The sequence below is a fragment of the Canis lupus genome, chromosome 1, assembly GCF_048164855.1.
Source record: "Canis lupus baileyi chromosome 1, mCanLup2.hap1, whole genome shotgun sequence".
Classification (NCBI taxonomy): Eukaryota; Metazoa; Chordata; class Mammalia; order Carnivora; family Canidae; genus Canis; species Canis lupus.
The window spans coordinates 91418036-91490124 of NC_132838.1; positions in this window are offsets into that span (position 1 = coordinate 91418036).

A 72089-nucleotide genomic window follows, 5' to 3' on the forward strand; every position below is an offset into this window, starting at 1 on the left:
GCTCTTTATGGTCTTCAAGCCAATATTACCTGTTAGTAGCAAGTGTGTTAGGGTACTAGTGAGAGTTCAGAGTATTCAGAGAAGCCTAAGGAGTCACAATTCTCAGGGACACCAAACCAGATGTTCCCATTCCATATGTTAGAGTCCCAGATTTTCCCAGAGCCCTGACCTCGAAATAGCAGACCTGCCTTTTCTCAGAATTTAATCTTCTTTTGAGGTTGGTGGTATAGATTGAATGTTTATGTCCTTTCAAAATCAGTATATTAGAAACCAAATCCCCAGTGTGATGGTATTTGGCAGTGAGGCCTCTGGGAAGTGATGAAGCCTTCATAAATGTGATTAGTAGACTTATAAGAGAGGCCCCAGAGAGCTTTCTTGCCCTTTTCTGCTATGTGAGGCCACAGGAAAAAGGTGGCTGTCCATGAATCAGTAAGTGGACCTCAGCAGACACAAAATCTACCTGTGACTTGATCTTGGACTTTTCAGCCTCCAGAATGTGAGAAATAAATATTTGTTGTTTTTAAACCACATAGTCTATGTTATTTTTGTTAAATCAGCCTAGATAACTAAGACATTTGCCCCTCTAATGATGAAGTTCTGATCCTGGTCCTAAGCTTTCTGAGCACATCAGTGCAGGAGATGAGAGTGTCTTCATATATTATTACCTTTTCCATATTTAGTTCCCATTGCCTATTAATTGCTTTCAGGCATTTATGATCTTTTCTAGAATGTCATTCAGCTTAGAATAACCCCTGGAATTTGCCATCTTTATGATTATTCTCCCTACCCCCATATTTCTACAATCTCTGGTATATTGTTCCACTTATTGCACTCTGTTCTACCTATATGCCATCCTAGTTCATGTCTAGGTATCCATTTTAACAGCTGGATATTCACCTCATACGAGAGACTTAGTTCTTCACCAGCAGTGATTGGACCTTCACTTGACAGCCAGGCAATGAGTGTGTACTTCATCTCCAAAACCCTCTCTTGTCAACTACTTTTTCCAATAATTCCTGGTTATGAGGGCAGCCCGGGTGGCTCAGCAGTTTAACTCTGCCTTCGGCCCAAGGCCTGATCCTGGTGACCCGGGATCAAGTCCCACGTCAGGCTCCCTGCATGGAGCCTGCTTCTCCCTCTGCCTGTGTCTCTGCCTTTCTCTCTCTGTCTCTCACGAATAAATGAATAAAATATTTTTAAAAAACTTCCAAGTTGAGTTTCCAGGAAGCAACTCTGAGACAAAGTTTAATGTACAAGGTATTATCAGGGGTGCCCTTGGAATAATACGTCTGGAAGAGAGGGGAAGGGAATACAGAGAGAGTAGTCAAGGTGCAATGTTGCCAAACCCACAAGACACTCTGCAACTGAAATGGCACATTAGAGCTATACAGAGCTCAGCTGGAAAGGCCGATTCTTCCAACCACATCAGTCAGTTATTAGATATGATTGCCACCCCAACAAGGGCCATGATTTGGGGCAAGAAGGCTTTGCAGCTGAAGCAATCACTGCAGAGGTTATTGGCTGGAGTCTTCTGGCTGACACCACTTTCTGCAGTTCAGGCAGCAAATACTCTAGTGAGGGGAGCTCTGGACAGCACCCCCAGCATTCACCACAGAAAATATTATAGCTCTTACTCCCCCCACCATCCCTCATCTCGCCTCCCAGTTCATTGCTAACTCATTCCTCCTTGCCGTACTCCATCTCTGCCATCTTGGTTTCTCATCTATTAAATGGAAATGACAATCCGTCCCTTGCCTCTTTCCCATAGTTGTTACAGGGTTCAAAAGGGATTACAGATAGGAAAAGGCTTTGTAAACTACAAACTATTTTACGAATGCTCTTCAAGTATTATCCTTACAAATTTTCAGGGTTATTCTACATAAAAAAAATATTTGGTGAAAACAAAAGCATCTTCTTTAATCTTCTATTAAAACTGCCTAATTTCTTTGGTTGATAATGCATTTTTTTGTTTGATTGTTTTTTCTTTGTTTTTTCTTTGAGAGAGAAAAAGAGAGGGAGAGATAGGCAGTGGGGGAGTGCAGAAGGAGAGGGAGAATCTCAAGCAGACTCCCCATTGATTGTGGAGCCCAATGTGGGGCTCAATCTTGCAATGCTGAGGTCATGACCTGAGCGGAAAACAAGAATCAGACTCTCAATCAGCTGAGCCATACAGGAGATCTTGATAGTTCATGTTTTTAAACCTTAGGGATTATATTGATCAAAGATACCAGATTTTTTAAAAAGCTATTTTGAGTATAATAAAAACATCTTTATCTTGGACACCAAACACTCAGTAACTAATAGTTGGTGATGATGATGAGGGGGCACCCTTCACAATGTGGCATAAAGGAAGGGACTACTATTTACTGAGTCATTTTTACTTGGCAAATACCCTGTGAGGTGCTTCACATGTTGCCTTTTCCACATCAACCTCATGAAGTTTGGAAGTTCTTCTAAACTCTAGGTCAAAAAGCAGTCTCTTTATTTTCATTTTTGGATTCTCTGCTGCCTCCTTTAAGAGACAAAAAGTCCACAAATCCTGTCATGCCATTCCTGATGTACAGATTTTGAAGTCAGTGCTCACTTCATTTCTTGGAAAAATGTAGTTACGTCTGCAGAGCATAAATCTGTAAAAACACAAAATTAATACATCATATCCATCTTCAAAGTATCCACATTTGGGAATTGGGAAACTACAGCAAGTATTTTTCCTGCAACAAATCAGAGACTAAGCCAGACACTGAAGCCCCAGAATGCACCTGTGTTCGGCAGTTCCATCTGGGGAGTAACCCGGCATGATCTACTGCACTGGCTCTTTCAAAGAGAAGCCTCAGAAGGGAAGAGAAGAATGTCTGAGGGTTTGTCTGGGGAAAAATAAAAGAAATAATTGTTCTAAAAAAAGGAGAAATTGGTATTTCACTGGCAGCCCAAGTTGCTCAGGAGCACTTTAAACTTCTGTGGCTGGTATCCTTCATCTGAAAATCACCAACTTGTTTAAAAATCCCTCATCTGGGGATTCAGCTGCCTGCAGTCACACAACCTGAAACTGAGTGTGTCTAGATACCCATATGTCCTCAGCGGGGGGGACCCTGGGGTCCTTGGGTGTGCTGTGTCCTGAATTCCTCTTGCCAACATATGAATAGGAAGCAGCTGAATAAGAAATTAATTTTCAACACAAGTTATCAGCGATCAAGAAAAAAGGAGCTCAGTGGAAGAGGTTGTGTCATTGTAATTTCATTAAGCCCCAGGGTATATGGTAATGGAGTAGCAGGGGTGGGGGCTTGCCCCAGACAAAGCACCATGCCAAACTCCACACTGTCCCTGATTCTGGCTCCCTAAAAGGAGGAGGTAAAATGATCCTGTCTGAAAACAATGCACCTGGCACAGTGCACAGAACTTTGGGGTGTGTGTGCGTCTGTGGGTAATGTGTCTAAAGCCTTCCTGCCAAACTGAGTTTGGTTTAGTGTCTTTGTGTCTGCACCGACAGTATTTAATTTCTCCTCTTATTTAAGGTGAAAATATACTCTTCCTCTGGTAAAGCGTTTTGGCATGGTGCAGGAATGAATGGCACTGTGGAAAATAAAGCTGAGTTATCTGTAGTAATAATAATAAAGCAGCTCAGAGAGATGCTTAGCAACACCTGGCATGGTAGGGGGGCAGCATGGACTGGAAGTCAGGGACCTGAGGACTCCTCCTCATCCTCCCACCTTACCATTGTGTGGCTTTAGCCAAGTCGTTTGTCCCCCTTGAGTCCCTATTTCTTCATTGGCAAGATAAACAGATTGCAGGTGGTCCGCGAGATCACTTTCCGCCTCAGCAGATTCTGATCAGCATCGTTTTGCAGGAGTCTTTGATCCCCTTGCAAACATTTGCCTAAATAATTATGATTCTGGATTTCTAGCCTGATGACCAGGTGAAGGGTAGGAATATGTTCAGCTGCATGTGATAGAAAGTAGCAGTGATTTAAGCCATGATGAGATTTATTGTGATGGAATATGGAGCGGGTGGTTTGGGAAGGTAAGGTTTGCTTTTTGCATCTGTGTTACCATCATTATCCAAAGCACTTTCTTCATGTTTAAAGGTACGTGTTGGGTGGTATCTATCTTGTGGATTGACTCCTGTATTTTTTATTATTATTATTATTATTATTATTTATTTTATCTTTTTTTTGTCTCTTATCTGTACCTAGTTCTCTGTCTACCATTGCCTTAAAAAATAAAAATAATTGCCTTGATATGAGTTGAGTTAGACTGGCTTTTTTTTCCCCTTTGCTTGAGTTTGCAGGGTGAATCTCATAATGAATCTTTCTGTATATTCATATTTAAGGCATACAGCTGGGTTTTTACAGCACATAACTGGGCTATTTTATTCACCTGGCAGTATTAATCTTTTACATGTAGCATTTAGTTCATTTAAAGAAGGTACTGTAACTGCTGATAGATTTAAATTTTTAGCTACTATCTTGCTATCATTTTGTCTTTCTGATCCATCTGCTTTATATTTTGTTCCTCTCTTTTCTTGGTTCCTTTTAGAATAATCAAGTATTTTTAATATTGAATTCTCCCTCTTCTCCCTGGTTAGTTACACCATCTTTTGGGGATTACAACATTTGTTATTGACCAATTATCATCTAAAACAAGTTATTACCTCTTCAGGCTATTATGTTAAATACTATGATTTACCCCTCTGCCTTTTGTGTTATTGTCATGTATTTGGATTACTTTTAAACCCCGTAGAGATATTACTCCTTTGTTTTATAGAGTCAGTATTTATTTATACTCACCCACAGAGTACCCTTTCTCTTGCTCTTCATTCCTTCCTACATCCTCGTTTCCTTCTGGCTTCGTTTTCCTCCTCCCGGCATAACTTGCTTTGCTGTTTCTTTTTAGAGCAGATTTACTGGTGGTGAATTATCTTAGTTTATGTTTGTCTTAAAGTGTCCTTGTTTCACTTTTAGTTTTGAAGGATAGAATTCTAGATTGTCAGTTCTTTCTTTCAGCATTTTAAAGATGTCATTCTGTTGCTTCCTGGATTTCATTGTTTCAGTTGAGATGTAATCTTTAAGTTATATGGTTGCTTCATTGAAGGTAATGTCTCTTGTTTCCTGACTGCTTTTATGATCTTTCTCTTTATTTTTTTCTTTCTATCCTGTACTTAGGCAGGGTTTATGTTTATATTTATGCTGACCTGTCTTCCAGGTCGCTGATCCAGTCTTTTGCCATGGCTCATCCCGTATTTAACCTATATCATGATTCTTAACTTCGGATCGTGTATATTTAAGTTTTATAATTTCCATTTGTTTCTTTCTTTTATGGACTCCGTTCTCTGATGAGATTGCAAGACTTTTATCTCTCTTCTGCATCTATTCACCTTTTATACTGACTATATTAACTGTAATTCTATTAAAGTTCTTTTAAGCTAACTACAGTGTCTGAACTATGCATGGTTCTGTTTTTAGTGGGTGTACATGCACATTTCTTGGTTTTCAGTCATGTGGTTCTATCTTGCCTCAGGCCAAGTAGTCTCAGATTGAATACCAACCACGGTGTATTAAAATGTATGTAAGTCCCAGATTATTTTATCTTCCTCTAGAAGAGATAGACTCTTCCCACTGTCAGGCAGAGAGAGTGGTAACTGATCTCCTGCCTGAATCTAATTAGATACCAAGGCTGGTATTCCTAGTGAGGCCCTGTCTCTGTCTAGCCCACCCTAGCCCTCCAAGGTTTTCAACCAGGGGCCTGGAATGTTCTTCAAGCCCCCCCCCCCTTTTTTTTTTGGTGGGCACTGAGTTCCAGTATTTGTCTCATGAAGCTCTTGACTGCTTTACTGTGCTTAGTTTTCTCTCTCTTTCTCCATCAGCCCTGGAATTCAGCAAATGTCCTTAAGGGAAAACTAGCTGTATGCTCAAGTTCCTCCTCCACGGTCTCAGCCCAGACCTCTGCCAGTTTCTCTGTTCCTTAGCAACAGCTGGTGCAAATCCCAGAATTGAGACCTCTTGCCCAAACTCAGAATCACTTACTTCCCCGAGTACCTATAGAATTCAGCTTACCTCTCTGAGGTCTTCCCTGTTCCAGAGTTTCACCCCTGCAGTTGTCCTAGCCTCACCAGGTAGCCAGCACCTTTAGCTAGGTAACTGTTGTATGTCCTTTGCAATTTTTAGCTGTCACCCATAGGTTCATGATCTGACACAAGCTATTCCACCCATTCAACAGGAGCAGTCTTTCCAGACCCTGTACATACTTCTGTCAGGCTCACACAGGGGACTTCTCACCCTTGTGCTTTTTGTCTCCTGCAAGCTGATGCACTACTTATACTAGTCTCCTAGCACTCAAGGATGAGATGGCTAAAAAAGAATCTTCCCTTTATATTAAGAAAAGTCATACTCAGAATCCTTTGATCATGCTTTTCTGTGTCCCTCAAATGAAATAATAGGTCTCATATTCACTTCTGGTTTTGAGGGCACCTAGAAAAGTGAGATTTTGCAAAGGGAAATGAAATTGCCGTTATTGGTTTCCACCAATTCTGGTTTATTTTCTGAGACTTGCCCATCTCATTGCAAATCATCTTTCTGTTATGAAGGAAGAAGGGTGGTATCAAATGGCCTTTGGGTAAAAAATCACATCCCATTTCACTGTGGTTAAAAGAGATGAGAATATAGACAAACATAGTAGGTTGTCAGAGTCCTGCTCCTTGAATTAAAGATTCTCATTTTGGATTGAGTGAGTGACGAGTTAAAGATAAGTGTGTGAAGCTGGTTCTTCTCTTGCCCTTATTGAGTTACATATTTGCTGTGTGCCCTGTAAGATACAGTAAGGGTGACTGTGTCCCATCACCTTTATGATTAACATGTCCTCATACAGAATGGATTCATTTCTTTCATACTGTTTGCTGATTTGAAAAAATCTTGAAAGATTGGAAACTATTTAGGTTTTTCTGGAGGAGAGTGCAACAGATAAAGTAATAGCATGAAGGGTTGTGTGTGTGTGCATGTGCATGTGTGCTAGGAAGGAGCAGTTGTGAGTGTAGAGTGTGTGTAGGCTGGACAGTGTACAACAACCTAGCTCTGAGAGAAAGTCCATGTTAGCAATAAATGAGGAACTACCTGCCAAGGCTGAGCTTTTAAGAACTTTTATACAAATAGGGTATGGAATGATAGGTATTTCCCTGGACAGAAAAGGAAACCAAAGGAGTGAGAAAGGAGCCAACCCAAGGTCACAGTATCTAAAGATAGAATCTGTTACATAGTCCAGACAGCAATACCAACTCTCCAACCCACCATTAAAATACAATTCTTCCCAATGAATTTTTGGGAGTTTTGAAAGACATTCTTTGACCTAGACACCAGATAAGTTATACACAGCTGAGCTCCACTTAATTGCATAATGAATGAATCAACTACTTTAAATCACTTTGCAAAATCCCATCCACTATCACATTTCCTTCCTTGTTACCAATACCTGTTAAATGCAATCCTCATAGAGAAATAATTCACTGCGTTGTATTAAAAAATGCCCAATTGGAGTCCTTTAAGTGTTGCAGTTCTCAATTATCTCAACCCAAATCCACTGTGAAGTGATAATTAGGGGCTAAAAGCTAAACCGATTACTGCAAAATTTTCTCCTGACAGCCATTTAATAGCTAATCAGGTGTTAAATCCCCAAATTATGCATTTCTCAGCAGCACACAGATCACAATAAATTTTAAAAGTTTGAAGTTATCAACTTGTCTTTCACAACTTTGCCCCAACACACCACAAGTAAAGAAGTTACCAATTTAAAGGATTAAAAATCCTTGACAGTGTATTCTGTTTCTCTATGTAGAATGTTTTGATTAATGATGACTCTTAAATCCAAATTCTGGCCATAGACCATGTCACAAGACCTGCTTTTGCCCAGTGAAAGATACCACATATTATTAGCATCAACATATTAGGGTTGTCTGATTTGCATATAGATGAAACCTACAACCAAATGAGTGGAAGTAGTGGATCTAGAATGTGTATGATAATCTATCGAACCAACATATATGGCTTTACTAACTTTAAACACCCTAAATTTTTACATCTGTATGACATATACTCCAGCTACAGGGGTACAGGCTGCCCTACTCCTATCCTAACATTACAATGTTAAGTCTCTGGCCAAAGATTCTGGACTTCACTTTGACAAGACCAATTATACCAAATCCAGTCCATAGTGACCACATAGACAACTACCAGAGAAAGAGTACATTGATACACATATGGTGGTTAATGGATCATCACAGTTACTTTTGTAGATGCTGAGGTACTGGAACCTTATATCCCTACTAATAAAATAGAGTGAGGGTCATGGTGAATTAAAGGAAGATATTTTTATTTAGATATGATAGCTTATATATAAAATATTTTTTCATTGTATTAACCAATTCAAAAAGATAATAAGTAATCGACACAGTCTACCTATGATGATCATTTTCCATGTCGTGTATTAAAAGCCAGCAAAGTGAAGGCAACACATCTCACTCTAGGCCTGTAGTTTGCAACCCAGGGAGATTTTGCTCCCCAGAGGACATTAGGCAATATTTGAACACATTTTGTTACCAAAACTAAGGGAGGATGCTATTGGCATCCAATGAGTAGAGGCCAGGGATTCTGCTAAACAACCAGCCAGCCATACACAGGTCAGCCCTCCACCAACAAAGAAATATAGGCTAATCATGCCAATAATGCTAAAGGTGAGAAACTCTTCTGAATCTTAGACCTCCATCCCTCTAAAGTCTATCATAGTTTCATCTAAGGCTGTGGACAGGTATGGGGGATAGGAGGGCCCAGAAACGATGTGCTGTAAATCTTCTTTTGAGTCTCTACTTTCCATCTTTTAAAACCATATTAAGGGGATCCCTGGGTGGTGCAGCGATTTAGCACCTGCCTTTGGCCCAGGGCGTGATCCTGGAGACCCGGGGTTCGAATCCGTCGGGCTCCTGGTGCATAGAGCCTGCTTCTCCCTCTGCCTGTGTCTCTGCCTCTCTGTGTGTGACTATCATAAATAAATAAAAATTTAAAAAAACATTAAAAATGATAAAAAAATAATAAAACCGTATTAATTCTGTCTAGTTACATCATATTCTTTCATTTTTTTTCTGGGCTTTATTAATTGCCTTAATCATTTACCAAAAATGCCTCCTTGCTACCTAGTTTCATTTTTAGTTTAATTACATATTTACATATTCATTAAACAAGTCATAGTCAAAGGACTATTGTGTGCTATGTATGGTCCCTGACTTCATGGATCTTATTTAGATATTAGTGGCCAAAACCAAGAAAGAGGTGATGAATAGAAGTTAAGAAAACAGATGTATATACCAGATCACATACATTTAAAGGGTTTTGTTGGGAATTATTTTAATTACTGAAATTTTATTTTAATTATTTTATTATTGAGACTGTCTTGTGGAATAAACAGGGAGAGTCCTGTAGAAGGTTACAAACTGAATAATGACCAGTTGAAAGGAATGGTTTTAGAATTAGGACTATTCATTCTGTAGAGAGCAAAGCAAAAGTGTAATGTCATATATTCATAATTCTTAGTAATTCTCTTCTTTAATTTTCTCTTCTGATCCAAACAGTACATGCTGTTTGGAAGATTTTATTTATTTATTCATGAGAGACACAGAGAGAGAGAGGCAGAGACATAGGCAGAGAGAGAAGCAGACTCCATGCAGGGAGCCCAATGTGGGACTCTATCCCAGGATCACACCCTAAGCCAAAGGCAGATGCTCAACCACTGAGCCACCCAGGTGTCCCTACATGCTGTTTTGAAATAAAATAGTCATCACTAATAAACAGCATTTCCCTGACCATCCTCCCCATATCTTGACACCCGATCACCAAAAAGCATTCATTTTTGCTTATTATACCTGTTTCTTTTGGTATTTCTTGTGGGTTTTTTCCCCCTTACACCATAGCAGAAGGAGCCTCATACTTTACAGGGCTCCACATGTGACAAAGAGTCAAGAACACACAGACCCCTCTATCAGTGAGGATCTGAAACTCAGAAGCCACACAGCACACACACTATTGTTCTAATCATTGGCAGTTGTGGCCAGGACTACTCAGGCCCTAGGGAAGCACTCCTTCATAGTTCTTGCCCTCCACCCCAAAATAAAAAACCTGACATTTGGTGGGTCGTGACCCCACTGATGCATAGATGTAACTTCACAGTGTGGCAGTGACCTGAGTGACAAAAACTTTTAAGAAAGAGAAAGGACAAATTAACTAACTTGCCAAGTCCTTCCTCTCAGATTCTTAAGTAAAGGGGGTTACTTTTTCAGGTATTCCTAAGGTCCATTTTCTAGTTTCCAATTCATAGTTTCACAAGTGGTCACAAATTAGCACAGTATCCAAAACAATTGCAGTTGGCAACTAAGGAACATTATTAAATGATTTATTTTTGCTCTTCATCAAATTTGGGAACCTTTTTGAAAAAATTAATAGGCTTTATTATTATTTTTAGAATAGTAGATTTGCAGAAAAATTGAGCAGATATAATTGAGAATTCTAAATAACCCCCTCTACCTCACAGTTTCCTCTTATTAGCATCTTGTACTCATGTGTCCTATTTGTTATAATTAATAAGCCACTATTGATTTATTATTGTTACCTGAAGTCCATAATTTACATTAATGTTCACTCTTTGTGTTGTAAAGTTATATGGGTTTTGAAATATGCAATATGTCATATCCATTATTACAGTGTCAAACAAAATCATTTTACTGCCCTAAATATCTCTTGTGCCTCACCTATTTATCTCTCCACCTACCCCCCCAATCCCTAGCAACCATTGATTTTTTTTTTATTTTGTCTACAGTTTGCCTTTTGCAAAATGTCCCATCTTTGGAATCACACAATATGTAGCTTTTCCAGTCTGGCTTTTGTGCTTAGAAATGTGTATTGAGTCTCTTCTATCTCTTTTTGTGGATTGATAGCTCTTTTTTAAAAAATTTCCAAATACTATGCCATTGAATGGGTACACCACAGTTTGTATACTTATTTTCTTATCGAAGAATGTCTTGGTTGCTTCCAGTTTTTGATGATCATATATAAAACTACTATATACATTCTAGAGGTTTTGTATTTTCAAACATTGTTTTCTTCAAATATTTTTCTGCCCCCCTTTGGAACATTCAGTTCCACTGAAGATTCTAATTACATGCATATTGGACAGCTTTTTACTTCCCCACAAGCCTCTAAAGCCTTGTCCAGTTTTCTTTTTTTTGTTTGTTTGTTTGTTTGTTTCTTTAATTTTCTCTGTTCTTCAGATTGGATGATTTCATTGCTCTGTCTTCAAGTTTACAGATACTTTCTTTTTAAATAACAAATCTGCTGTTAAGATAATTTCACTCAGGCACCTGGGTAGTTTGGTGGTTGAGCATCTGCCTTTGGCTCAGGCTCAGGGCATAATCCTGGAGTCTCGGTATCAAGTCCCATATCATGCTCCCTGTTGGGAGCCTGCTTTCTCCCTCTGCCTATGTCTCTGCCTCTCTCTGTGTGTTTCTCATGAATAAAATAAATAAAATCTTTTAAAAAATAAGAATAAATTTAAAAATTTTTAAAAGATAATTTCACTCACCATAGTGAAGTTTTAAAATTTCAGTTTTACTTTTCAACTCTACAATTTCTATTTAGTTCTTTTTTGAACTTTACATTGCTCTCTTGAGATTTCCTTTTTTCACTCATTAATATCATAATCCATGAATTCTTTAAACATATATTCTTTCCATCCTTTGACATATTTGTAATACCTACTAATCCTGTCCAGTCTTTTCTGCTAAATACAGTGCTTGGGTCTACTTTTTGTCTATTTCTGTTGATTACTTTTTCCCTTTGGTATGGATCATTGTTTCCTATTTCTTTGCACTCCTAGTGATTTTTGGTTGAGTACTGAGCATTATGCTCTACCAACTCTGTATTCTGTATTCTTCTTCTGAAAATTATTGGTTTTTTTTCTTTGTTGTGATATAATACAGACTTAATTTATCTGGACTAAAACTGCAAAATATGACTTCTCAGGTTGTATAACACCTTATTTTTTTGTCTTCCAGCTGCTGTTTTTTAAACTTGATTTTAAATATCTCCCCTGTGCCTTTGTATTTTGACAGTCCAGGATTTGAATAAATTTAAACTAAGATTGGGATCTCCATGATTCTTTTTGCTTTGTGGTTCCCCATAAATTTCCAGTTACTTCTTCAGCTCCAAGTTCTTTTTTCTAACATCTCAAGCCAATAGGCTTTCACTTTTTACAACTTGAATTGTATGTAGTTAGGAGATGCATTTGATCAAAGACATAGGAAATTTGCAAATCTCATCAGGAGCAATAGTAATTTTCAAGTGGAGACCATCCTCTAGTTTCTGCCTGCTTCTTTGTTGAGCCCCCTGGGGTCTTCTATGTAAATGTATAGCTTAGCAATGAGGCAGGATTTTGGGCAGTTTATTCTCAGATTTTGGATGTCAGCATTTCTAATTCTCTCTCACTTCCAAAAATTGCCTCTTAACTTTCCAGCTGCTTTGATGATGTGAATTCTGTTGTCTGCCACCTTGAGCTGACAAAGCTGCAAATTTTTTTTTTTTTTCACCAGAACTGAGAGTTTGGTGATATCTTTGGGCAACAAAGCTACATAATCACTGCTCTTACTCAGAGCACTGACAATCTATCATGAATTTACTCCTCTCCAGTCTCTGCCTGCCATTGTTCATTTTCCAGTGACTTCTAATAAAAGCTTTATTTATAATTCTATCAAGTTTTAAAAATTGTTGTATACAGGAGATAGGTCAACTTCTTCATGCCAGTATCATGGGATATCATTCCGATGTTACATTAAAATTTTAATTCTTTTTTTACAGTTTAAAGACAAAAACATGAAGATAATGATAAATCTATGTCAACAGGCACATATTCCATATAAATCTATTATAAGTATAAAGACAATTTGTGACAAAAACATAAAGAGGTGAGGAGTGGAGAAATGAATACAGTTTTAGTATGTGATTGGAATTAAGTTGTTAACAGTTTAAAACCAATGGTCACAACTTTAAGATGCTACAGAGAATTCCTAAGGTAACCACAAATAAAACATATACAGAGAAGAGAATTAAAGCATATTACTACAAAAAAATCAGCTAAATGTGAAGGAAGGTAATAAAGGAGGAAATTAGGGACAAAAAGACTGAAAGATATATAGAAAGCAATTAATAAAATAGTGATAATAAGTGCTTCCCTATCACTGATTACTTTAAATGTAAATGGATTAAACTCTCCAATCAAAAGACATAGTTGGCTGTACGAATTGTTAAAAAATCCAGTGATATTCTGCCTACATAATAGGAGACTCACTTTAGATATAAAGATATGCATCTATTGAAAGTGAAAGGATGAAAACCATCTGTGCAAATAGTAACCAAAAGAGAGCAGAGGTGGTTATACCAATATCAGACAAAATAGACTTGGAAGTCAAAACTGTTACAAGAGACAAAAAAGAACATTATATAAAATGATACAAGGGTAAACTCATCAAGAAGATATTACAGTTATAACATGAAGCTTCAGAGTTCCTAAATATACAAAGCAAACTGACAAAACTGAAAGAAGAAATAGTTCCGTAATAGTAGTAAGAGATTTAAGTTTTCTAATTTCAGTAAATAATAGAACAACCATACAGGAGATCAGTAAGAAAATAGAGGCCATTAGCAGCACTTAGTCCAACTGGACCTAATAGACATATTCAGAACACTGTACCCAACAACACCAAAATGCACATTTTCCTTAAGTATATGTGTGACATTTTCTAGTATAGACCATATTTTAGTTACAGTGTCTTATAAAAAAAATAGAAATCATGCAGAATATTTTTTTCTGGTTACAGTAGAATAAAACTGGAAATTAATAGCAGAAGGAAAAGTGGGAAATTCATAGATATATAGAAATTAACATACTCTCAACCATTGGATCAAAGGAAAAGTAACAAAGGAAATTATAAAATATCTTAAGACAAATGAAACTGAAAACACAAAATACTAAAACTTGTGGGATGCAGAGAATGCAGTGATAAGAAAGAAATGTATACCTGTAAATGTTTATAAAAAAAGGGGGGGGGGGGAATCCCTGGGTGGCTCAGTGGTTTGGCACCTGCCTCTGGCTATGTCTCTGTCTCTGTCTCTCTCTCTCTCTCTCTGTCTCTCATGAATAAATAAAATATTTTAAAAATAAATAAATAAATAATAAATTTTTAAAAATAAAGCTCTTAAATCAACTAGCTTTATACCTTAAGGAACTAGATAAAGAACAAACTAAATCCAAAATCAGCAGACAAAAGGAAGTGTTAAAGATGAGAGGAGAGATAAACAAAATAGAGAATGAAAAGGCAGTGGAGGAAATTAACAAAACCAAGAGTTATTTTTTCAAAAAGATCAACAAAATTGAAACATCTTTAGCTTGACTAAGAAAAAAAATGACGAAAATCAGAAATGAAAGAAGTGACATTGCAACTAGTACCACAGAAGAGGGATTCTAAAGGAACATTATGAATAATAGTACACCAACAAATTTGATAACCTAGATGAAATGGATACAATGGATAAAATTCTAGTAACATATAACCTATTGAGATAGAATCATGAAGAAGCAAAAATCTTAACTAGCTAGTAAGGAGATTGAATTGTTAATCAAAATCTCCCAACAAAGAAAAGCCTAGGACCAAATGGCTTTGCTGGCAAATTCTACAAATATATAAAGAAGAATTAACACTAATCCTCCTCAAACTCTTCCAAAGTATTGAAGAAGACTGAATACTTCCAAACTTATTCAATGAGGTAAACATTACTGTGATGCCAAAGTCAGACAAAGACACAAAAGACGTTTTTTCCAAAAATGATATATAAATGACTGCAAGCATATGAAAAGATATTCAGTATCACTAATGATTAGAGTGATGTAAATCACAATGCAATCACATCCTACACTTGGAATGACTACTATCATAACCAGAGAATAGGTATTGGTGAGGATATAGAGAAATTGGAACCCATGTGCACTGTTAGGGATCTAAAACAATATGACCACTGTATGGTGGACAACTGTATGGTGGTTCCCCCAAAATATAATTACTATATGGTCCTACCAAATATACTTCAGGTATATATACCAAGAAGTTGAAAACAGGGTCTTGAAAAGATATTTGTACACCCATGTACATGGCAGCATTATTTGGAATAGAAAAAAACTAGGAAAATTCAAATGTCCTTCAAGTGACAAATGGGTAAAGAAACATACTAAATACATACAAGGGAATACTACTTAGCCTTAAATAGGAAAAAATTCTGACACATGCTACAGATGAATGAATTCTGGGAACATTATACTAAGTGAAATAGGTAAGTCACAAAAGATAAATATTGTAATGTTCCACTTACATACTATATATAGAGTAGTCAAATTCATAAAAACAGAAAGTAGATTGATTGTTGCCAGAAGCTAGGGGCAGGTGCAAATGGGGAATTGTTTAATGAGTATAGAGTTTCAGTTTCACAAGATGAAAAATTTCTGGAGATTGGTTGCATAACTGAGAATATACTTGTAGCTACTGAACTTGATTGCAAGCCAGAATTTTGGAAATATTACTTTTTTTCTTTTCTTCCTTCATTGGGGTGGTTGAAAAGTCCACTACAATTCTGATTGTTAGTTTCTCTTTCAAGATTAGAAAATATATATTTCTGACAGCTTTGAAGATTCTTTCTTTGTTTTTAGTTATATTGGCCTCAAGCATTGAAAATTCAGTCATCTACCTTGGCATGTATCCATTGTAACGCTCATTCATTGAACCCTTTGATTCTGCAATCTCATGTTCTTCAACTCTAGGAAAATTTCTTGAATTGACTCTTTAGTAAATTTAATCATTTCTTATATTTTCACTTTTTGGAAATGTTACCACTCACACATTATTGAAATTGTCTTGTTAACTTATATTTTCTCTTCTATTTGCCATCTCTTTGACTTTTTCCTTCCAGTTTCTAGGAAGTTTCCTCAAGTTTATATTCTAAACATTCTATTGGATTTCTTTAATTTCTGCTATTATATTTTAATCCCAACTTCCCAAATTTACTTATTTTAAATTTTGTTTTGTTCCTATTTTTGTACCTTCATTGTTCTGTCTTCTTTCAACAATCTGAGAGTAATAATTACATTTTTGGACTTTTCTCCTGCTCTTCATAGTGTCGGTTTCCTTCAAGTTCCTTCTGTTAAGTTTGTGTTTTGTTTCCTGTGTTGTCTGTCAGATGCTTTTCTCAAATGCCTAGTGATCCTTGATTGGCCATTCATATTTAAGAGTAAGGTACTTAGGTATTAGGTAACTACCTAATTGGAAGCTGTGTCTCCGTAAAGGGACATATGAATTGGTGAACTAACTTTAGGCTTATCGGGTAGGAAACTAGATTTTTAAAAATTAAAAAAAAAAAAACAAACATTTATTTATTTTAGAAAAAGAGTTTGTGAGCAGGTGGAGGGGCAGAGGGAAACAGGGAGAGAGAGAGAATCCCCAAGCAGGCTCCCTGATGAGTATGGGGCCTGACATAAAGCCCAATCCCAGAACCCTGAGATCATGACCAGAGCCCAAATCAAGAGTCAGACACTTAACCAACTAAGCCACACAGGCACCCCAGGAATATAGCTATTTTGCTGAGTGACCCCTGAATGTCAGACTCCCTTGCTCCATTCTGTTTCTCTAAAAATGTATCCTCCATTTTCCTCTTTGGCTACCAGTGCTTTGTGGAGCCAAGTTAAGAAAGGAAGAGGGCTAGTGGTGTTAAGTTTCACTTAATAGTCCTTTTTAACCTTTTGGCTTTACGTGTATATTTGGCTCTGCCAGTTGTTACCAAGGTAAGAATCCCTTCAGTTGTAGCCCATCCAGTGTTACCCTGGAGTCCTCTTGCAGGGTTAGGAACGGGCAGTTCCCTAGCCTTGTGAGTTGGAGAGAATATCTTATGGTGGAACCGCTTCTTATATAGACTTTAAATGAATCCTCCTGGGATCCCTGGGTGGCTCAGCAGTTTAGCACCTGCCTTCGGCCCAGGGCATGATCCTGGAGACCCGGGATCGAGTCCCACATTGGGCTCCCTGCATGGAGCCTGCTTCTCCCTCTGCCTGTGTCTCTGCCTCTCTCTCTCTGTCTGTGACTCTCATGAATAAATAAATAAAAAAATTTAAAAATAAATAAGTAAAAATAAATGAATCCTCCCATTTTCAAACCTATCTGTACTCCCCACGCTTAGCTCACTGGTGTTTCTAGGTTCTGAGTATTTCTGGATTTTGCGATGCAATTCCTGGTTCCTGGGTTTCCATTACTATAGGTGTAGTCTTCAGTAATCCCTGGTCTTCTAATTCAGCCACTCAAAACCATCTGCTTTTTTGCTTATCCAAATTTTATTCTGATGTCTCTTTACTAGTTCTCCTTGATCTTTTTAAATGTCATTTTACTGTGACTTGAAGTGCATTTTAAGAAATAGTACAAGTAAAGCATGTGCTCACCTATCATAATTTTCACTAATTTCATTCATAAATCATCTTATCTTGGCCTGTCTGCAAGAATAGAGTTGTTTATGCTGAATAGTGTTTTTGGTTTTATAACTGTTCATTCATGTTTTCAGTACTTACTACATATCAGATATTTTACCAGGCTGAATGAGACATTGAAGTACATTGTAAGAAATAGCCTATTCTTGAGAAACCTATTCCTACCATTGCTGTGGGAAGGTTGTTAGAAAATACGCAACACATAAGCCCCGACAAAGCTTATTTTGCCTTCAAATGCTGAGGAAACCTTTGCTTCTCTTAAAGAATAATTGTGTTCCTTCATTCTGTCAGTATAAACAATTTACTATGCCTCACTTCATACCTTGGCTTCCAGGAAGGTCACAGTCAAATGTGAACTTTTAACTATCTATTTTAAATGATGGCTTTTCATTTCACGTCCTGTTCTTGAATTCTTTATCTTATACCTGTTTTATCTTGATTTTCAGCTCAAAAAGTTCGTATGAGTTTTTATTTAAGGATGACTTATATTCTTTGTTCAATGAGATAGCATATGTACTCCTACCTGCATACGTGGAAAAAAAAAAACCCAAGTTAATAATGATTAATTAAACACTTCTTGGTAAAGCACTTAAATAGAGTAGACTTTAATTGAGAAACTCAATTTCAAAGAAAATTACAAGATTTTCTTCTTCTCTTAAAAGTGCCTTATATTATTTTCAGGCAGATAGTGGGTCCTTTAAAATATTCCCCAAATGAATGGATGAAAAAAGAATTTCTTAGAGATTGACTGATTATGGAATGCTTTGTTAGCTTTGTTACTACAAAATAAAAGGATCTCTTTCATTGGCATAAATCAACTAACATTTATCGAGTGCTTTTTTGGTTTAATGTCATCTTAAATTTAAAAGACTTATTTCTACTGTCAGAAAAAAAATAAACCTGATAATCTCTCAGTGGCCCTGCCAACTATAAGATTTGATGATTTCTGTGATTTTATAGAACTACTAGTTGTTAGGTTTTATCTGTTAGAGCAAGTCCCTAAGCACGTAACAAGTCAGTAACATCATTTAGACCTTCACCCAGATCAGTGCCTTTAGCTTCTGAGGATTGGGTTTTTGTTGTTTTCCTATGTTTCAGAATCATATAAAACAAACAAAATCATCCTTGATTGAATGATGTGTGTTCTTAAAAGGGCTGGCTGTGTTTCTGGGTATTAGAATATATGGCCATTCTCTGAGAATCATACCCATCAGCTCACACCAACTTCTCTAGTCCAGATGCCTCACTCTTTCTAAAGAAAGCAAAAAAAAAAATTTTTTTTTGATAGATTAGAATGATGTGAGATCAAGAGAGTTTCCACACTTAGTAAAATCTATAAAAGCTTTGGTCTTGAAGAATATTTTTAAAAGGCCTCTGATGGATTCTATTGTTTGTTATTATTGTTGTAAAACTTACTTGCCCTTCTGGTAGGCCCAGTCAATATTACCTGGTTCATGACGCCTCCAAAGTATTTACACAATGCAATGATTTACAGTTGAGTTGGGTAGCTTACCTTTTCTCCAAGAGGAAAAGGTGGAAGAAACAAGTTTGACCAAGTAAATGTTAATATTCGGAATGTGATTTAGAGTGTGGGGCTCAGATTGGTTTTCCCATTACGCTGAAGGATTACAGAGATGTGCGAAAACACCATTGGTTCATTATTAGTAATGCACACATGCCAGGACATACAGGCAGGTAGAAGGATTGAAAAGCTCTGGATTCCAGAGAGTTTATAGGCTTAAATCACAGAGACTTGACATCAGGCAAATGGAGTTTCTGAGGCTGAACAATAATTTGGAACCAAAGGTATTTGAGAATGCCAGTTATTAAGATAAATTCTCGTCTTAAGATTGCCATGGCAAAGCAACTCCTACAAATGTAGTTATCCCAGTGCTTGCCCTCCATATTTTGAGATGTCTGTTCCTTTTTTATTTGAATAAGCATTTTGGCCAACACAGTTTCACGTTTTACTGACCCCTGTGAGGATGGGGAAATTTGTGATGGAGGTTCTTGAGGAAAAAAAGAGTATCTCAAGTCTATTAAAAGACAGGTAAGATTCATCTTTGAATGGGATTATATCATGTTTATTGAAGGATTGGGGCCACTTACACTTCTCTTCTTGGCAAGAAAAGGCAACTTGACCCTATCTCAACTTTCTTTACGCTTAGGTGAGGAAGAGATTTTGATTGATCATGTAGTAAATGTTGAAATTTGGGGATGCTTTCAATGAAAGGAAGATCTATTCTTAATTGTAACATAGCCAAAGTATTACACCACACACACACACACACACACACACACACACACAGAACTTAGATCTTGTTAATCAAGTTCAAGATTATGAGACTGGAGAAGGCAGCAGCTATATTGCTTATTTGATCCTTCTAGTACTGTCGTTTAATGTTCTCATGTTCTATCACTCCAATTGGATTGCAAACCCTTTAAAATCAGGGACCAGATATTTACTTCTTTGTTTCCCTCAATGAAAATAACACATGGCCTTACACTCTAATGTGAAATATCCTGATACAGGAAGAAAATCTTCGACCCAAAGGAAAGGGCATCTGAAATGAGCTACTTCACTCTTTGTAAAATCAGAGGGTTAGACTAAAGAAGAAAGTACAGGTGAGAGAAATAAGCATGGTACAAGGCAAAAAAAAAAAAAAAATCATAGATTCCTATTTTATCATGTTTAGGTCTAGATTAAAAACAATTTGGGGTTATCTATTTTTTTATTTACAAGACTTGTTTTATCAGCAAGATCACAAGCTCTCCTACATAGTTCCATCAATCTTTTTCCTTCCATCTTTTACTGGGTTTTGTTACTTCTCTTCATTATTCACCAGAATACTCCTTCAGTGCCTAAGTGCATTGTTAGTTTGAGTACATATTTACACATTCATTTAACAAATAATGATCAAGTACCTGGTCTGTGCTATGTATAGTCCCTGACTTTATGTGTCTGAATTGGACATTAGTGATAAATACGAAGAAAGATGTAATAAAGATTTTTTAAAATTAAGAAAACAAATGTATGTATCATATCATATATATATATTTGAGAGTCCTGGTGGGAAGTACTTTAGTTAGACTGAGACTTTCTTGGGTAATACATGAAGGAGAATTAATCACATCAAAGAAGAAAACTTGGAAAATGATTCAAAAGGAATGATTTTAGAACTGTAATTATTTTATTGACAGAGAAGAAGACTAGCACATAATGTCATAAAAGCCCCTGATGATTTTATTCTTTCATATAATTTCTCTCTTAATAAAAGTCATATATGCATTCAGTTTTAATTGTAAACAATACAGAAAAATATCAGTTTTCTGTTTGGTCTCCCCATTTCTAGATACCTGATCATCCAAAGAATCTACTTTTATTTTCTTCATTTCTTTGGTATTTAACATATGTCCTGTTCAAGTCTGGATGAAAAAAACTGTTTGGGTTATATATTTCTGTATTCACAAAACTTGTGAGCTTGACCAGATTGGGAGCCCCAGGGATGCAGGGCAGGGATCTGAGGTGTGGTCTTCTCTCCCGTGGTGCCTACATACATGCACAAAGAAGGTAGCTATTATTTGTTGCTTGGTTAAATTTGGCAACCATTCCCAAGGTTTCTCAGAATCCATGTGTCATTGAACATCTGCAGCCTCTGAAGTTGGGTTTAGAAGGCAGGATGATGGCGTGGAAAATACAGGGAAGTCTTGGAATTAGTAGAAGACCTTGGTTTGAATCCTTTGTGATCTTGGGAAGTCACTCTTGCTTCTCTGAGCTTTAGTTTCCATCTTCTGCTTTTCTTCATAGGGCCGTGGAAAAGGCAGTCAAATGAGAAATGTATAGGCATCTATACAATGCTCCATAAATTAAGCATTTGTCATTCCTATATTGTCTGGTAATATGTCCTGTGATGATGGCAATGTATAACTGTGCTATACCGTATGGAAGCCACTAGCCATTAGCTACACACAAATATTGCACACTTGAAGTGCGCCTAGGGTGACTAAGAAACAGAATTTTAAATTGTATATAATTGTAATATAATTTGATGTCAATAACTGATTTGGACAGTGCAAACCTAATCCTAGGCTCCAGATTTTACAGATTAGGTAATTGAGGCCTCGAGAGGTCGTATTGCCGGTCAAGGTCACATGACTGGTACCTGGAAGGAGTAGAAACAAAAATCATATAAGTGATTTTTAATATTGTAAGTTTATAGTTATTGTTGAAGGATCTGCATAACCTTTCCCTTTATATTATGTTTCATTCCATTATAATCAAAGGAGAGTCATCTGTGGCAATCAGGGTGGGGAAATCAAGATGACAGCAAGTTCCTTGGTACTGAGATTAAATGTTTGCTCTTAGATTAAATGGGGTTTAGTGGCTGGATATAGTATAAATGTGGGGCAGACAAAATTTCAAGAACACATGGATTGTAATTCAGATGGGAACTTTTTTGTCTTCTCTCTTTTACTTAGCTTCAAAAAGAAAAGGGCTCTTAGGTTCTATTGAATTTCTCCATTTGTAAATGAGAGCCCTTTGAACCCAAGGAGAATTATGACCAGTTAACCTCTACATTTCTGCCACTGAGCTAGTTCAATGCCACTTGCACAGACCTAATTTTTTTTCAGGATAACATCCTTTGTGTGTCATTTTACCATTATAAGGGCAAATATTTCCATTTCAGAAAATCTGAAAAATATTCGTTAGAAAAAAAGAAAGATAAAAGTCACTTGTACTACCTTTACCTCCAGATAAACACTAGGTAGATTTTTTTTCCCGTTCTGTTACACATGAGGTAGTTCATTTAAATGCAGTTGAAATTATTGTTTGATAACTTTTTTTTCACTTACCAAGAATGCATAAACATTTTCTCAGGGTCAAATCAGAACTAGTTTTAAATTTTAGTTCTGTTTCAATGAGCTATGATACATTGAATAGGTCACTCTACTTCTCTGTGCCTTAGTGTTCACAGCTTCCCAATGGTGATAACACCTACTTCACAGGGTTATTGTAAAGATTAAATGAAAATTCGTAAGTAAAATTTCTGGCACTGTTAGTTTTCTTTTCTGTCTAATGTTTATATTTTAGACAAAGTAATTCGTCTGCCCTGAGCAGGATTTCTCTGTTACTCATAAAGTTAAACCAAGAGCCACATATATCGCTGGAGAGCTTCACTTCACTAATACCAATATGTGAACCCAGATAGGGGCCTTCACAGGTGCAGTATATGGCCTATAGATAGATGAATAGTAGAGAGGAGAGAAGGATGAGGCAAGTGGACCAGCCCTAACAATAGCATAGACATCATCTAATTTAGTCCTTTCATCTATTTCTACTTCTCTACCACACCTTTATGCAACTCTGAGTCTTCAATCTGTGGAATGAACTAGGCATCCCAACTCCATCACTTATTATCTGGGGAACCATGTGTAAGTCTTATCCTCTCCAGTTATGTTTCATCATCTGAAAAGGGAGGTTTTTAAGCTAGAAGATCTTGTGGGATATTTCAAATAGTAATACCTCATATGCTGTAATTCCAGTTGCCTTGCTGTTCCCTCCTAGTACTTCTTGCTGCTATCCTGGGTCCCCTATCTCCATATCCAGTTCAAGATGTTTCCTGGAATCTGTCTAAAGGCACTCAAAATGAGGTGTGGCATGGGAAGGAGGGTGGATAAACTGCCTCATTATGACCATTTCCAAGGAAAACACAAAGTACATTAAACATACAAAAGTGCTATGTTACCTCTTCAAGAAAAAAATAAAATCCAACTCATATTTCTTGATGGCTTACTATCTGCCAGTAATGGTCTCAAAAGCCCTTAAAAGGTAGGTGTCATTATTATTATACCCATTTTATAGATAAGAAAATTTAACCATTTCACCAAGGTGGCACAAGTAATAATTGGCATTATTCCACTTTGAATAGAGACATTCTACTGTAGAATATACACTCTCAATGATGAGAATATGATAACTTCTCTTCAGATGTTCAGTATAAAAGAAATCATTTGGAAAAGAATGGCTGGAATCATGCAGTGGACATGGTGGCTGCTAGTTTGGGAAGAAATAAACCTTCCATTAACATATGCGTTTGCCTCCCATTGCATGATTAGTCATCTTTGTATTACTAGTGTCTATCTATGGGGCCTGGTACAGCATAAGTATCCAATATATGATGGAAAATGAATGATTAACTGAATGAGTAAATGACAAAGAAGACAAAGAAATTTGCCTATCCTACATCAATCAGAAGTGGGAAATTTGAGAGATTATTCCTCATGTTCATCATGAGAATAGTACTTCTTTCTGTTGAGTCTGTATGAAAATGCAAACAGGTGTTAGAAAGCTAGTGTTACATTTCCACAAAATCCATTTAAATAAACATGTCCCAGCTTGTTATAGTTCATTGAACTTGGAATGTAACACAACAACAGTCAAAAAGCATAGAGTGAGTTTTACTGGGAGCTCAATACCAAAAGCAATTTGGATGGGGTATTTAAATAACAGCAACTTTTCTTGCAAAGAGATGCCTTGGTGATCATAAACCAGATTTTAAACCACACACTAAGCAAAGTGTCATAGGGATAGGTAATCTATTGAATACTCCCATTGATCTATCAAAAGAACGTCTTGCAAATCTCTGCTTCATTCACATTTTCATCTCTAAGAAGGTACTTTTTAAGTAAGGAAGGATATATGACTCTTTGGAAAAAAATATACTGATAATGTGAAAGAATCTGATTGCTGTAAGAATTACCCCTGTTATTTTCAAAGTTTATGACTATAAAAATGAAATTATAAGACACTTGAACATGTCCCCTGCCTTTAGGGAAACATTTGAAAAATTAGAAGGATGAACTTGAATCCATAAGGAGGAAGTCTACCTTAAAGAGAAAAACGTGTGTTTTCTACCTTGTGTCAACAGTGTTGATGTTACGTTTATGCAGGCCTCCCCAGTGAGGTATTGTGAGCTCCTGAGAGCAGACATTTCATCCAATCCATCTTCTATCTCTCAGTGCCTAGCACAGAGTTTTTCATAATGCAAGAGCTCAAGAAAGGTTGGATCAGCTCCAGGAGACTTAGCATGTAAAATGTCAAGTTCTGTCAAGCTATTTACGAATGGTCCTCATGACTATGAAAAAGAAGCTACAATTTAAACCCATGTGTTATAGAGTGAGCCCTCTAACCAGCTCAAAAGAGTCAAAGTTGAATATGGACAAAGAGAGAAAGAAGGGCTAATAAAATATTGAATGTGAGAGGCCTAATTCTGGTGACGTATTTTGTCATCTTGCTACTGTGGAGGCTATCAGCTATGACTGCAATTGGTCTTAAAGGAATCGGTTAGATACATAAATAAGTTGGTATTGGGAAGTCAGGTTATTTAGCAAGGATGTTTGACCTAATTGCTGTGACCACAGGTACATGATGGCAAAATGAGTAATTGACTTAGTAGACTTGCTCAAACAAATAGTCTCCCTGTACCTGCCACTATTTGTACAGGTGGCCTCTGGAAAATTAGAGGTGACATAGAAAGGGCAAAGATTAATCTGTCTCATATAAACTCTGAACAATCTCTTGACCTCAGTATATGCTCAGATACTCTTTTTGTGGCTCGTGAGCTGGGCTCTCCCTGATGGCACTCCTTAAACAAGATGAACCTAAAACTTCTCCACACGTAAACAGGCCATCACAGGACTCAGTTCTTACTGTTGTGTTTCTCTGGATCCTGTCTGTTTAGTAGACTTTCTTGAATCCCAATTCAGTTTATCCCATAGCTATGATAAGAAAGGGGTAGTGAGAAAGAAACCAGTGAGCGGCTAGGCACATATGGGATTGGAAGATGAGTCAGGAATGCTGAAAAAGAGAGACCTCCTAAGAGGTTTCCATGAACTGTCTTGATTCTTTCCTTAGACACCACAGTGCCAGACCCATTTTAAATACTGACATTGAGGATTCTCCAACAATAGCAGTTGAGAATGCTGTCTTAGCCATATGACTCCCTCAATTATTATAACCAAACTCTGAATTCAACGACACTATTTTTCTCATCTGTCCTCACCTACTTATCCCCAGTTTCAGAGGACATATCTTTCCTCATTTCCAAAACTAATTCCTTTTCCTAAAGATACCCCTTTTTCAGCCTCTTTAAGGATTCACACCATTAATTAACTCTACTCTGAAGTCAGAGATCTTGCCCCCTCTACTGATTCTTTTCCCTAGGTAAGTAAACTGTTCAAATCTTTCACATCTTTACAAACCAACCAACTTCCTCAAACCTATAGACCTCTTTCTAACTACAACTTTTATTTATATGGATACCATTGCTTGGATTCATTGGCTCCATTTGTGTTCTTGCCCGTCTTTCCTCAGTCTAGGCTACTAGGATCTTTAGTATGAAGTTTAGAAAGTGCTCAATTCCTTGTATTAATTAAAACATTGAATTTCATTCAAATTACAATTCTTTTTTAAAGATCTGTCTATTTATTCATGAAAGACAGAGAGCGAGAGAGGCAAAGACATAGGCAGAGGGAGAAGTAGGCTCCTTGCAGGAGCCTGATGCGGAACTTGATCCCGGATCCCAGGATCACACCCTGAGCGGAAGGCAAATACTCAACCATTGAGCCACCCAGGCGTCCCTATAATTATTTTTTCTTTATAGGCTAGAAAGTTTTTGGTAGGCTACAAGACAGGGAAGAAGGGCATGACCCTTCTTCTCTTTCTTCATACTTTATGACTCTACTTCTTCTCCCTTATCTGGCATCCTAGTTCTCACACCATAAAAGTTAAATCCAGAGGAAGAGAAGGAAAGCAATGAGGACAGAATATTCTTGCTTGATGGTCAGTTAACTAAGGCAGCTTTATACTCTGTGTTCTGACCAATGTTTAAAATTGATCTTTTCTCTTTGGGATATTTTTGAGAAACTTCACACATCCTACTGGAAACATCAATTACACTTTCCAGGTGATGTATCTTCCTTTCTTTGGTCTTTCTCTTCTGATTTTTTTTAGCCATCCACTTCACACAGTCATCTTTTGGGGCCCCATTTTTCCTTCAGTCGACCTACTTGGACAGGATCTCAGACAGTAGAACAGTTTTATTTCTCCCACATGCCCCCAATGTGTTCTATGAAAAATCCTCCTGCATCCTGTCCACTAAGTCTCTGAAATGTGGGCCATGCCCCATGTGGCACATGTCTCCACTCCACTGCCACAACAGCTACCCAGTGTCTCTCTTGCCCTCCAAATTACTCTAGTTCATGTTAGAAACGAAGTCAAACTGTTGTGGAATACATATAAAGCTCTCTGAATGGTCCCGGTGACTTAAAATGAAAAGGAAATCATCCTCTTCCTCCCTCCTATCATCAAATATTACCTAAAACACAATTCTTTTATACTATAATGTGTGGGAAATATAAAGCATGTGCTTGACACCTACTCTGAAATTTTTGCATGGTAGTCCAGAATATCACTTTAGGTTATACTTGAAAGCTCACTCTAGCATCCTGATGGCAACACGATTCAAGGATGTGGGACTTGGCAACAGACTGGTATGCCTTGATTCTCAGTGGTTTTGCCTGGAGACATCACTGCCCTGAAAGTATATATATATTTTAAGAGCAAGAGAGAGAGAGCGCATGAGCAGGGGGGAGGGGCAGAGCAAGAGAGAAAGGAGCCCAGTGTGGAGCCCTACATGGGACTTGATCCCATGACCTTATGATCATGACCTGAGCTGAAATCAAGAGTCAGACACTTAACCAGCTGAGCCACCCCTGCCCTGAAACTATCTTCACCAGGGAGAGTAAACACTACCAAATATGTATGTTGTCCCTCTGTTTTATCACAGTATTCCAATAGCATGATCTTCATCCTATTAGATCCCTTGTTTTATTGAAGATGATCCCACATGGAACGTGTCCTATGTCAGAAAGCTCCACTTGGCATACTTCAACCTGAAGTATTTGAAGACTTAGGACCTGGAGAGAATGGGATTAGGGAAGATACACAAAGATGATTATAAGGACCAATAATCTAGCATCTTTTTAAGTTAAGGTTTTTTCACTTTCCTTTATAGAAAACCTGGATTTCAGGGCACGTGGGTGGCTCAGTGGTTAAGCATCTGCCTTTGGCTCAGAGTGTGATCCTGGGGTCCTGGGATCAAGTTCTGCATCAGCTTCCCACAGGTACCCTGCCTCTCTCTCTTTGTGTTTCATAAATAAATAAATAAAACCTTTTTAAAAAAAAAAGAAAAAAAGAAAACCTGGATTTCTATTGTCCAGTGTTGTGCCCTTGAATATCAGTGAATGATATAGTTCAGTTCCCAGGGAGGTGGGGGAGAGGCATTCAGGATGCTGCAAAAGAATGTTCTATAAATCTCAGTGATAAATTATCATCATTAAGTAAGATGAACCTGTCATACATGCAATCTGAAAAATTCTAATTATCAACATAAGACTCGCAGCTAGATTAATAGGAAGACTTCATTATATACCACCTAATGTATTGTTGTCAGTGGTGACTTGGTCAACTGATGAGCGGTTATCATTAGGTTTCAGAGGTGGGCTTGGCTCAAGGCTGAGTTAAAGGGACAGAGAACCAAGAAATTAAGAGAGAAATAAAAGAAGTAAGACATCGCATTGAGGAGAAGGGATGTGATCTCAAAATTTGGACTCAAAAAGTTTAAACTAGAATAGAAGCATACTGGGATTCTAGACAGATGGAACAGCTACAGGGGTTGAGCTGGGTGGAGATGGGCAAGACTGTCTTGAGAGAAGGGCTCACTCAATTCTCTTGGCCACAGCTTCCCAGAATATCTGTAATTTTTCTATATGCCTAGGCCCTCTCTTGAAAGGGAAGCTGGAAGATACCCATGTTGTTTTGTCTTTCTAGAGTGAGGTACAACAAACAGAGGCAGGATATCTCTGTGGTCAAGGCCAGGATTCAAGCATGACTAGCCAAAGACAGAGTGCTGGAAGCCAAGCATATTCAAGCACCCAATGCCTTGTGATCTCTACCTCCATGTATGGGCTACAGGCTGGAGGAAATGGTGGGGGAGAAGAATAGTCTAAAGAGTGCCTTTTAAAAACTGTACTGATGACCACATAACTTCCTTGCTTTAAAACGTTCCCAGCTCTAAGGGAAGAAGAAACTTCATAGGCAGACAAATGCCTTTTACAACATGGCTTTGCCTTCTGGCCTCTCTGAACTCATTTTCCATAACAACACACACACACACACATACACACACACACACACACACACACACCCTATGCTCCAACCATAGGTACTTTTCAAATTAAGCCACATTCATGTCTTAAGTCTTTGTTCATGTGTACATCCTGCTGTTACATCCTTTCTTCATTTGATTAATGCCTGTGCATTCCCTCAAGCTCACCTCCCCTGATAACCCCAGAGCACCCAACTTTCATTCTTTAGTCCCACTTGCTAGGCTATAGAGTTTGTTGTATTATAAAGTTTGGTGGTTATAATGGAATGAGACAGACCTGGTTCTTGTTCTGAATCTGCCACCTGCTAGTATGTGACCCTGAACTATTTACTGAGGCTTCATTTTCTCATTTTATTATCTGAAAGAAATGGGAACGATAATGGATACATACATCATCAGGTTGTTAGGAGGATCAAATGAAATAATGCATGTAAAGCATTTAAAACAGTGCTTAGAATATTTCAGCTTTCATTGAATGTTACTTGATATTAATCGTAGCATTAATGGGGCCTCACCTGGTACCAAACTCAATAAAGAGGCAAAGAGGGTATACATTTCCCCCTCAAATTCTCAAAACATTCACAACATTGAATATCATTCCATTAAAAAATTAAACTTTTGTGGGGAATGTTTGGAGATGATCCTAAATCAGACAGGACACAGTCATTTCACACCATGGGGGGCTGCCTCCTGGCAAACCTCCATGCCTTCCTTTCACTCCATGTTAAACCAGTCATCCTAGCCATGAGCAGATGAAGGGCAACCATGCCATGGGCAAGAGGCAACCCCCTTCCAGGCCTAGAACTTTCTCTTTTTAGACTAGAAAATGGCAAATAAATAAATAAACTCTGTATAAATTTAAATAATTGGAAGGCAGCTTGACTGAAAAAGACACTTTTCTTTTTCACCACAAATGTCACCATCTGGACTTTTCCTTTTTTAATTTCTTTGGGACCTGACAAGTCACTGGGCTGATATAATCACACCCAGTCAAAAATGACAGACACATCTCGGCAAGTTAGCCTGGGCACAGTTCCAGGGTGGCCAGCGAGGACCCAGAAACCAGTGGGAGGATGGTTTCAACACCCCCCTTTCCCTTGCCTTCCTGGGACAAGAGCTCCTGAGTGTGATCAGCTTAAACACACCCCCATTCCCCCACCCTCCCACCCCCACACCCTTGTGGATGTGTGCATGTTTACCACATAGCATTCAATTAAGTTACTACTTAACTCATTCTCCAGTAAAAACTAAAGGGCAGCAAAGGCCATCCAGCAGACTGTGCTGCTATTAATAAACTACATGTGGCCATCCTGTTTCTGTGCTTGCCTTCATTTCTCTCAAGCAGTCCTTCATTGAGCAAGGCAGGAATAATCCAAGGGAAACAGTAAAGTGAATCCAATTTTTTATATTGGTCAGCTGAGAAGATTCATGTGGCCACAGGTCCAGACACACTCACAGCTATCACAGATAAACGCCCTTATCCATAAAATCATCTTATTTACTATTTTATTTCTGCTATTTCTGTGTTATTCTGGTTATGATTATCTGGTAAATGGATGCCTTCCCTTTAGATCTTGGGGACAGTATTTTTTCAAAATAGGATAATAGACCATTTTTCAAATTGTCTTTTATGGCCATTTACAAAGCTCCAGTCTCTAGGAATATTTGCATATTGCTTACTTTATTTGCATGAGACTTAATGCGTGTGTCCACACATACATATGCATATATATGAAGACATACATTCATTTGCCGCATTTCTGCACTGTGCTGCGTATGTGTCCTGTGTCAGGATCATAAAGACAAAGTCTACAAGAATAGTGTTCTTCTGACTTGAACGTACCTTGCATCATCACCTTAGGAGATTGCTCACATGCAGATGCTGAGACCATTGTCGCATTTTCTATGTCCCACACTGTGAGTAGCAAAGGCTCAGGAGAATTAGACATAGTTTTTATATTAGAAATTTTAAGTCCCCCTTTTTTTTGTATATTTTTTTCTTGGAGTTCTATTTGCCAACATATAGCATAACACCCAGTACTCATCCCGTCAAGTGCCCCCTCAGTGGCCGTCACCCAGTCACCCCAACCCCCCGCCCACCTCCCTTTCCACCACCCCTTGTTCGTTTCCCAGAGTTAGGGGTCTCTCATGTTCTGTCTCCCTCACTGATATTTCCCACTCATTTTCTCTCTTTTCCCCTTTAATCCCCTTCACTATTTTTTATATTCCCCAAATGAATAAGACCATATAATGTTTGTCCTTTTCCAATTGACTTACTTCATTCAGCATAATACTGGAAGTTCCAGTTCCATCCACCTCGAAGCAAATGGTGGGTATTTGTCATTTCTAATGGCTGAGTAATATTCCATTGTATACATAGACCACAGCCTCTTTATCCATTGATCTTTCGATGGACACCGAGGCTCCTTCCACAGTCTGGCTATTGTGGACATTGCTGCTAGAAACATCGGGGTGCAGGTGTCTCAGTTTTTCACTGCATCTGTATCTTTGGGGTAAATCCCCAGCACTGCAATTGCTGGGTCATAGGATGGTTCTATTTTTAACTCTTTGAGGAACCTCCACACAGTTTTCCAGAGTGGCTGCACCAGTTCACATTCCCACCAACAGTGCAAGAGGATTCCCCTTTCTCCACATCCTCTCCAGCATTTGTTGTTTTCTGTCTTGTTAATTTTCCCCATTCTCACTGGTGTGAGGTGGTAACTCATTGTGGTTTTGATTTGTATTTCCCTGATGGCCAGTGATGCATAGCATTTTCTCATGTGCTTGTTGGCCATGTCTGTGTCTTCTTTGGTGAAATTTCTGTTCATGTCTTTTGCCCATTTCATGATTGGATTGCTTGTTTTTTTGCTGTTGAGTTTAATAAGTTCTTTATAGATCTTGGATACTAGCCCTTATGTGATAGGTCATCTGCAAATATCTTCTCCCATTCTGTAGGTTGTCTTTTAGTTTTGTTGATTGTTTCTTTTGCTGTGCAGAAGCTTTTTATCTTGATGAAGTCCCAGTAGTTCATTTTTGCTTTTGTTTCCCTTGCCTTCACGGATGTATCTTGCAAGAAGTTGCTGTAAGTCCCTTTTGGCCATTTTCCTTGGCTTCACACATTCACACTCCACACTCATTCATTAACCAGAGTAATCACTTACTAAATACCTCCCAAATTTACCTTCCAGCTCCATCCTCACTGCCACTAGGCTGGTCCGTGTCTACCACAGTCACTTGTCCCAAAGCCTGCAGCAGTGGTTTCGCATCTCCAGGTTTGTCCCTCCTTCAGCATATTTAACACTGTAGCCAGAATGATAGATGCGACATGCAAATCAGACCTTGGGCCTCTCTCGCTAAAGCTCTTAGATGGCTTCCTGTTGTCCTTAGGACGGTATCCAAAATTCTCCATATGGCCTATAAAGCCCAGGGTGACCCAGCTCTTTCCATTTTTATAACACCATCTCCCACCACACTTCCCAATCCGTTACCATACTTCATCTGCTGTGGCCTTCTTTTGGCTTCATGCATACATAAAACATCTTCACTCAGAGACCTCAGACCTGACATTTAAACCCCCTCCCTGAAACTTTCTCTCTCCCTTCCCTCACTGTGCACATGCTCCCTTCCCACCCTCAGCTCTCCCAACCCTCAGCCTCAGACCTTCAGGTCTCAGGGAGGTTTGGTTCCATGTTGGATGCTATCAAAGCACTCTACATTGTGTTCCAGGGTACTTGTTCGTGGATCGTTCACATGGTGGTTTACTTATAGTAAGCTCTGTTAGGCCAGTGGCCAGGTCTGCCTCAGCCAGCATTGAACTACCAGCTCATGGCTCAGCACATGCCACATAGGATGTTCCTGGTGAACAGTGCCTGTGAATAAGTGAGAAAAGAAACAGCTGGTGACAGGGGCAGTTGCAGTGGTGTATGAAGCTACAGGGGAAGCCAATAGTCCCTGAGAGTTTCCCCAGGGCTAGGAAGAACGGGAATGAAGTCAGATGTGAATCACAGCGGGCAAGGGTTTGAGGGGAAGATGTGCTTGGTTGGTACTGGGATAAGAGTAACGGCTCCCTGGGCACACACGAGGGAGGGGGCATTCCAGAGAGTAGGAGGGGAGGTAGGCAGTGACCAAACATGAAGGGTCCTTTACACCATGGCAAATACTTTGGTCTTTGGCCTAGAGGGGAAGGGGTCATGAGAGGCTTTAAAACTGTAGACGATGCAGTAAATTTTGTCATAAGTAAACTGTTCTGCAGAGGCACCTTAGTGAAAGTATCATAAAATATGAGAAAGATGAGAATAGAATGGGAATTCTGATATTAGCCCAGGTAAAACATGAAGCAGAAACAAATATCGTTAAACAATATTTTTCCCAGCCTTCCTTGTAGCTGGGGCCTGAGCATGTGACCTGGATTCAACCAAACAGCTCCCCCCATCCTAGACTTTGAATGAGAACCCGTGACTCAGTGAGGTAGGGGCAATTGAGAATCTGTGCATGCATTCATGCCTTCATTCACTCATTCATTTCACAAATATGTATTGAACACTTATTGTATGCCAGGTACCTTTGCAGGTATTGCACAGAGAGCAGAAAATAAGGCAGACTAAGATCACTGCCCCCATAGAGCTGATACTCTATAGGAAGAAGAAAATAAACAAGTCCATGAATGATCTATACGGTATAGCACACGCTTGTAACTGATAGGCAGAAAACTAAAAGCAAGCATAATGGATAAGAATATGCTGGGGGAGGGGCAGATGTGAAGGGTAAAATTTTAAATAGTATGATTTTTGAAGGCCTGCCTCCCTGAAAGGGTGATATTTGAGCAAACACTTAAAGCATATGGAGAACAAGCCACATGGCTTTCTGGAAGAAGGATGTTTCAAGCAGAGGAAAATTAGGTGGTGGTTACAGTAGCATCAACCAGGGATACCAGCAGCTTTGGCATAGGGACCATATCCTTGCTCAGTGGCAACAAGCCCCAGCTGTGGTCCAGGGTATCCGGTGGCACTTTCTTAGTAGTGGTCTCACCAAATAGTTCTGTGACACGATGTTGGCTGTGGTTCTGGCTATTGCTTAGCCTCCTTTTTTCCTTCCTGGTTTATGAACTTGGTTCTCCAGGCTTTCTAGCAATTCTCTGAGCACCCTAAAATCCTTTTACTAAATTCCTATTCTTATGAGAGGCAGGAATGGCTAACTAAGGATGCCAACTGCTATAAACATTGAGCTCCCAGTCCCCAGGGAACCAAGCCTCTGAAGTTAGGAGGAAACTTCTATCTGCTTCCCTTACCCGTAGCTCTTCTTCAGAGATGCTTAACTTCTGTGTCATGCTGCCAGCTGCCTTCCCCAGAAGAATGAAATTGCATGTGCATTTCTAAGAACAAGTGGATAGAATCACAGTCTTGAGATAAAAATGGGAGAACAAAGGGCTTCCTTTGGAAAGGATGCTTTCGTGTCAGAAAAAGGCAGGACAAAAGAGACCCAGTTAAGACACCTGGGTAAAGTGCCATAGTTCCTCAGTTGAGATAATGGAACAAGAATCAAACCACTATGCAAAAAAAAAAAAAAAAAAAGAATAAGAAGGAAAAGCCAGGGGTGAGGTATCTGTATCCATTAAGGAATGTGTGCTTTTTCAATTCTGAGCTGCATTATTATTATTATTTTTTTTTTTTTACAATTTAATGGCACTGAAAGAGGCATGCATCTTACTTCTAGTTGTACATAAATGCAGTGTTGCTTCCCTCCACTTCTGGAAATAGGTTATTAAATTATGGTACACCCTCTAATAGATGGCATTAGAGAATCAACAAAACAGGAACAGATGGCTTCCTAGACCAGGAAGGCTGTCTGTGACTTATAGTCCTCTCCTAGTTAGCATACATACAGCTTAGCTCCAGAACTTAGTGAAGGGATAATGGAAATGCCAGTAACGAAGTGCAACAAGCTCATTTTTGAACATTTAGACTTGGCTGGGCACACGGGACTGACTGGCTTTGTTTTTGGAGCTCACTGCTTTTGGAAAGGCCACTAACTGGTCATATAGGAGATAGTGCCCCAGAAACAGCTGCTTACTGAATAGATACAAAGTGACTTAGAAATCTCTTCCTCTGGGCTGGGGAATGGATCTAGTCCAGAGACATAAAAAGAAACTCACCAGAGGAGGAAACTCACGGTATATGCTTTATAGGGTGCAAACCCATCATGCTGATGTGCTCTGAGTAAAGAAGAAAATTGAAAGCCTCCCTGCCTGCCACCATGGGTCACAAGGGCTCCAGTGGCATGACGCATATTCTAGAAAGCCGAGACATGGGCCTCACTCTGTCAGTAGTGTGGCCTGAGCCAAACTTCACTTTCTTCCTCTGATATCTCTCGTTCAACATTCCCCATTTCTGCCAGGCTTATTTGTTCTGCTTAGAAAGGTCATAGTCGGAAAATCCAGCAACTACAAATGAAACTGCAGATCCACCATCTGGGCAGCTTCAGACCAGCTTCGGACATGACACTTCCAATTTCTCATTTGTAAAATGTGATCATTGCCACTCAATCTGCCAGGCCTAAAGTGTTATGGTTTTGACTGTAGTTATTGATGGGCTCTTATCTGAACTGGAAGGAATGGATAGGCTCTTTCCTAAGGCTGAAGCTGGTGCCGTCTGTCTGTTTTTTAGCTATTGGCCACTTTCTCCATCTCAGCTGCCAACAGGAGGGGATGGGAATACTGGTCTGTATTTGTTTGCCACATAGCAGGTGATCATAAGGTCTCAGAGATCTGCAACACCCAACATTTACTTAGTTCATGTCTGGGGTCAGTGAGTGTGGGCTGATTCTGCTTGGGCCGTGCTGAGACAGCTCAAGTGAAGAGGCTCTGTGTCACATGCCTCTCATCCTCAACCTGGACCAGAAGGTTCACTTGTAAAGCAAGTTCTTATAGAGCAAGCCCAGTTGTGGGTTTCTAAAACTTCAGTCACATTCTGTTAGCCAAAGCCAGCTCTTTGGGAACCCCCCCAGTTGAGGTGCAGGAAAGCCCCCTCCGTGCACACAAGAGGGGAGTGAATGGGGACTCCCCGCTGCCTCATTCCTAAGCACTGGCTACCCCAACAGGTGATCACTGGGAGGTCACCAGCTTCTGACTCCACCTGGTTCTGATCCATTGGACTGTTATGCCCCTGGTTTATGGTTTCAATTCTAGTAACTAAAATAGGTATTTATTAAGTATCCATGAAAGGTGCAGAAGGAGGACACCTGGGGGGCTCAATGGTTGAGCATCTGCCCTTAGCTCAGAGTTATGATCCCAGGGTCCTGGGATTGAGTACCACATCAGGCTGCCAGCAGGGAGCCTACTTCTCCCTCTGCCTATGTCTCTGCCTCTCTCTCTCTCTCTCTTTCTCTCTCTCTCTTTCTCTGTGTCTCTCATGAACAAATAAAGTTTAAGAAAAAAAGTTGGAGAAGGTGAAGGTCACATTGTCTCAGCCCATAGTATGTGTCGGTGCCTGTGTTGTGGACCTGGGGTTTATTACTACATTCAGTCATCTCTATTCAGCTACTCCTACAGAGTTTTCCTGTTTTAGTGAAGAAAGTGATAGTCAAAATGGGTGGATACCTTCTAGGCTCTTCTTTAGGTCTATTGAGAGTGTACAAATTGAATAAACAGACTGGAGCATCACCCTCACAGATATTACTCTGCTATCTGGATTCCTGATTGTCCAGGTGAAGTAGAATTCCTAATTTCCTATCTTCTTAATGACCCAAACCTCGGCTGTCAGAACTCTCCCTAATCTATCATCCACCATAGTGCTGATATGATTCTGAAGAGGACTGAAAAATAGCTCGTATAGAGCAGCCTGCCCATCAAACTGACTTAGGTGTCATATTTTCCTTACCCAAACTGGGAAGGACTAAGAGACTATGTACTGAGGATGAAGAGTGCTCATACTTTCTGTTTCCTAGCTTTTGTCTGCTTTCTCCACCTCAGAAGCCAACGTGAGACAGTGGGACTCATGGCACGTCCTTGCTGCCCGTGTTAGTTTTCCACGTGACAGATAACCACAAAGTCTCAGAGCCTCACAACAATGAGCTTCGACGTTTCTGTGTCTGGGGCACACATTGGAACCAGACCCCCCTAATTGTGAATATCGCTTGGCCTCCATTGTCCCATAAAGAAGTGAAACTAACCATACCTATCAGCACTGGCATGAGGATTTGCTGGATACTCTACCCAGAGGTACCTAATATAGAGCCCAGCCCGCAAAATATTTACCGGTTATCCTCTCACTCTGTATAGTCCATGGTGTTTAGTCGCCAGTGGTTGCAACTTCACCCACTCACAAATCCTGGCCCCAGACTTGTGAGGAACAAAAAAATAATATAACAACTTGACTCACAATGCTTTGTGGAACCTTCATTTGAGTAAAAAATATGTATGTGACACCCATATAATGAATGCTTGATTTGCGTGTGTGGGTTAGAAAGGTGGGAGTGCATTGGGGGAAATGGAACAGAGCTAATAAGTTCCCGTCTGTGATTTGACCTGCTCTCCGCCTGACTAGCTGCATATTCATGTCAATTTTCTCCCAGTTACCTAGGGCAAGAAATGAAGAGGAAAGATCTTTAATCATTTTTTTATTCTAATTGAAACATTTTCCTTGCAAGTGGAGAGAGAACAGGTGCCTAACGAGCCCACATGATGATTCACAAGGTAGTAGATATCGCCACAGATATAATTAAACTGGAAGATCAATGAAAATTTCCTTTTTGGACTATTGCCAGGTCTGCACAGACTGGGATCCAGCTAGCTGTATTTATGCACAGCGATATCCAGAAGTGTGTACTCACACAGGTGTGCTCTGCAATCTCGTATCATGATAAATTAAACAGCCATAGACTCACACATCGAGGATGACTTATTTAAAAAAACAACAACAACAACAACCCACCGCTATTTCTATGTACAGTTAATGATCCTGGACTGCAAACATCATCTGTCACAAAGGCAGACAATTGCTGCATCCTAGCTCGTCTCACTTCCCTTTTCCTCTATTATGTTTTTCATTTTTGGTTTATAAAAAACAAGCACATAAATAAGGACTGGCTCAGAGGATCAAGACCTGGAATAAAGGCAGGAAGGGGGAGAAATGGAAGAGGGTGGGGAAGGGAGTCACCAGGGGAGTGAAGCATTGCAAGCACACGGCCCCTTCTTTGGAGCTCCTGAAAATTGCACTGCATTTATGCCAGGATGTCTGATCTCTCTGGTCCTCTGGCTCTTCAGGCTCAGCCTATAGATAAAGCCCATGCCCATCTTGCCCCCAGGGGTCTTCCACTAAAGGGAGTGAGGGAAGAATCTAGGAAGTGAGGATAGGTGCTTGAGAGTGGCACCAATGCACCTTTTGCAGACGGACAGAACTTTCACAGGCTTGTACTTTTTGAAATATTCTTGCAGAAATAAAAACCCAAAACAATCCAGTAATTCCTTTTAGGTGTTTTGTGAAAAGATTACAATTGAAAAAGAATCACTGCTTGAGTTAGATACTGTCTTAGTCAGCTTGGGCTGCTGTAACAAAATGCCATCAGTGGGTGGTTTAAACAACGGATATTTATTTCTCACCATCTGGAAGCTGGAAAGTCTGAGATCAAAGTGCTGGCAGATTTGTTGTCTCGTGAGATCCGTCTTCCAGGCTTGCAGATGGCTGTCTTTTTGCTCTATCTTGGCATAACAGAGAGAGGCAGTTCTGGTGTCTCTTCCTCCTCTTATAAGGGCACTAATCTCACCATGGGGAGGGCACCCTCATGACCCAGGAGCTCTTCTAAACCTAATCACCTCCCCAAGGTCCTACCTCCAAATACCATCACATTGGAGGTTAAAGTTTCACCATATGAATTTTGAGGACACAAAACAGTCCGTAACAGATACCAAACACTTTTGTTACGAGCTCTGATGCCTAACGCTCATAGGAAGATTGGCACTTTGTGCATGTGTCAGTTAAGAGAAGACAGTGGAAACCAGAGTCCAAATCCTGTCAACTCATGTTTTGCAAAAGAGAAGAAGGGAGGTAGCAGGTTTACCAAAGAATGTAAATTCTCATGTTAGATCCTTGAAGATAACTGTAGACCAACATATCTGTTCTCATGAGGGTAGACTAAATGCTTCCACAATTTCAAAATCTCAGTGCCTTAACAGAAAAAGGATTTGTTCTCATTTACACGAAGTCTGATTGATCTGGAGGCTCCCAGTTGGCAAACATTCACACAGTGAACTTAGGTATCCAGGCTTCTTCTGGTGTGAGGCTCTCCACCATTTCAGAGATTTTTAGGGTCCTTTGGAAAAGGTGGAAGGTGATACATAGGATTCTATTTTATGTCCAGGGTTGGAAATGGCCCACGTTCCACTGGCCAGAATTCAGTCCCACGGGGTCATCTAGATACAAGGGGGCTGGGGCTGTGGTCTTCCTGCATATGTGCAGGAACAACCCAGAGCATCATCTCTGCTCTACCCTCCTACTCCAGAGGAAGAAAGCAAGGCTCAGTGAGCAGATCTCATCTGTACAGAATGAATTAATTGCAGAACCAGGACTAGAACTCAATGTCACATCACTCCACCTTCTTTATTTCCTGTTGTCTCCTGGGCTCTTGGAAGAAGTAAAACAGGACTTAGGGTCTCTGAAGGACAATCCATAACCACAAGGAAGAATTTTTCTCCTTAGCATCTAATGTCAATCTTTAATACACTTATCAGAAGATACACCTAGAGAGAATTTAAAACTTAAATTGCTTGATTGAATCATTATGATTTTTTTCAAATGATTTCTTAGATGGTTCTTTGACTTCTGCAAAAGATCACATGTTCCCCAAGAAATGGGGGCAGCATGCTACTTCTTTTTGATCCTTCATAATATCTAACAGTATAAGGCATGTGGCCACTGCTTAATACTTTTTTGTTGCTGAGAATGGTAATAGCTCAATCTGGAAAAGACACCCAAGTAAAAATGGTAAGAGAAAGACGAGTAACTTTCTGATAAAAGGGTAGGCAGTGATTCCATGGAGTCATCAAATATGGATGAAGACCTAGTACGTGTCAAACATAGTCCTGAGATCTTGGGTATGGTGGAGAAGGAAACAGTGGTTGCTCACCCTCAGCTGATACTTATAATCTGAACTCACGATTCTCTAATGGCTGATTCTGCATAACATATAGGCATGTTTACTGGTCCTGTTTACCTCCTTTTTTGCTATCTGTAAAAAAAAGGGGGGGGCAAGGAATACCAGCAGTATGATCATAGAGCAAGTGGAATTTGAAAATGCTGGGAAATAAAAGACCCAGTGTTAAACTTTCAAGGGAGGCAAGTTAACAGGGTGTGCATGCAGAGGGCAACCCGCCTTGGCCTCCACAGGCCACTATTAGTCATTTTTTCAGATGGGCTTATCTTTGAGTTGCTGCTTCTGGAAATGATGTGACAGTGACAGAAAATACAACGCAACACCAAAGAAAGGGTTTAAGATAGCCATATTCATATGAGATGAGTTCATCAAGATTTATGTCATGGCAAGAAATCACTAAGAGAAATTACGACAATGAGGTCATTATGAAGGATTCCAAAAAATGCAGTTAACTGGCCACTGTGACCTCATCTTTCCCAGGCCCCCCTGCAGCTCTCAACTCAAGACAAATACATACATCTTCAGGCATAGCTAATTTTTATTTATTTCTGTGTGCAAAGCCTCAGGATTCTTTAGCTTGCCATTTGAAGACTGAAGAGTACTTGGATGGCGAATCGTGTATCAATAAGTTCCAGGCTACACAGATGGGATCATTAACTTGACTCCTAACTTTTCTTCTTTTTGAGGATTTATGTCCAAAACTTACCTTACTAAGGCTCCTTACTAGTTCCCATTGTAAACATGAGTCTGCCCTGATACCTCTGTTTGTTCTAGCCTCTGGCTTTTGTGTTTTGGGTGTGTTTTATATCCTTCTTAGACCACACGCTCCTTACAAGCAGCAGCAGTATCCTACTGAGTTCTGCATTTCACATGCCTTCCACAGAGGCCACCTCGTAGTACATGTTCCGTAAACATCTGAGAGCGAGTGATTGTGGTTTTTCAGTGCAACTCAGTGAGAGCACTGTCTTGTCATATGTACCTTTTTTTGTGTCTAGCACCATTTGAAGACATGAGGGTCAGGCTCCTGATCAGGGGTCAGCAAACTTCTTCTATAAAGGGCAAAGAGTGACTCCCTAGAGCTCATGGTCCATACAGTCTCAGTGGAAACTACCCTTGTACCACAAAAGCATCCATGGACAATATATAAATGAATGGGCATGGCTGTATTTCAAGAAAACTTTCTTTAAAGACACTGAGGTTTCAATTTCTTGTAATTTTCACCTACCAAACAATATTCTTCTTTTGATTTTTTGCACCCACTTCAGAATATAGTTACCATCCTTGGCTCACAGAACCCAGAATATCAAGTGGCAGGGCATTTGGCTTGTGGGGCACAGTTTGAAGATTTCTGCACTAGATTATGGGGCTGCTGGTGTTGGTTTTCATGATGGGACTTACTAATGAGGTGAAGCTGCTTTCTGGAACCTTCCATTCCATTTCCTTAGGCAAGTCACAAATACTCTAGTTGGTCCAATTCCTAAGAGGGGAATTACTATTTTATCTGACTGCTGTCTTCAAGGACACTCTGTAATGAATTGAGGTTATGGAATTCTTGGGCAAGATACACCATCTTAAGACTAGAGAGTTATGATTAAAATATTAAAATGGAAGAATAAAATATAACTCATGATTTACGGTGAATCATCTTAGATACTTCTAGGAATCAATAACCCATATCATCATTCTCATTTATCCCTGTGACATTCATTCATTTCACAAAGCCAGAGTTCCTGATAAAATAGAAATATATGCCAGACCACATGTATGGGTCAAGCTGTTAATGCACCCAAAATTCTGGTACTGTTGTGGGATGTGCACAAAAAATAAATACATCTGCTTGTAACTTTTAAAAATCATGTTTAGATTTTCAATATATTGTTGATATTTACTATAAAATATACCACTTTGATGGCAATTTGCTACACAAAAATATACACACAAAAATACGGTCAATAGTTTGATGTAAGGAAATACAAGTAACAGGATTATTTTAAAAATCAGTTAGAGAAACTAGTAGCTTTGCTCTAAGGAATTTGGTCCCTCGTTTTCCATATACCTGTTGATTGAATAGAAGAGAAAACCAGGCTCTGTCTTTTAGCTGCTGCCATTTCAGAGAGAATGACTCTGTAAAAAAGCTGATTTACAAATGAAATGTATACGAGTTCTTATGCAAATTGCTTCCCCCCAAATTCTAGTGACTAAAAGCCTACACTCTGGATTCCAACAATTCTGGGTTCAAATCCTGACTTTTTCACCTATTAACTGTGTGACTTTAAGCAAGTTACTTAACCTCTCTGAGCTTCAATCTCTTCACCTAAAACATGGAAACATTAATAGTGACGGGGGTACAAGTGAGATAATTCACATAAAGTGCCTATTGTGGTTGCTGCTCATTGATAGTAAACATTCACTAAATAGCAGGTATCACTGTTAATACATGTTGTCATTAGGAAAAATAAAGTCCTTGTATGGTGAGTTAGCAGACTTTGTAGAGGCATAATGTAATTTCAAATACAGAGCAGGGTTGACATTCTGAGAGACACTTTACATTGCCCGGATTTGAGAGATGACAGTGATGTACACATCTCTGTGTTAGATCCACTTAAACACCAGAGCCATCATGCTTTGGTTTTCATGTTGGCTGCTTTCATGTTGCATTGGGAGGTCTGGGAATGTTCCTGAGAATTTCCACTGCATCTGTGCAACTTCTCTTACCTAATATTTTGGAATTCTGTCTTAATTATATTTTTCTCATTCTTATTCCCCTCTGCTTATTTTACTGATTTGTTATAATTTATCAAAATCTTACTTATTCAAAGCCTCTGATTTCAAATTCTTTTTAATCAAGGTGTTGCTCATCTACCTAACTTAAGTCAGTGTGCTGAGTCAAACAGTGAGGGGGTGTGGAGAGTGTCAGATCCTCATCCCGTAGACTGTGTTAAGATACATAAACCCAGGATACCTAAAGATCATCCCTAAAGGGAGATACAAGTGTTCATTTATAGCCTAGTATGCACTCAAGGCTATGAAATGTGATAGAAAATGTATAGGTTAGGAATCAAAGTATTTGGATTTTGGGGTCTTCTCAGCCAGCACAGTCTATGGGCATCTCAGCAAGTCATTCAGTCTCTCTAATTTTAGTGTATTGAACAATAAAATGGGGATGATTAGGATACTTAGCTCTTATAGTTTAAAATAAATAACATAATGGATATGATAATCAGTTTGCAAGCTGTAAATCACCATACGTAGTCCTAAGGGGGTTATTATTGTGGTTATTAAGCATGGTTACCCCAGGCTTCCATGTGTCCACAGGATACCATTTAGGGAACAAATAATTTGTGGTGTAAGAGTCAAGTCCCACCACTTACACTACCAACGTGTATAACTTATACACATAAATTATTAACTATAATTTATTTCACTCGTTGTTTCTGTATTTGTAGAATATATTAGATAGTTAATAACATCTCTTCCAGCATAAAAGGGTGGGGCTTCACAAGTACCGGGAAAAAGTCATGGATAGACAGGCTGGTAAAGTCTTACATGGCAGGAGTAGTAAATATGCAAACCTGCAGTCAGTGGGAACACTATAAGTATAGAAGCCTAGAAATACCGCGAGGGGAATAGGGGCTCCAGGGGAGATTCATCGGGTAACAGAGCACACAATGGGCTCAAAGGAAAGTTGCTTTACACAGAGCTCACCTAGTTCCAAAACTGACAACAATTTGAACTATACCTAGAGCAACTGAAGGAAAAATAAAGACTTTGATGACCATCACCTTGTGTAAGGTGATGAGGACAGGTCCACGTGTCTTCCGCATAAGTAACAAGGGAAAGAAGCAGAGAAGGTACAGAAATTAGAGCCTCCTGAATGAGCTTCATGCCTCTAGTCTCTTTTCTTTCTAGTTCATCCCCCATATTACCACCAGAGGGACCCTAAACTCAAATATGGTTCTACCCCTGTCCAGATTAAAATCTTTGATTTCTTCCATAAGAGATGCTCAATGTCACTAATCATCAGGGAAATATAAATCAAAACCACAATGAGGGATCACCCCACATCTGTTAGGATGGCTATTACTCAAAAAATAAAAGACAAGTGTTGGTTGGAATGTGGGAATGCAAAATGGTGTATCCACTTTGGAAAACAATATGGAGCTTCCCATTCTCTAGAGTGAAATCTAAACCCCCTTGCTTATGGGGTCCTTTACATAGAATCTACCCTCATATCTCAGCCTCACGTGCAGCTTCTATTCCCCAAGACCAAACCACTCTGAACTTGGTTTTCTGTTTTCTTTTTAGCTCAGTGCCTTTGCACATGCTATTCCTCTGCCAGAAATATCCTTCCATAGTTCTTTACTTGGAGAATTCTTTCTTTTCCTCTTGGACCCAGCTCAAATATTACCTTCTTTACCATGTATTATATCACCTACCATAAAGGTTTTTTGTTGTTGTTTTTGTTTTTAAGAAGGTGTTTATATGTCTGCTTTTCTACTAGCATAGGAACTTCTGGAGATGAGCCCATGTTTTATTTTATTGTGCTAGCAGGTGCTTTGTTAAATTTTTTAGAGTTTACTAATGATTAATTGGAATGATCCAAAGGATGGAGATATCTGGAGCAGACAAATAAAAGAACAGGGCTCTTTAAAATATAAGCAGTCAAAACTTAAGAAGGGACAAATTTGGATTTTATAAGATCCTAAACAAGACAGATAAGGGACACTTTTCCCAATTAAATGATTGACTCAATAAATATATGCACCAATGCTAAGGATATAAGAGCAAACCGGGCTGATTTAGCATGTTTCATTAACTAAAATGCCAGTATTCCCAGAGTCTAGTAGTCAAAGGGGAAAATAGCATTGTAAGAGGTGGAATACCAGGGGACAAATCACCCAAAGTCTTGCAAGTTAGGGTGAGAACTTTGCTTTTATTTTAAGTGCAGTGGGAAGCCTTTGCTTTAAAAGTTGTAAGCAGGGGAATGAAACAATCTGATGATGAGATCATGCTGGCTCTTCTATGGAAAATAGACTTATGTAGGGATACTGATTAGGAGACCAGGGCATCAGACCAGGTGAGAAATGACATTGACCTAGTGACCACAATCACCTGGAGAGCTGTTAAAACACGGATTTCTGGGCTTCACTCCTAGAGTTTCTGATTGTATAGGTCTGGTGATAATGGAGGTAGAGGTTGGGTGGAGAATTTGCATTTCTAACAAGTTCAAAATGATGCTGCTATTTGGAGACCACACTCTGAGAACCACTGAACTCTACTATGGTAATGACCTTGGAACAAAGTGGGCTGATTTGAAATATAGTCTGGAGATAGCATTAAAGAGACATGCTGATTTACCAATGCTAGGAAAAATTAGGACAAGGCGTATCCCTATGAAACTTGAATGAGATAAAATACTAGGAAGTTCTAGGAAAAGGTCTATTGATCACATGAAACTCAAATGAGGTTAAAAGAAAAGTAGCAAAAAAAAAAAAAAATGCCCTTCACACAATAGGTAGAACATGTGTGGACACAATTTATCTACCTCTCACATCAATAAATAAAAGCAAATAGTTTTCAAAGTGTTTGAAGTGTTTGTGAATTATAGGACCAAAAGCAGATCCTAAAAGTTTAGTGTCCTATGAATGGTTAAGATTGAATACGAGAGGGTAGCTATACTTCTATATCGTCAGACCCTTGGAGAATTAGGTGAAAAGGAGGAACAGGGTGAAAGGGCCTTGGGTGTGACCTAGTCTGAACCATTTTAGGGTTCTCAGAACACCAGACACTTAGGCACCCAGGACAGCTCTTCTGCTTTAGCACCCAGGGGAGTGTCTGTATCTCTCCCAGAATGGACTCTTCACCTTAGCACCTTGAGCTTCTGAAATCCAGATGAAAAATAAAAACCCTCCAGGCCAGTGCTTCCAGGACTCTGCCTAGGCTCTGTCAGTCTCCTGCTCTACGTTCTGTTTCTGTCCTATTAGCTACTTTATTCCTGCCTCTTTGTGTAGCTCTGTTAGGGGCTGAATTGTGTCCCTCAAAAATTGATCTATTGAAGTCATAACTACATGCCCCCCACCTCTCACCCCCTCTACCTCAGTGTGTGACCTTATTTGAAAACAAGGTCACTGTAGATGTAATTAGTTAAATTAAGATGAGGTCATTAGGGTGGGTCCTAATCTAATAAGACTAGAACAGGTTCTACCTCCCAGCTCTCAAAAGGAACCAACCCTGCCAACATCTTGATTTCAGACTATTAGCCTCTAGGATTGTGAGACAATAGATTTCTATGGGGTAAACCAGTCTATGTGTGGTACCTTCTTACACCAGCCAGAGCAAACTAATACAATCCCCTTGTGATGATTTATTCCATGCCACTGTCCACTTAGCTGTTAACTGCCTTCTCTGTCTCTCCCATCTTCCCATCTTCCATGTTCTGTAGCCAGTGTGCCAACACTGACCTTCCATATAGTAGAGACCAAGCCTCTTCTGACCCCAGTCAGGGCAAATGCCCCAGATCCCCTCCTTTCTGGATGTAGGATTCTTTATACTCCCTCACTGGGAAACTGCCTCCTTAAGAATTTGTCCTATGTTCTGTTGTTCATCTTAGTGTCCTACCAATGATCACAATGCCACTAACGTGGCAAGTGTGTTTGTTGAATGACTAACAGAATTTATGAGGTAGTCATTCTTTATCTATTTTCTCTTGGGTAAATGGAAAAACTCAAGGGCTTTTGACCTTCACGTCAGTGTCTTTTCATCAATACAATGAGTGGTTTATTTGGAAAGCATCTGTTTTTGGATCACATTACTCAGTAAATGCGTATTCTTAATGAAAGTGATCAGAGCAGATCAAGCTGACATCAACACTAAAGATATGGAGGATTGCTTTGGTGTGCAAATGGAAATGGTTTGGTGCCGGGGGATAATGAATACAGGAGAATTAGGACTGGGTTATTAAACTGAGGGGATGAAACTTGTCATTAGTTCCCACTGCTTCTTAGAGTTATTGTTAATAGCTGTTTGAGTGAGGAGCCGGGAACATGTGGAGAGAAGGATGTGAAGAAACAAATGTGTAGATAACGTCTGCTCCCTGAGATATGTGGTATTTGGAATTGATCATCCTGCCGTTTTTGCTGAGAAGCTAGTGATTTTGAACTGATCTGTTTTCCCAAACTCAATCAGAGGTGCAGGCAGCTGACAACCCTGCCGATTCCTCTTGGTCTCTGCACCTCACTTTGATTGCCAATGAAATGCGAGGTTCATGTGCCACATTTGGGTGCCATACTCTGAAGAATGATGATCTTAATGTTTATCCAGGGAGAGGTTGTTCATGGAAGGGACGGCTATAAAATTACCATTCAGATCAAATAATTTTTGAGAGAGGCACATCATTAACATTTAAGCAGGGACAATGGACCTAATGTGGGTTAATCCTAAGCAAATGAGAGCCCACTCACTCTATTGATGGACCACCCAAAACCCTGTTAAAATTCAACTGAACTCCACCCTGAGTCGTTTCAATCAACATGAACTAAGTGCCCTTAATCATTAACCATTGGCTTCTGCCAGGGATTCACCTTTCTTTTTAGAACTTTATATACAACAAGAAAGATTCTCTTTGAAAATCCAACATAATATTTTGGTCTATGTTGTTTTATGAAATGCCCCAAATTTTCAAAATTATTTTTAACTTCCTTATATTAAAAAAAATGAATTGTAAAGGTTATGCTACCATCCCCAAACCAATCACTATGAATTGTTAGAAAAAAAAAAAAAAAAAAACTAGAGAGGGAGAAGACAGTAGACTCAATTAGAAAAATTAAACTACTCATTAGTGGATATCTGAATTGCAACTCCATCTTGAGTTTATTTTGTGTATGGTATGAGAAAGTGGTGCAGTTTCATTCATTTGCATGTAGCTGCCCAGTATTCCCAACACTATTTGTTGAAGAGCATTTTTCCTGTTCTTGCCTTCTTAGTTTTAGGTTAATTGACCACAAATCTGTGTGTCTATTTTTGGACTCTATTCTGTTCGATTGATCTTTGTCTCTATTTTTGTGCTAGTACCATACTATTTTGATTACTACAGCTTTGTAGGGTATCTTAAAATCTGGAATTGTGATACATCCTGTTGTGTTCTTTTTCAAGATTATTTTGGCTATTCAGGGTCTTCAGCAGTTCTATACAAATTTTAGGATTATTTGGTCTACTTCTGTGTAAAATATTGTTGGTATTTTGATAGGGATTGCATTAACTATGGACTCCTTTGGATAGTATGGACATTTTAACAATATTGGTTCTTCTAATCCAGGAGCATGGGCTATCTTTCCATTTGTTTGTGTCATCTTTGATTTCTTTCATCAGTTTTTTAAAGTGTTATGAGTACATGTGTTTGACCTCCTTAGTTAAGTTTATCCCTAGCTATTCGATTATTTTCGGTGCAATTGTAAACGGGATTGTTTTCTTATTTTTCTTTCTTTTGCTATATATTAATTTTATATCCTGCAACTTTATTGAATTCATGTAACAGTTCTAGCAGTTTTTTGGTGGATTCATATATAGAGTTTTTTATATATGGTATAATGTCATTTACAAATAGTGACAGTTTTACTACTTCTTAACCACTTTAGATGTCATGTCTTTTATTTCTTATTGTTGTGGCTAAGACTTCCAGTACTACATAGAATAAAAGCAATGAGAGCAGACATCCTTGCCTTGTTCTTAATCTTAGAGGAAAAGCTCTCAGTTTTTCACCAAGTCTCATGTTAGCTATAGGTTTGTCATATAAGGCCTCTATTATGTTGAGGTGTGTCCCCTCTAGCCGTACTTTGCTGAGAGTTTTTAATCACGAATGGATGTTGTACTTTGTTAAATACTTTCTTACATCATATACAAAAATAAACTCAAAATGGATTAAAGATCTATATGTGAGAACTGAAACTATAAAATTCTTAGAGAAAAGCATAAGCAGCAATTCCTTTGACACACTGGCCATAGAAACATTTTTTTTTTTTTTTAAAGATATGACCCTCTGGCAAGGGAAACAAAAGCAAAATTAAACTGTTGGGACTACACCAAAATAAAAAAAACAAACCACTTTTACACAGCAAAGGAAACTGCCAACAAAACAAAAAGGAATTTATTGAATGGATAAGATATTTGCAAATTATATATCCACTAAGGGGCTAGTATCCAAAACATAAAAAGAATAGATACAGCTCAATACCAAAAAACCACAAATAATCCAATTAAGAAATGGGCAGAGGACCTGAATAGCATTTTTCTAAAGAAGCCATCCAGATGGACAACAGATATGTGAAAAGATGCTGAACATCACTAATCACCAGGCAAATGCAAGTTAAAACCACAATGAAATATCATCTCACACCTATCAAAATGGCTAAAAAATAAAAATAATTAAAAAAAAAACAAAAAGCAACAGGTGTTGGCAATGTGGAGAAAAAGGAATTCTCAGGCACTGCTGATGAGAATACAAATTGGTGTAGCATCTGTGGAAAAGAGTGTGGGGGTTCCTTAAAATATTAAAAATGAAATTACCATATGATCCAGCAATGCTTTTATTGGGTATTTGCCCAAAGAAAATGAAAACAACAGTTTGAAAAGATATATACACCTTTATGTTTATTGCAGCATTATTTATGATAGCCAAAATATGGAAGCATTCCATGTGTCCATCAATAAATGAATGGATAACGATGATGTGATCTATATTTTTTATGGAGTATTAGCCATAAAAGAGAATCAAATCTTTGCAAGAACATAGATGGACCTAGAAGGCATAATGCTAAGTGAAATAAGTTAGAGAAAGACAAATACCATGTAATTTCACTCATGCGAAGTTGATGAAACAAATCAAATTATCTAAGAAAAAAAAAGAGAGACAAAAAAACCCAGACTCCAAAATAGAGAAAACAAACTGATGGTTGGTGAGGAGGAGGTGAATGGGGGTGGGGAGGATGGGTGAAAGAGATAAAGGTAATTAAGAGTGCACTTATCTTGATGAGCACTGAGACATGTATAGAATTGCTGAATCATTATATTGTACACTCGAAACTAATGTAACACTATATGTTAATTATACCTGAATTAAAAAAATTAATTCAAAAAAGAAATGTAACTCCAAAAAAAGGAGAAAATTATGCAAAGGTGTACAAAGTTCATGGAGGTAGTAAAATGATGAATCATGTGGCATTTGGAACAAAAACACCTTGAGTTGAATTCCAGCTTGATCTTTCCTAGATGTGAGACAGTGGGAAAGTCATTTTACATCTGTGAACCACAATTTCACTATCTGTGGAATGGGGCTAATGTGTGCAGGATTTTTGTAAGGATTGGATCAATAATGCATATAAAGTACAGGATACAGGGTTTGACACATTAGTGTTTGATTCATGGTAGCTGCTGTTATTTAATCACACATATATACTCTGACTTTACTATCAACCATTTAGATCAGCTGTGATTATTTTGTTAGAATATTCTCATATAATGGTTCTGGTGCATATCTGAACATTAGTGATGCCCCTCAACCCATGCTGAAATTTTTTTCTTTTTTGTGTGCAATATACTAAATCATATTAAGAAAAAAAATCAGATTTTTCAGAAATTCTTGAAAGCTGAAAGATACACCTAAGCTACTTATCATGAGATGTGCCTTGATGCCTGTGTTGTCTCTTGTGGCCTAAATATAGTAAAATTAAATGATCTCTGGAAAATACAGTATAGCAAAAGACTTGTTGGAATTTAGTTCACAGAAAAAAATCAGGAAATGAATTTTCCAAACTATCATTAGATGAAGATATTTCTCTCCAAACTATACCATACAGGCAGGAAAAAGACTCTTAAGCTGTTGGTTTATATGACCTGCATTTTTATCATGAGTCTTCACCATGCAGCTCCTGAGCATTATTCGATCATATGTGGAAGTCTGTGCACTACATCCCGTAAGTGGTTTGGTAGGAGAGTCGTTTTAGGCAAGAGACAATGTGTAATGGCTTAGTACCTCATTTTTTCATGGTTTATATGGATTCTTTCTTACTGGGATTCTAATCAGGAAGAGACTTCATATGACCTGAAGTAGAATGTGCATCCCACTAGGCCTCTATGTAAACTGTAAATGGAAGAGCCGGTCAGCTGGTGGTTCTTTCAAGAGGCACTGCAGCATTTGAGAAGGAGGAGTTTGTCTGAAGATAGCAAAGCTCTGAGAGGAAAGTGGAAAGATCCATGGTAGGTGAAGAGGATGAGCACTAGGTATCTTCAGATGAGGGAGAGAAAAACTTGGCAGAATCAAAAAGGAGAGCAGTGAGAAGAAGGGAAAAGTTAGTAGAAATGGTGAGGGATATGACCATAGCTGTCACGAGGGAGGAGGGGGTGGATGGAGAGGACCACCACCCAGTGTCTCCTGAACGCACAGACATAACCACCAGTATCTTTGCAGAAAGACCAGCATATCCTTAGAGACAGAAATGGAGATGACCAAAACTTAGAAAATTGGAATTGGTAGCTTCACATTGCAACAATGGAATACACTGTGGTTTATATAAATGTGGCATATATTCCTCCACAAAACTCCAAGTCGGTTTTCTTTGTTTTTCTGACTCAAAGTTAGGTTCTGGGCCTCGTCCAGCAAGGTTCACAAAAAGCCCAATATCAGTCACTTTTCAGGAACCTCTCTCACTCCCTTGAGGTCATACTAGAGCCTTGAGGTCTGCACTTGTCCATGTATTAAGGACAAATCAGAGATCCTTGCTCCAATGCAGCTTCTCCCCATGTTCCTTATTCATTCCTGTGCATTCTTTTCATGGGTGGATCCGCCTCTCCCTCAGGTTCATGGGGGAAACAGGCATAGGAGGATTGCCACCACCAGCTAGGAATACCTGCTTTGGACCTTTAGGTTAGAAGAAATACATTTCCGTTGTACTTGAGCCATCACATATTCTTAAATTTGTTTTGTTGACACTTACAGCAGCTTAGCCTACCCTAACTAGATATTTTTTTAAAAGATTTTATTTATTTATTCATGAGAGAGAGAGAGAGAGAGACAGACAGACAGACTGACAGACTGACAGGCAGAGGGAGAAGCAGGCTCCATGCAGGGAGCCTGATGTGGGACTCGATCCCGGGTCTCCAGGATCATGCCCTGGGCTGAAGGCAGGCACTAAACCGCTGAGCTACCCAGGGACCCCTAACTAGGTTTTCTTACACTACTTCTTACACCCGTCTGTGGCTCAAGTTCTGTCTTATATGACACGTTTTTCCAGGAAAGGAAGTGAGGAAACTGGTAACTCATCTATATTCCATAAAGCTAATCAGTAGGAAAAAGTTGTGAAATATAATTCCAAATGTACTGCCAGAGCCATAAAACACGGATGGTGATTATAACAAAGAACATAGGTTCAGGATTAAGTATTCAGAGTAGAGAAACAGCTTCCGAGGCCAGTAGATCTGCAGAATGCTTTCCAGAATTAGCAAGTTGAGTAGACAGCTAGCCCTTTGCAAATCTCCTTAAAAATTCACAAATATGGATATATTCACAATGCATTTGGACATCTGAAGAAGCAACGACTAAGAACTTTCTTAATAAAAAGAAACTGGAACTTGGAACAGAAGCCCACTGTACAGGTAGGGTGTTTATATGAATTTAGACCCGAATTAATTATAGTCAAATGTGTGTATAGTCCTCATTACCTAGTTTGGCACCAGTCACTTGTAATAAATATTTTGGTCATTTCCCATATGAAGTCCCAACTTCATGAACCCACCCTGGTATCATTGCATATGGATTTCTGGACTGGAAGACTGCTATCTGACCATTTTAGTGAAGACTGTAGGCCCCCAAGAAGGCAAGATGAAGCATATTCTTCTGATAAAATATAATATTAACTAAATTTGTTTCTATCTGGGCATCCTGAACTTTACAGTGCTGTTTAATTATTCATTCAAATGTGAAATTTTAATATTTCAGAATTTGGACAAATAAGATTTAAAAAATACAGACTCAAGGTAAGCCACACTGGGAATTTCGCCCCAAATATCCATTATTTTTGATATTCTAGGTACACTTGAAATTCACAATCATTTCCCTGTAGCAGCAATCAAGTTATTTTTATTTGAAAAGAACTACGAATGGTAGAACTGGGTATAGGGAGGAAGTACTTCCATTTCCATCATTACATTACTCACAACTGTAGCACTGGGGCCTGATTTGTGGCAAGGCACGTTGTTAGAACATGGTAATTACTTATTGAATAAGTGATGGAACGAAAGACGGAGCAAGAAAGATTCAGACCAGAAAAGAGTGTTGGTCTCAATGGTAGAAACCATAATGAATTCTACTGTACAAACAACAGAACAAGGAAATGTCAGATGTCTTCAGGGGCTAAATTCTGGGCTGGAAGGACATGTCATTACACAGACCTCCTACAGCCTCTGTCCAGCCTGAGGCTGCTCTGCTAGCTGGAGCCCTCACTGCCGTTTTTTATATTGTTGTTTTTTTTAATTAAGCAGCTAGGCTAGTCCTGGGTTAATAATATTAATGACATTCTGAATCTTGATTTTTCTCCATTTTTAATCAGAAATGGAGGCATGTCTTTTTAATAGTTTTAATGATTTCTAATTTTAGGAATGTTTATGAAATCAAATAGTCTGCATTTTAATGGAGCTACAGGTATCAATATTGGGTGATTTTTCTCTTTTAGAAATATCCTAGTTTCCAGTGGAACACAAAATGTAAGATTTACATAGCCTTGTAAAATTTCCATTCATTTACCCTCACAAAAACGAAATAGATTGGATGTCTTATTCTATTAACCTTTTTTTAAGCAGACTCTGCTTCTTAGCTCTCAGTGGAATTTTAAAGTATTGTTAACTCACAAATCAACAGTGTGATTATAAAGCTTCTTGAAGCCAATCACCAGAATGCATTAAGTAACTAGCAAGATTACATGGTGTTTCTAGCCTAATGTGGCACAATTCAGATAGCAATAATTGGTGCCCAGTGAAGAAAAGTATCTGTCAAATCAATAAACTTACTCGTGTACATTGATAACTGAGCCTGGCTGTTAAAAGTCATTGATTACCTCGAGAACAGCTATTAAAGGCAAGAGACCAATAAGCTGACTGGGACATTTTACTCTAATAAAAAGGAGCTCTGCTAAAGTAAATAATTGTTGTTTCTAAGCAATAAGTCAATGTCTGAAAGAGCACATCACTCATTTCCCAAAGCAGACCTCCTCAGTCATGTTGGCCTGATCAGACTGTACATGTTTCCTTCCGATTCCATTCTGCTGGGTTTGGCGGCAAAAGGCAGCACCGGAGAGGAAATGTTTTCAACATCCTGTTGCAATGTTGTGCTAGATTTGGCGTATTGGCACTCTTGGCATCATTGGCCAGCCCTTTCTCCATTGCCTTTTGCTGTGGGAGCCTCCACGTGGCCTCCACGCCCCCCATGATTGCTCTTACTCCACAGTCCAAGGACTCAAAGAGAAGGTGATACCAACTACCTCTTCGAAGTTCTTAGGTTATATGAGCACAGACCAGAGAAATGACTACCAAATTGTTCTGTAGACTTAATAGACCTACTACTGTGATCTAGAGCTTAACCCATGGCTGCATCTGCTGGCTATCATCGTCTCTCAGTGCAACAAGGGTGTCGTGATGGTGCTTTGGATTTCTGGGCGCCAGTGTCAGCTTGGATTCTGTGTTCAGCAGTTTTGGGGACGTTGATGTATTCCCTTTTCTCTGCTTTGCACTCACTCAAATAAATGACCATCAGTCCCTCTGCAGAACAACTGGGGGGCATTGTTACCATCACACGGGCCAGTTACTGCAGCATCCTTATCCAGGGGACCCCGTCACTTCTTCATTCGGGGGGTTCCTGTTGGGAAAGCTGACTCAAGTTTGGAATGGCAAGTGATCATAGCTTTTCACAGGAGTCATTTCCCTCAGCTTCATATTTTCTTTAATTAAAAAAATTAAAAACAAAAATGTGTATATTTTTTATTAGAGTTCGATTTGCCAACATATAGTATAACACCCAGTGCTCATCTCATCAAGTGCCCCCCTCAGTACCCAGTCACCCCATCCCCTGCCCACCTCCCCTTCCACCACCCCTTGTTCGTTTCCCAGAGTTAGGAGTCTCTCATGTTCTGTCACCCTCACTGATATTTCCCACTCATTTTCTCTCCTTTCCCCTTTAATCCCTTTCACTATTTTTTATATTCCCTGTATGAGTGAAACCATATAATGTTTGTCCTTCTCCGATTGACTTACTTCATTCAGCATAATACCTTCCAGTTCCAACCACATTGAAGCAAATGGTGGGTATTTGTTGTTTCTAACGGCTGAGTAATATTCCATTGTATACATAGACCACAGCTTCTTTATCCATTCATCTTTCGATGGACACCGAGGCTCCTTCCACAGTTTGGCTATTGTGGACACTCCTGCTATAAACATTGGGGTGCAGGTGTCCCGGCGTTTCACTGCATCTATATCTTTGGGGTAAATCCCCAGCAGTGCAATTGCTGGGTTGTAGGGTAGCTCTATTTTTAACTCTTTGAGGTATCTTCACACAGTTTTCTGATCATCACGTTGGCCCAGCTCAAAAAGCCCTCTTCTCATACCAATCGTTGTAGGTTGGGATTCCTAAGAAACAGATGCTAAAGTGCAATTTGCACGTTTGCTTAGGAGTGCCCTAGGGTCAACACTTGTGAGAGGGAAGGAACAAGGAGTTGGTAGGGTGGTGGTACTCACTCAGAACTCTAGAATACTGAGCCAGAAATCCAGAGTCCTTTGGATGAGCTAAGAGCCACGTCTTTATAATTCCTGAAAGTCATTGCATGTGGACAACTCCTGGAAAGAAGTGTGACTTTGAACCAGGCCTCTACCACTGAGGGGCAGAAAGCCACAGGCCATTTGTTCATAGCAAACAGTAACAAGTCCTTCATGAGAGGGATCTGGACAGCATACCCCATGTGCACCACGGTATCCATGTCGCTAATCATCGAGTCAGGACTCCTTTTGTGAATGAAAGGGGGCACTACTAATTATGATGTGGTAACAACAGGTGTAAACCAGGATCTGTCCTAGGCAAATTTGGGCATGTGGTCACTCCCGCTATCACCCTCTGTTGACATCCCTGTGAGTGCACATGCACACACACACACACTGACAAATCACCACAACTCACATGGAAATACTGATATGAAAGCACTCATCCCTCTGTTGCACTTTCAGCCTCTACCTGTCAGCTATATGGAGGGATCAGTTCCTGTAAGGATATTAACAAAGATACATTACAAAACAACTCCATGAGTTTGCAGACCATAAAAAACACTTTAATAACCTTTTCTCAAGGTAAAACTATGTGGTTTTGTGTAAAGCCCTTAAAGGTAAGTGACTGACATTAAATTAAATATTCCTGGGCTTATTTCTCTGAATCCTGACCTAAAAATGTAGAAATTTTTGTACCTTGGGAATAAATGTTCTTTGCTTCATTCAGGTGCCCCCCAACACAGGGATTGGGGTGGCAACCCCAGTGTAATTCAAAATCCATGTATAACTTTAAAAAATTATTTAAACTTTAATGCCAGTATAGTTAACTGTGTTCTATTAGTCTCAAGTGTACAATCTAGCTGACAGGGTTTCTCCAATGCCTCAACAATTCTACACATTCCTCAGTAACTGTCAAGATGAGTGTACTCTTAATGTCCTCCACCCATTTCACCCATCCCCCCATCCACTACCTCTCTGGAAATCTTCTGTTTGTTCTCTATAAGTTAAGAGTCCATTCACTGGTTTCTCTCTTTATTTTTCATTGTTTTTTGTTTTGTTTTGTTTCTTAAATTCCACATATGAGTGAAATCAGCTGGTATTTGTCTTTCTCTGACTGACTTATTTTACTTACCTAAATTATACCCACAGATCCATCTATATTGTTGCAAATGGTAAGATTTCATTCCTTTTATGGCTGAATAATATTCTCCTCTGTGTGTGTGTGTATACATATATACATACATATATATATCTCACCTCTTCTTTATCCACATATAACTTTTGACTCCCCCAAAACCTTACTATTCATAGCCTGCTGTTGACCACAAGCCTAATCAATATCATAAACAATTAATACACATAACTTCCAGAATTTGTGTTAATTATATATTGTATTCTTAAAGTAAGCTAGAGAAAAGAAAATGTTATTAAGAAAATCATCAGGAAGAGAAAATACATTTATAGTGCTGCACTATATTTACTTAAAAAAATCTGCATCTAAATAACCCACTCAGTTCAAACCTATGTTGTTCAAGGGACAACCAAACCATCAATTAATTAAGAGGTGTTTGGTACATGAAGGCTTAAGGAATCTTTTTCTTATCCTGATTGACTCTTTATAGAATGTTTTTACCTGTTTGCATTTATTTGAATCATAGCATGGTAAGGCTGAAAGACGTTTCAACACAGCTCCTCATTACTCTGGCAGTAAAGGAATGGATAAACTGTGGTGTATTCATACACTGAAAAAATATACAGTACTTAAAATAAATGACATCCACATGTGTCACCATGGATATTTATAAAAACAAGTAGATTGGAAAAGACAAGAGGCAAAGGATATGTAGAATATGGTATAATTTATCTTTCTTTTAAATAGCACCTTATACACCATTTTACGAATAATATTTAATATTGATTTTTTTAGACACACCTATTGATTTTGTATACACCTAGGATATCTTTATATGTGTTGGAGGGATGGACCCCAAAATAGTGGAAATTTCAAGGTAGAAGAGGAGGTGGAGAGGGAAGATATAAGGGGAATGTAGGTTTTACCATTGTATCCATGGCCTAGTGTCCTCTAACAAGCCACCTTGGAGCTTAATGACTTGCAAATAGCAACCACTTATTATTGCTCATGATCATATGGATAACAACTTGAGCTGGGACCCACTCAGGTTTCTCTTCTGCTCTTAGCTGAGTTCACTCATGCATTTGCAGTCAGCTGGCAGATGGGGAGGGGTAGGTGGTGGCTGTCACTGGGTGACAGGAGTGACAGGGTCACATGTCTCTCATCACCCAGCAGAACAGTCCAGTCCTGTTCACAAAGCAGCTGACAGGGTTTCTCCAATGCTTAGGCTCAGAACTGGTGCACACTGACCACATCAAGTCAATGAATCACATTCTGTTGGCTAAATCAAGTCACTAGGCTAGCCCAGTTTCAAGGCATAAGATAAAGACATTACCCTTGATGAGAGGAAATACAAAGTCACATTAGAGGAGGCTGACAGGGAGAAATGGAAGATGACTTCTCTGTGTATTTTGTAATTGACCACAGCCACATCTATAACTATTTTTTTAATCTGGAGAAAAGAGATTGTCAAAATTTTATGATTCTGAGAAGTAGATATATGGGTACCTGTTATTTCTGTACCTTCTTGCATGTTCGAAATAGTTCATAATTGATCATTTTAATAACAGTGCACACATGTGATTGTATGATCATCTTTCCACACCAAAAATATTTCCTGGAGTCCCATCACATGAATGCAACAACCCATAGTCACACACTTAAGAATCTCATCACCTGGGCCCTTTAACATTGTATGGATAAAATTTGCAGCATGTTGGGGACCTGGCTGAATTTCCATTTAAATAACAACATTTAGTCTTCTGATTTGCTCCTGTTGTTCTAATTACTTACCTGGAGAAACCGTTTCCTCATTTTCTAACCTGTCCTTTCATAGGCCTCTGCTGTGCCTGGTTAGACCCTGGCTACAAAAAACATCTGTAGACTGCATGATAAGGATAGCAGAAGTGATTGCATGGCTTTCTGGGAAAGTCTGTGCATGTGTCCGCAGACATGTCTATTGCCACAAAAGGAAGGAAACAAAATGTGTCATAGATAGGAAAGACATCGGTGTCACTTCTCCATTATCTACAGAAGGGTTTATCTGCAACCAGATTTTAATCCCAGGCTAGAACCCTGAAATGTAGTCCCTGGCTTTCCTTTCCTGCTATTAGCTTGTGTGTAAGGGGAACACAGCTAACTCTAACAGCAGCCTAAGAGAAACATAGTTAAGGATGGAAACATAATGCTGACCATACATTCCAAATGCCAACACGTATTATGTTAGATAATCTGCTATTTTGGATTTTCCCTTTGTTTCTATGGGTAACTGAGAGTTCTATTTCCACTATTAACCCCCTCATCTATATATATATATATAGCAAAGTCCTTTTAATTTTTTATTCAAGTTAAAATGAGACCTGCTGTACCCAAAGAATACCAAGGATTAGACTTTTTCCCCGCCACGTTTCCAGACCTCTGGGTCTCCCCATTCAGCCACTTGTGACAATCTGTCCCAGAAAATTGGAAAACCGTTCACTTTAATTGGTTCTAAAATGGAGGATTCCGTGCTTGTGCTGAGTTTGAGGATGAAACTAACATTTTACAAAGCCCAGCCCAGCAGCAGCTGCCCTTTGGGATTTGGGACGTAGAGCAGCAAGTCATTCTGGAATTTAGAGCTTTATTACAAAGAAGTGCTAACTCTTCTGGTTCTGCTTATAAATGGAATAAAGGGGGAATCTGGCTCACCCATGAGCGCTTTAACCTTGTGCATGCTCAATATCCTTATGAAATGCAATATCTTATGATCCTTTAAATAACAAATGACCTTATTCCCTTTTATGGGGTCATTAAGGCCTCTAACGGTCCAGGTATAAATCCCAGCTACTACTGCACATCTTAATTTACTATTCATATGTGAATCTCTCTTTGGTTTTCAATTACTATACAACAGCAACTGGCTCATCAAATTATCCCCATCGGAATGTGTCTGTTAAAGACACTGCAGTTTACATCTTAGGGCCCTAATTAAAGTCACAATACTTGATAAACCTTGAACAACTAGTAATTGGAAACTAACAATTAGTACCAACCACCTTAGTTGAGATCAGCTCTGCTGCTGGCTACATGACTAAGCAAAAGGAAATGAGTATACCGGAGATGGCCCACATGCCAAATATGTGTTAATGTCCACTCCTGTGTTTTAGCCAAAGTAATGAAAAGAACTTGGCATTAAAATATTATTATCTAAAAGTCTTTATATAGATATCTGTGTCATGGACGAGGTCAGTCTGATATCCCTGTGGCTCTTCAGCCTTTATCATGTTCATTACTGTTCTCATCACTCCATCTCTGAGTATCTGTGGACATGGTGTTGTAAGACCTCCTCTTTGACCTTCGCTTCTTCTCAAAAGCCTACAGCTTTGCTTACTTTCTTAACTAAGAGCAGGTCACCTTGTCCTACAACATTCTGCATATCCTCTTCCCTCTTATTATCTGCATCTCCAGAAGATCTGAAGCTCAAGGTATGGCAGAAAGCACATGGATTGGTTTGATGAGTCCAAGAAAGGCTTGAAGGTCTGCAGGCACTGTGCCATGTGTCCCAATTAGCTTCCGTACTGTTCTGAGACCACACTCTTTAGAGAGCAATGGAGAAGAGTGTATTCCAATTCCCTGTCCTAGAAACTTACTGATGGGCCTTTTCCAACTGGAAATGTGTTAAGAGTGGCACTTGGCAATGGGCAGCAGGGTAGGAAATCTCACAGTGACCTTCTGTTTTGTTGGTCAGCACTGCATCCCTGTTCTCTTATTCCCATTCCATTGAATAGCTAATGAAATGGGATATTGCTCGAAGGCGCTTCAGCAGGCTTGATGAAGCATCCCAAATGCTTTCTGCCTAATCTGCTTACCTCGTGATTTTCCAGGAGTTCTTGGCAATGGGAGAAGTGTGATGTTTCAGCAGTCTTCCCTGAAAACATTGCTTCAGTTACCATGGAAGATACCATTTGGAATGGTTTTATAATCTTTTATCATTCTCTTCTTCACTCCCTGCCAGAGAGCCCACATGGTTATTCCAAAGTATTCCAAGAAATGGTTCACACAAATGATGAACTTGGCACCTTGCAAGCACTTTGTGTTCTTTTATAAAGCGAACAAGTATGTCTTAAGAAGTTTTGTAGTTTTATCACAAAAATAAGTATGTGTTCTAAACCCCCTCACTGCTCTGCAAGGCTGACCAAGTAAGTTTTTGCAAGAGCAGTTGGGTCCAGAATAATTCCACGGCAGGCTCTGGGATCTGCTTTAAGCTATCCTCATGGAGCACTTGGATCTGTACCAAATAAATTTTCCACTCTAACCTACCATGGGGGACCAAGCTTAGGAGAGAGTTGAGTCAAATATTGTCCAACATCAAGTTACTAAAAACCAAAGATAGGATGCTCTCTTTGTATAAGAATATATCCTTGTTCCCTGCACTACCTTCAAAATTGAACTTCAAAAATCATGATTCGTGTACGTTATATAGTTGGTTTTATACAGAGTTTGTTCATAGTGTGAATCTAAACAGTGCTCCTTTGAGCTATTTAAAATTAGGTCCAAATTCAGAATCAAAATTATTCTGTAGTTTCCTGTCAAACAAAAATTTGAGGCTACAAATAGATATTGACCAATGTATTATAGGTCAAGAAAGACAATGATTTTTTTATGGGCACTTTAATTGCCTAGGAACAGCCCTCATCAAACCCATCAAGTGGGTGTATAGAACCCTCTCTCCTCTCTGTTCAGAAGCTCTTGGCTCTCATCCTAGACTCCCTTTTCTAGAACCTATCCTTTGGCATTAATAAAGGGAAAGCTTAGCTTGTTGAAAACCAATTCACTTTAAGAAGATTCATGATAACTATAAAGATTACTTGACACTCTGTAGGGTATTTTTGAAGACCCAGAAGCCATCAAAATAGATAAGAATGAAACTGATCATACAGGTAGTAAACAAGTAAAGAAGGACAGCTTCCAGAGAGACCTGACAAACCAAAGAAGCAACAGGCAGGGGAAGATACCACAGGAAATAAAAGGATAAATAGAAACCCATCCTTTGTCAATAAAAGAAGAATTCTGTATCATATCAAATAGACTTTGTAGAGGAATGTCTGCCAGTCATCTCATGGAATCTTCAATTTTTGGATTTATAGAACTTAGAGTCCAAGATTTTTTCTAATGTATTAACTAACCTTTCTTGGATAGTCACCTAGCCTCTGCTTGCATAGCTTTAGAGACAAGGAGTTAACTACTTCACGTTGTGGCACACCTTGTCTTTGAACAGCTCTGATTTCTTGGGCCAAATCGATATCTGCTTCCTAGCACCATTCTCCCATTGTCTTGGATCTTCTCTCTAGAGATACTCAGAAAAATTTTCTTTTCACTTCAAGGGAGTTTACTCATCATTTCAACCTTGTCCCTTATCTCCTGTGATTCTCATTACAACTTTTTTTTCTTATTTTACAAAATTAAGAGAAAAAATATTATCAGTAAACTAGAACCGGTTACAACCAGGATGTTAATGTTCTAGTAGTATATATCTCCGAAGTTTTGTGTCTTTGCGTACATACTCTTTATAGAAAAATTAAGATTATAGTATATGTATTGTTTAAACTCAGCTATTTTCAAATGACAATTGATCAAAAACACATTTTTGTTTCATAGAAGTTTTTTTTTTCTACAGCATTATTTTTAACAGCTGTATTATATCCCTTTGTATTGTTAGATCACATTGTATTTCCTCCATTCCTATGAATAAGCAGTTAGGTGTCTTTTGATATAAAAACACTATAATTCATATCTGTTACTATATATATGTTATATATATGTGAATATATGTTATATATGAGAGTATATATATGTTATATAGTGTGAATATATATGTTATATATATGAGTATATGTGTGTGTGTGTGTATATATATATATATATATATATATATATATATATAGACTGCTCCTGTGCTAGCAGTTGTCCTAGGTCCTGGGTAGAGGTTGGAATGAATCCAAAATAATTCCTGCTCTCAATGAGCTTATATTCCTGTAGCATAAAGTATAGTCATTTTATTACCTTAGCTAGTAGATATTTGACTTGCCTAGAAATGCACATAATACATTGGATCATTCTTTGGCTCTGAAATAGTCCTCCAGGAATATATGTTCCCATGTTTAAGCCTGTTTCCTCATATTCTCACCAGCATGGAATTTTTATCATTTTGTGAAGTTCTCCAAATTTGATAGGTTCACTATTAAACCACATTGTTGTTTTAATTGAAATTTCTTTAATTTCTGGTGATTTACTGTTAAGACAAGTCACGTTCAGCATATTGGAATACTAATCATAAAATGCTTTTACTGGAATAAAAGGAAAAATAGTGTCCCTTCATAATCTAATAGAATTTAAATTAAAAATAGAAAATACCTGTGACCTCATTTCATCTTTTCCTTGAACTAAGTCAAATTGTTTGTTTGCTTCTTCCAGTGACTGGTTTATTTTTCAGCAAGTGTTGCAAGGTGTTCAAAAAAATGAGTGCTTTCTTTTACACCTGATTTCTTTCACCGAAAAGCCTTTGACCCCATGAAAACAGGTTTTAATAGGGTTAATTTAGTTATTCAGCTTGTCACAGTGACTTAACTCCCAATTATCTGTGATGGCATGTATTTGTCTCAACCTACACATTATTTTAATGTAGCTGTGTTTAATAGCATGTGGAGAGAGTAACTGTGTTTGGTTAACAGAGTAGCATATGATCTGTTGAGCAGCCACCGTCCTGAAACAGAGAAGAGTGGGTTGTTCTTAGAGCATTAGAATAAGGGGGCTAAAACAGAAGTCCAGTCCTCAGTAATACTGATAGGTTCCTTCTGGGGGTCTTGCTGTGATCTTCTCCAGAGCCGCTGCTCTTGCTGGGATGGAGTCATTGGGAGGTAGCTAGATACTGCTTCACCACACTGCACCTTGTATGACCTTTCCACAAATCAGCCAAGCTCGCCTGGTAGCCTCAGACATAGTTGATGTCCCAAAGTGTGAGCAGAACACAGAGGAAAGAAGACCCAGGCAACCTAGAGCAGTGGTGGTTTCTGCTTAGTCTCTAAAGAATTACACAGACTCACCTACAGACTCACCTTCCTTTCCTCCCTGGCCTGCTCACCCTCACCTTCCTGCCACGGCTCTACCTCTTTCCCTGGTATGGTTGGAAAGCTCCATGATGGTAAGCTGATATCCTATTTGGCCCATCTTAGTTGCTACTTTTCCATGAAACTTCTTTTCATCCTTTTGAATGAGAGCAACAGACCCTTCCTCGGAAGACCTGAGGTAATAATAGCAAACATGTCCATAGTGTTTATTAAACTAGACAGTCTTCCTCTAATCACCTCACTGAATCCTCACAGCCACTCTGTGGAAATTGTGTTATTACCTCCCTTTTGTGAATAAAGAAACTGAGGAACAGAGAGGTGAGTCTTGTCTAAGTTCACACTGCTAATAAGTAGGAAAGCCAGAATTCGAGCTCGGGCATTCCACCCCTAGAATCTACCATGTGATACATTTTACTAGGCCTTTAGTGGGTTTACTCAAACACCAAGTATTTGCCCTGGCAAAGACAATTTCAGTTCCTTCATTTCATAAGGAAAGCACTTCCAGAATGATTTGTCCAAAGTCATATTTTCAACGAGAGGCAAAAGTGTAATTAAAACCAGCTGTCCTGGCTCCTCCTCCAGGATGTGACTCAAGGAGAGCATCAGGAGTCACAGTTATGATAACTGGTATCTGGTTTTATAGGTATCATACTTGTCCTAACCATTTTCTGGATTATAAACATCTACAATGTGGTGTAATGTGTTATTTATAAATGTTAAAGATTTTATTTATTTATTCATAAGAAACACAGAGAGAGAGAGAGGCGGAGACATAGGCAGAGGGAGAAGCAGTCTCCTCACAGAGAGCCCAATTTGGGATTCGATCCTGGATCCTGGGATCACTCCCTGAGCCGAAGACAGACGCTCAAATGCTGAACCACTCAAGTATCCCAATGTTAATCTTTTATATTTCATCCTCCCTATCTGTACTATTCTTATTTTAGTATTTAACTTAATTTGTACCTGCTTGGGTTTCATCCTAAGAAATAGTATCACTGAAACTATGTCTTTGCAGTGCTAATTTTATTTATTTTTCTAGAATGTGTTAAAATAAATGCCTGCTATTTTTCTAGGTTTGCTTGTATGCTTACTAAAATATAAGGCCCACTATCAGAAGAGATAGCACCATAATCAGGAAACAGTAAGTTAGTGGAAAAAAACAAAACACACAAATTCAGAGATTGGGTCAGGTCCTAGCTCTGTCTTCATCTTTTGGGATGGTCACCAGAGCCCTGTTCACTCTATTGTAAAAAAGGCCATATGTCCTTGTCCTGTTAATCTCCCTAGCTAGATGTGAGGATCAAATGAGAAAAGAGATGATTCTTTGTGAACTCATAGCATCGTTGTCACTGTCATCACAATCATCACTGCCATCACCATTGTCACCATCATCACCACAGTCACCACTGTTGTCAAGATGGTCACTGCCATCACCATCATCACCAGAATCATCACCATCATCACGGCCATTACTTTCAACACTACCATTGTCACCACCATCATCACCATCATCATCTCAATCATGACCATCATCACCATCATCATCATATACTCTTGTATTCCCAATAACACCAATCTGAGCACCTGTGAGTAGCACCTACTCAAAGAATGCTTATTGAATGAAAAGTTTTCTAAATTTGTGTAATCCCAAACATCCTCTGGAAATTCACAGAGGTCAGAAGAAGGTTACATCTCATCCCATTTGATCCCTTGCATTTGCCCTTTAGAAGTTGTTCCCTGGTGCACTGCATCACATCTTGATTCTAATGCTCATCAAAGTTCCTGCACCTTCACTGCTTCCCATAAGAAAATCCAATCACTCTCAGCATTTTTGAGTTGGTAACTCTACTGAAGAATTGGGAGATTTATGGAATAGTATCAAATTCCAATCTATACAGCATCGGTGAATTCCCTGGTTTTCATTTTCATTTATATTCTTTCATATTCTTTCCCTCTCTTTCTCCTTCTGTCCTTCTGTCTTTCTCATTCATATATGTAGATTGAGATCAGATTTACTAGAGCAAGTCTGAGAGCTGATGATATTAATATAATTGAGAAGAAGATGGAATATGCAGAAGTAGAGGTAAATTGAAGGCTTTTCATTTCTTTTCAGTACCTTTTTACAAATCTCTTCCTTCCTCATTTCTTTTTCTCCTATATTTTTCTGTCTGCCTATCAGTCTATCTGTCTCTCTGTCTCTATCTTCTCTATCTATCACACATGTGCATACACTCACCCCTCAGGTTACCAGTGCCTTAAAAGTTGTGTGCTATATCCTTGAAAGCCTAATGTGCAAACCACAAAAGCCATTGTACCTTCCCTCAGTTCAAAATTTAACTTCTCTCTCTCTCTTTCTCTCTCTCTCTCTTTCTCTCACAACTTAGCCCTTCGAATGGTCATGTTCCTTTTCCCTCAGAACCTTAAAAACAAATTTTTAAGATTATATTTATTTATCTGAGAGATGGGGGGGGGCAGAGAGAGAGAGAGGGAGAGAGTGTTTTTTTGTATATTTTTATTGGAGTTCGATTTGCCAAGATATAGCATAACACCCAGTGCGCATCCCATCAAGTGCCCCCCTCAGTGCCTGTCACCCAGTCACCCCAATCCCCCACCCACCTCCCTTTCCCCATCCCTTGTGCATTTCCCAGAGTTAGGAGTCTCTCATGTTCTGTCACCCTCTCTGATATTTCCCACTCATTTTCTTTCCTTTCCCCTACAATCCCTTTCACTATTTTTTATATTCCCCAAATGAATGAGACCATACAATGTTTGTCCTCCGATTGACTTATTTCACTCAGCATAAAACCCTCCAGTTGCACCCACGTCGAAGCAAATGGTGGGTATTTGTCATTTCTAATGGCTGAGTAATATTCCATCATATACATAGACCACAGCTTCTTTATCCATTCATCTTTCAATGGACATTGAAGTGAGAGGGAGAGAGTCTTAAGCAGACCCCTCACTGAGCATGGAGCCTGATGCAGGGCTCGATCTCATGACCTGAGCCAAAATCAAGAGTCAGACACTTAACTGACTTTCTCAAGAAGTAAAATGGAAGTGGTAATCATCCTATATATTAATTTTTGATTGCTTCTTAACATGTTATCATAAATTCAGAAACTTAAAACATCTGTTTATTATCTCAGTTTCTGAAGGTCAGTAGTCCAGTGTGGTTCATCTGGATTCTCTACTTAAGAGTATCATAAGTCCAAAATCAAGGTGTTGGCCAGCCAGGCTCTCTTCCAGAGGCTCTAGGAAGTCATATGCTTCAAACTCATTGGGGTGGTTAGTAGAATTCAGCTCTTTTGGTCACAGGACTAAGGTCTCCCATTTCCTTGCAGGCTGAAACCTAGGGGCTGCTGTCAGCTCCTAGAGGCTATAAACATTCTTCTGCACATGCCCTTAATCTTCAAAGCTAGGAACAGCATGTCAGGTTGCATGTCAGATCTCCTCATGCTTTGAATCTCTGAATTCCTTTTCTGCTACCAGTTGGAGAAAACAATGCATAGGTCAGACCCAACCATATAATCTCCAGCATATCTTAAGGTTAACTGATTTAGGACCTTAATTCCATCTGCCATATCCCTTGACAGCAGTGACTAGACTAGTGTTTGACCAGGGGACTGGAATCTTGAAGCTATCTACCACACCTTAAAGAATTTCTTAATTCTTTAAGACACCTCTTCTACTTACAGTTGTCTGTAATGGATACTGCTCCATCCAGAGCTCTGCAGGCAGCCAAGTTTTGTACCGTGTGACACTTGGGGCCATTGCCTCCCCATAGTTTATTGAAGTAAGGGTGGCCTCTGGCCCATGGAGTGGACTCAGCCCTTTATAACTTTCAGTCCCTGATCCTGGCCCCTCAAGAAACCCGTTTGTATTTCCTGGCCTTGAGTTCAATGAAACAAGTTAGTTTCTTTTTTTGTTGAAGCCAGTTTAAAGAGATGCTTGTTACTTGAACCAAAAGAGATATGATTGAGAGACTTGGGCCCTTGGTCAGGACACCCTGCAACCATTCATTTCAAGGACATTTAGCATCTTCCATATCCAAGGCACCATCCTAAGCTAGCACTTACATAGAAGGAGAGAAAACATTATCTCTATTTCTTGGGGGAGAGCTACTCCCCAAGAAGTAGAAGACTGAATAGGGGAGCTATTGAGAAGTCTCAATAGGAAGCTAGCCTACTTGACATAAGCAAAGGCTTAAAAAAAGCAGCAGACATTTTTGCTTCCTCTCTGGGAACCCTACAACCACACTGAGAAGAAGCCTGGGCAGCCTGGAGGATGAGAGACCATGTTGGTCAGAGCAGAGCCCACACTGAACCTGCTCACCCCCAGCTGACCCCACAAGTCAGCCCAAAAACATGCGTGACAATCCCCACCCAGATCCACAGTCACCCAACCTGTCTATAGATTTATGGGGGAAAAATGGTTGCTGTTTCAGGGATTAAGCTTTGGGGTACTTTGTTATGTAGTGATGGGTGCGTGGAACTGAGAGAACCCAAATGCAACTTTAGAACTGTGGGCCAGTTATTTTCTAAGATATTAAAATTATTTAGAGAGAGGGAAAATAAGTTGTCTAAGATTTATGGTTTCATTCATTTGAGAGACTTCAAGGGTAAGGAGGCTTTGACTGCTTCAAGTACAGCCCAGCTCTCCCTCTGTTCAGATTTTAACAGATCTGCCAGCTTTTTCTGGCATCAGAATCAAGTCTTTTAATTAAGTAATAGAAAGGTAATTAAGACAGAAATATGATTATGTGGGTTATGCGTATGCACCCACAGAGGAAGAATAGCAGGGAGTGCCAGCTGCAAACATCTGCAGTAAAAGAAGTCTTGGGACAAAAAAAACAGTTTCTGCTCCTACCTCCTCCCCCTCCTTCAGAAAACACCAGTCATACAGGGCAGTAAATCAGTGGTGAGTTACTAGCAGCATAATATGTGCTGTCCATCTCATGAGATATTAAACCGAGGTTCCTTTTGCTCACATTCTGTGCCTGTCACCAAGTGTCCAATAAAAATCCTGTTCTCTCAGGGCATGTCAGGAAAGAGCAGGACACAGAGGTGCCCAAGCCTCCTCAGCAGACCAGGAGAGCCCCTCAGGCAAGGCTGTCCCTGTGGCCTGCCCCTAAGGCTGTCATCAGAGGCCCTGATAGGCAAATCCCCACCCGACCTATGGCCACCTGCAATCACAGGGAGTTCAGAAAAATGAATGTGAAAGTAAGGGAGTGTCCGTGACACACTCAAGGCTCCCATATCTTAGATGGGCTAGGGAATTTCTGGGGTAGACCTCACCTAGGTAATGGGGGAGGATGGGCATGTGGCCAGAAGACAGGAGACCTGGAATCAAATACTACTTGTATCATTTACTCACCATGTGTTCCTGGACAAAATTCCTAACTTCTCCAACAGATCTTCTGTATTGTCTTCCTTAAAAAAGAGTTAACGATGGCTGTTTGCCAACCTCACAATTCCACTTGATTCTTTACATTGATAATGTATGGGAAGAAAGGCTTAAAATGGTAAGAAACACCTTCCAACTAGACACTCATTCTTGGATCATGTAATGTGAGTTAGGGCACTAAAGTCAGACTACCTAGAGTCAGATCTCTGCCTCTTACTGACCCCTTGACCTTGAGCAGTTACTTAACTTTCTTTATCTGTAAATTGAGGTTAATAATAATACTTAAGTCATAAGTTTCAAGGATTAAATAGGTCATATGTAAAGCCATCAGAAAAAGACATGTAGCAAAGCCACAGTTGAAGGTCATGTATTATTTTGCTGTTATTTTAAGTATTAGTAATATCTACTCAGTGTCTATGACATTTTTATCTATGCTTTGTGGAAGACATTCCTAAGAGGAAAATAGATAAATACTTGGATTCGTATTCTAGGTCCTCAGCTTCTGAATCCTAAAGCCTGGAGAACTGTGTTTCTTTGCCTGTCCAATGATGGAATAGAGAGGATTAAGTAACATAATCCATGTAAACTCTCTGGAACATAGCATTTATTCAATATTAGTTACGTTTATTTTGCAATTGTGGTAGAAACTGTATGACATAACATTTATCATCTTAGCCATTTTTACGTGTACAATCCATAGTGTTAGGTCTATTTTCATTGTTGTGAAACACATTTTCAGAATCTTTTATCTGCCATATCTGAAACTCTACACCCATTAAACAACTCCTCTTCCCACGCCCCCAGCCCCTGGCAGTCACCATTCTAATTTCTGTCTCTCTTAATTTATTACTACATACACCTCATCTAAATGATACTGTACATTATTTGTGTTTTTTTGACTGAGTTATTTCACTCAGCATAACAACATCCTCAAGGTTCATGCATGTTGTAGCATGTGACAGGATTCCCTAATATTCCATTGTATGTATATTCTGCATATTGTTTATGTAATCATTCATTAGTGGACATACAGGTTTCTTCTACCTCTTGGCTGTTGTGAACAGCGCAGCTACAAATGAAGTTGCCTTCCTTTGATCTCCTGTGCTGAAGCAAATAATCAAGTGACGGGCATATATACTTCCTTTTCATTTTTGTCTTTCCTTAGCAAAGGCAAATTATAATTGAATAATAGTAACATTATGGGTGTTATATTTTTTTCTTAATTTTATTTCTTAGTATAGATTGCAAGGTGAAATTAACAAAATCTGAAAGAGAGAAAAAGAGAAACACTCACTCTGCATTTATATATCTATTAATTTGGAATCATTTTTAATTATTCCTATGTGCTTGGTATTGAGAGAAGAAAAAAAATCAAACTTCGTTTAACTGAGATATAATCTATAGTCAAGTCTACATAGTTGGCAGGGATAAACAACTGTCAATAACCGTCCTGTCAGAAATATAGCCCAGTTCTGATTTCTTGTTTGTGGCCCATTTCTACTAAATCTCCTGCCCCTTACTCAGTGTCTGGTACATAGTAGTAACTTAAATAGCATTAATAAGCCCTGAGTGAGATATGTTTTGATAAGGAAGCAAATGACTCCAACAGGGAACTATTAAATCTCGGGGTAGAAAAGAGAAATGTGTTATATTGGAAAATTAGGAGGGCAAAAGCATTACTTTTTCAAGGAAAAATAGAGTTCTGAAGGGCTAATTTAACAGTGTTTTTCCCAGGGCAGCCCAGGTGGCTCAGTGGTTTAACACTGCCTTCAGCCCAGGGTGTGATCCTGGAGTCCTGGGATCGAGTCCCAGGTTGGGCTCCCTGCATGAAGCCTGTTTCTCCCTCTGCCTGTGTCTTTCTCTCTCTCTGTCTCTGTTCTCTCATTAATAAATAAATAAAATCTTTTAAAAAGTGTTTTTCCTATATTGAAGATGATAAAATGTTTTTTAAAAAATCTTCTCTTGAGTTAAGCACCTTTCCACCAAAGAGTCAAATGTACATAAGGGATATTTTTCTAATTCATGTGACTTCTACAGTCAATTAATAGTCTATAAGTCACTAAACCTTAATATTTGAAAGTATAAGATTCTTCATTTTTCTATTAGGGCTTCTTGTCTGAAAGATTTCATACCAATAATCATTTTAGCTCTGTATTATAAATGCCTCTACCTGGTTGAGATTCTAGACTAAAGACAAGAAGCCCTTTGAAAAACTCAATGCTGCACATCCAACAACTCAATTAGTTGACATTTATTTAGAGACATCTTGCCTCATTAATGTGCATTTAGCATGTCAAGGGTAAAAGGTAGAAAAGATCAGAAAAAGCAATTTGCAGAAAGGGGTCTCTATCATCATTTTCCCTGTGCCATTCTCTTTCCAGTTCTTCAATGGCTAGGGCTATGGGAAGTGGGCACGGAGTGAAGGCAACTTTCCCTAGGCATTGAATTTTCCCTAAGATTGACATAAAAAGTAATAACTTTGTAATTATATTACATTATCAGAATAAATACAGGCATAATCTAGAACCATATCTCATCATAGATCTAGATGTTATATTGGATAATGTGCTAGATTATCTCTAAAAGCTTTTCAGCTCATTGTAATATAAATCTGCAATTAAAGAATGTGTTCCAGGTTACCATAGCTGGGAAGGGACATTACCTAGATTCAAGTTCA